General features: G+C 44.9%; 2 protein-coding genes and 1 non-coding gene across 3 annotated transcripts; 1 reads left to right on the forward strand and 2 right to left on the reverse strand.

The window, feature by feature from the left end:
• The first annotated feature begins 25,160 nt into the window (after positions 1 to 25,160).
• LOC123444093 (rop guanine nucleotide exchange factor 9-like) lies at positions 25,161 to 28,081 on the forward strand. The gene is made up of 7 exons (XM_045120708.1): positions 25,161 to 25,720; positions 25,811 to 25,927; positions 26,038 to 26,192; positions 26,270 to 26,344; positions 26,438 to 26,710; positions 26,818 to 27,129; positions 27,261 to 28,081. The coding sequence occupies exons 1-7, from the start codon at positions 25,423 to 25,425 to the stop codon at positions 27,633 to 27,635; spliced, it is 1,605 nt and encodes a 534-aa protein (XP_044976643.1). The 5' UTR covers positions 25,161 to 25,422; the 3' UTR covers positions 27,636 to 28,081.
• Positions 27,981 to 30,102, reverse strand: LOC123444094 (peroxiredoxin-2C). Its single transcript, XM_045120709.1, has 3 exons — positions 29,800 to 30,102; positions 28,858 to 28,937; positions 27,981 to 28,504 (listed from the first exon to the last, which is right to left on the reverse strand). The coding sequence occupies exons 1-3, from the start codon at positions 29,952 to 29,954 to the stop codon at positions 28,251 to 28,253; spliced, it is 489 nt and encodes a 162-aa protein (XP_044976644.1). The 5' UTR covers positions 29,955 to 30,102; the 3' UTR covers positions 27,981 to 28,250.
• Positions 30,103 to 54,875: 24,773 nt separating this feature from the next.
• On the reverse strand, positions 54,876 to 54,957 carry TRNAS-CGA. The gene has a single exon. It is a non-coding gene; the product is annotated as a tRNA-Ser (tRNA).
• Between the last annotated feature and the right edge of the window lie 17,132 nt (positions 54,958 to 72,089).

Here is a 72,089-nt window from a genome sequence, read left to right on the forward strand (position 1 = left end):
AAATAACATCACAAGTAAGGATTTGATAAAGCCTAAGTAAAAGAATTCAACACGCGTTATTAAGGCAGAAACTTGTTTCTGTTGAAAACACCAGTAAAAATACTTTAAAATTTTTGAAACTTCTACCACAGTAATATTTAATCACTAGGAAGCAGTAGCAAAAAGAATCAACTCAAAATCAATTTTTAAACTCCTGGAATAGGCAAAACAAGGTTTAAACTAAATCTGATCTAACTTATATTTGAAAATTTCACACATAGACAAATTAAATGTTTTTAAAAACTACAGAAAACTTGGAGTCTACTGGAAGAAGAATCAGTGTCATTGGACTTCGGGATCAAAAGTTGTGGCCAAAACAAAACAGAAACTTTTCTGTTTTTGCAAATAGGCAGAAAAAAAATGAAGCTAACTAGTAAATAACAGGGGGGTACACGTGGCGCGCTACGATAGGCTGCGGAGTTGTTTGTTGCAACGTTATAAACAAACGGCCGGAGGCTAACAAAAACTTGCTGGCTAAATGAATAAGTGAAATAAAACCGACGGTTTTCTACTCTAAACCGAAGGGGTATTCTAAGGACTAATCTACACCATCGAAGAAAGATCTAAGGGCTATAAAACAAGAAAAGAAAACAACAGAGAGATGGGGGAGCTACCGTGGCTGGGAGACAACTCCGGCGGGGGAGAGGTGGTCGCCGGCGAGGGGAGGTGGTCCGGGGGCGGTGGAGGGGACGGGGCGGCGGCGGCGGCAGTCCTCCACCGAGGGGAGGCGTCGGGCGGAGCGGGGAGCGGCTCGGGGTGGCGCTCCCAGGGGGTGGCCGAAGGCTGCAGGAGCTCGGTTCCGGTGGGCTGCGGCAAGGGGGGCTTGGGGCGGCGGCTCGATGAGGACGGGGTGGGAAAGGGGGCGGCCGGGGGCGGGGGTACTTATAGGCCAGGAGGGGGAGTGGGGAAGGAAGGAGGAGAAGGGATCGGGGAGGATCCCGAGTTCCTGGGGCTCGGCTCGGGCTCGGGCTGTAGTTTGGAAGGAGAAAGAAGATGACCGCGGGGTGGGAGAAGGGTCGGCCAGTGGGGCCCGCGGGGCATAGAGAGAGAGGGGGGCTCGGAACGAAAGGTCGGCCGAATCCTAAGGGATTTGGTCCGTGGCGGCTCGGGATCGGCCCATGGCCTATTAAGCGCTCGGGGCGGCGGCTTCCAAAAAAAAAAGAACTTCCTATTTTTAAATCTTTTCCGAAACAGAGAATCAAAAGCGAATAAAAGGAAATAAATAAAAAAATTTAATATAGGGTATTATATACCAAAAAAATCAGAAAAATATCCTCTACCCGAATAACATTTTTCCAAAGCAAAAATAAAAACTTTAAAAAATGTTTTTTCAGAAATTCCTCAAAATGCTTTATTTTCTTTTTGCAATTATTTTTGCAAATGATCTTTGTATTTTTTGGCTCAAATATTTCAGAAATGCCCGTACTTTGGAGGGTCATTTTCCTCCGCTCTCTCTCTTGCGTGCAAGAGAGTATTTCCCCGGGCATTTCTCGCGCGAGGAAAAAGATGGAAATGCAAATCAAAAAGACGAAGGAATTCACGTGCTAAATTTATTTCAATCAACATGCATAGATGCTTAGCTACAATGTAAAACATTCCCAATTAGGAAAATTGGGATGTTACAGACTATAATGGTGCACTACGGGTATCTCTGAAAGTGTCTGTTGGGTTGGTACGAATCGAGATCGGGATTTGTCACTCCGTGTGACGGAGAGGTATCTTTGGGCCCACTCAGTAGAATATCATCATGAGCTCAATGTGACTAAGGAGTTAGTCACACGATGACGTGCTACGGAACGAGTAAAGAGACTTACCGGTAACGAGATTGAACAAGGTATGGGTATACCGACGATCGAATCTCGACCAAGTTCTATACCGACAGACAAAGGGAATCGTATACGGGATTGATTGAATCCTTGACATCGTGGAGAAAGTGGGAGCCACCATGGGTATCTAGACCCCGCTGATGGTTATTGGCCGGAGAGGTGTCTCGGTCATGTGTGCGTGTCTTCCGAACCCGTAGGGTCTACACACTTAAGGTCCGATGACGCTAGGGTTATAGGGAATTGTTATACGAGGTTACCAAAAGTTGTTCGGAGTCCCGGATGAGATCCAGAACGTCACGAGGAGCTCCGGAATGGTCCGGAGGTAAAGATTGATATATAGGATGGATGGGTTTGGACGCCGGAAGTGTTTCGGGCGTCACCAGTAACGTACCGGGACCACCGGAGGTGGCCCCGGGGGTCCACCGATGGGGGGCAACGACCCCAAAAGGCTAGATGGGCCAAGTGCGGGAGGGAACCAGCCCCTAGGTGGGATGGTGCGCCTTCCACACCCAGCCCAATGCGCAAGTGGTGGGGAGAGGGGGCAACCCTAGGCACAGGTGGGCCTTAGGCCCACCAGCTGGTGCGCCACCCCCTCCCACCCTAGCCGCCGACCCCCTTTCCCATCTGGTGGTTGCCGCACCACCTAGGGGGGAACCCCAGGGGTGGTGCACCCCCCTCCCCCTCCTCCTATAAATAGATAGGGGTTTTGGCCCTTGGGAGACAGACTTCTCCCTCTCCCTCGGCGCAGCCCTGCCCTTCTTTCTCCTCCTCTCTGATGGTGCTTGGCGAAGCCCTTCCGGGAGACCTCGTCTCTCCATCGACACCACACCGTCGTGCTGCTAGAGTTCTTCCCCAACCTCTCCCTCCTCCTTGCTGGATCAAGGTGTGGGAGACGTCACCGGGCTGCACGTGTGTTGAACGCGGAGGTGCCGTAGTTCGGCACTAGATCGGAATCACACCGCGATCTGAATCGTTGCGAGTACGACTCCATCAACTGCGTTCTAGTAATGCTTCCGCTTAGCGATCTTCAAAGGTATGAAGATTCTCTTACCCCTCTCTCGTTGCTGGTCTCTCCATAGGAAGATCTAAATATGGCGTAGGAAAATTTTGAATTTATGCTACGTTACCCAACAGTGGCATCTGAGCTAGGTTTTCTATGCGTAGATTCTATGCACGAGTAGAACACAAAAGTTGTGTGCGATGATTTGTCAATTTGCTTGCCGCTACTAGTCTTATTCTTTTCCGGCGGTATTGTGGGATGAAGCGGCCCGGACCGACTTTACACGTACGCTTACGTGAGACTGGTTCCACCGACAGACATGCACACCGTGCATAAAGGTGGCTAGCGGGTGTCTGTCTCTCCTACTCTAGTCGGATTGGATTTGATGAAAAGGGTCCTTATGAAGGGTAAATAGCTTTGGCATATCATCATTGTGTATGTCACGTAGGTAAGAAGGCGTTCTTGCTAGAAACCCAAATCAGCCACGTAAAACTTGCAACAACAATTAGAGGACGTCTAACTTGTTTTTGCAGGGTTTGACATGTGATGTGATATGGCCAAAGTTGTGATGTTGCATGTATGATGTATGAGATGATCATGTTATTGTAATAGGTTTCACGACTTGCATGTTGATGAGTATGACAACCGGCAGGAGCCATAGGAGTTGTCTTAATTTATTGTATGAGATGCAACGCCATGTGCTTACTAGTTTTACTTCATTGCTAACGGTTAGCTATAGTAGTAGTGATAGTAGTAGTTGGCGTGATGACTTCACAGAGACACGATGATGGAGATCATGATGATGGAGATCATGGTGTCACGCTGGTGACGATGATGATCATGCGATGCCTGAAGATGGAGATCGAAAGGGAAGAGATGATAATGGCCATATCATGTCACTATATGATTGCATTGTGATGTTTATCATGGTTTTCATCTTATTGCTTAGAACGACGGTAGCATAATAAGATGATCCCTCTTAAAATTTCGAGAACGTATTCCCCTAAGTGTGCACCGTTGCGAAGGTTCGTTGTCTCGAAGCACCACGTGATGATCGGGTGTGATAGATTCTAACGTTCGCATACAACGGGTGTAAGCCAGATTTACACACGCAAAACACCTAGGTTGACTCGACGAGCTTAGCATGTACATACATGACCTCGAATACAAGAGACCGAAAGGTCGAAAATGAGTCGTATGGATGAAGTTGCTCACCATGGTGACTAGTCCGTCTCACGGGATGATCAGACACGGGTTAGTCAACATGGATCATGTATCACTTAGATGACTAGAGGGATGTCGATTTAAGTGGGAGTTCATACTTAATATGATTAAATGAATTTAATTGTGATGAACTTAGTCTAAAGGTTGTCTTTATAAATATTGTAGATGGCCAACGTCAACCTCAATTTCAACGCATTCTTAGAGAAAAACAAGCTGAAAGATGATGGTAGGAACTATGCGGACTGGGTTCGCAACTTGAAGCTCATCCTTGAAGCAGCTAAAAAGGCTTATGTCCTTGATGCGCCGCTAGGTGACCCTCCCGCTCCCGTAGCAGCCCAGGACATTCTGAACGTGTGGCAAACACGGAGTGATGACTACTCTCTGGTTAGGTGTGGCATGTTATACAGTTTAGAAACGGGGCTCCAAAGGCGTTTTGAGCAACACGGTGCATATGAGATGTTCCAAGAGCTGAAACTAGTTTTTCAAGCTCATGCCCGTGTCGAGAGATATGAAGTCTCCAACAAGTTCATTAGCTGTAAGATGGAGGAGAACAGTTCTGTCAGTGAGCACATACTCAAAATGTCTGGGTTACACAGTCGTCTTACTTCACTTGGAGTCGATCTTCCGGATGATGCTATAATTGACAGAATCCTCCAGTCCCTCCCACCAAGCTACAAAGGATTTGTGCTTAACTACAACATGCAAGGGATGGAGAAGACCATTCCCGAGTTGTACTTGATGCTCAAGTCTACAAAAGTAGAAATCAAGAAAGAGCATCAAGTGTTGATGGTCAACAAGACCACTAGTTTCAAGACGGGCAAGGGTAAGAAGAACTTCAAGAAAGACGGCAAAGCTGTTGCCGCGCCCGGTAAGCCAGATGCCGGGAAGAAGAAAAAGAATGGACCCAAGCCTGAGACTCAGAGCTTCTATTGCAAGGGAAAAGGTCACTGGAAGCGGAACTGCCCCAAATACTTAGCGGACAAGAATGCCGACAACGTTAAAGGTATATGTGATATACATGTTATTGATGTGTACCTTACTAGCGCTCGTAGTAGCTCCTGGGTATTTGATACCAGTGCTGTTGCTCACATTTGCAACTCAAAGCAGGAACTGCGGAATAAGCGGAGACTGGCCAAGGACGAGGTGACGATGCGCGTGGGGAATGGTTCCAAAGTCGATGTGATCGCCGTCGGCACGCTACCTCTACATCTACTGTCGGGATTAGTTTTAAACCTTAATAATTGTTATTTAGTACCAGCTTTGAGCATGAATATTGTATCAGGGTCTTGCTTAATGCGAGACGGCTACTCATTTAAGTCAGAGAATAATGGTTGTTCTATTTATATGAGTGATATGTTTTATGGTCATACTCCGCTGGTGAATGGTTTATTCTTGATGAATCTCGATCGTGATGTTACACATATTCATAGTGTGAGTACCAAAAGATGTAAAGTTGATAATGATAGTCCCACATACCTGTGGCACTACCGCCTTGGTCATATCGGCGTTAAGCGCATGAAGAAGCTCCATACTGATGGACTATTAGAGTCTCTTGACTTTGAATCATTTGACACATGCGAACCGTGCCTCATGGGCAAGATGACTAAGGCTCCATTCTCAGGAATAATGGAGAGAGCAACCAACTTATTGGAAATAATACATACTAATGTGTGTGGTCCAATGAACGTTGAATCTCGCGGTGGCTATCGTTATGTTCTCACTCTCACCGTTGATTTGAGTAGGTATGGGTATATCTACTTAATGAAGCAAAAATCTGAGACATTTGAAAAGTTCAAGGAATTTTAGAGTGAAGTCGAGAATCAACGTGATAGGAAAATTAAGTGTCTACGATCTGATCGTGGAGGAGAATATTTGAGTCGCGAGTTTGGCACACACCTAAGAAAGTGTGGAATCGTTTCACAACTGACGCCGCCTGGCACACTGCAACGCAACGGAGTGTCTGAACATCGTAATCGCACTTTATTAGATATGGTACGATCTATGATGTCTCTTACCTACCTACCGCTATCATTTTGGGGATACGCATTAGAAACTACAACATTCACTTTAAATAGGGCACCGTCTAAATCCGTTGAGACGACACCGTATGAACTGTGGTTTGGCAAAAACCTAAGTTGTCATTTCTTAAAGTTTGGGGCTGCGATGCTTATGTGAAGAAACTTCAACCAGAAAATCTCGAACCCAAAGCGGATAAATGCGTATTCATAGGATACACTAAAGAAACTATTGGGTATACCTTCTATCTTAGATCCGAAGGTAAAACCTTTGTTGCCAAGAACGGATCCTTTCTAGAGAAAGAGTTTCTCTCGAAAGAAGTAAGTGAGAGGAAGGTAGAACTTGATGAGGTAATTACACCCCCTCTCGAACAGGATAGTAGCGCAATGCGGGAAGTTGTTCCTGTGGCGCCTACACCAACTGAAGAGGAAGTTAATGATGATGATCATGAAGCTTCGGATCAAGTTACTACTGAATCGCGAAGGTCCACAAGGGCACGCTCCGCACCAGAGTGGTACGGCAACCCTCTGATGGAAATTATGTTGTTAGACAACGGTGAACCTTCGAACTATGAAGAAGCGATGGCGGGCCCGGATTCCAACAAATGGCTTGAGGCTATAAAATCCGAGATAGGATCCATGTATGAGAACAAAGTATGGACTTTGGTGGACTTCCCGATGACCGGCAAGCCATAGAAAATAAATGGATCTTCAAGAAGAAGACTAATGCAAATGGTAATGTAACCGTTTACAAAGCTCGACTTGTCGCAAAGGGTTTTCGACAAATTCAAGGAGTTGACTACGAAGAGACTTTCTCTCCCGTAGCGAAGCTGAAATCAGTTCGAATCATGTTAGCAATTGCCGCCTTTTATGATTATGAAATTTGGCAAATGGACATCAAAACAGCGTTCCTTAACGGGAACCTTAAGGAAGAGTTGTATATGATGCAACCAGAAGGTTTTGTCGACCCTAAGTGTGCTAACAAAGTGTGCAAGCTCCAGCGCTCCATCTATGGGCTGGTGCAAGCATCTCGGAGTTGGAACATTCGCTTTAATGAGGTGATTAAAGCGTTTGGGTTCATACAGGTTTACGGAGAAGCCTGTCTGTACAAGAAAGTGAGTGGGAGCTCTGTAGCTTTCCTCATACTGTATGTGGATGACATATTATTGATGGGGAATAATATAGAGATGTTGGAGAGCATAAAGGACTATTTGAACAAGAGTTTTTCAATGAAGGACCTTAGAGAAGCTGCATACATATTAGGCATCAAGATCTATAGAGATAGATCAAGACGCCTCATAGGTCTTTCGCAAAGTACATACCTTGACAAGATATTGAAGAAGTTCAATATGGAAAACTCAAAGAAAGGGTTCTTGCCAGTTTTGCAAGGTATGAGATTGAGTAAGACTCAGTCGCCGACCACGGCAGCAGATAGAGAGAAGATGAGTTATGTCCCCTACGCATCAGCCGTGGGCTCTCTAATGCATGCCATGCTATGTACCAGACCTGATATAAACCTTGCCATAAGCTTGGTAGGGAGGTACCAAAGTGATCCTGGTATGGAACACTTGACAGCGGTCAAGAATATCCTTAAGTAACTGAAAAGGACTAAGGAAATGTTTCTCGTTTATGGAGGTGACGAAGAGCTCGTCGTAAAGGGTTACGTCGACGCTAGCTTCGACACAGATCCGGATGACTCTAAGTCACAGACCGGATACATATATGTGTTGAATGGTGGGGCAGTGAGCTGGTGCAGCAGCAAGCAAGAAGTCGTGGAAGCATCTACATGTGAAGCGGAGTACATAGCTGCTTCAGAAGCAGCTCATGAAGGAATTTGGATGAAGGAGCTCATCACCGACCTTGGAGTGGTTCCAAGCGCGTCGGGTCCAATGACACTCTTCTATAATAACACTAGGGCCATTGCCATAGACAAGGAGCCCAGGTTTCACCGGAAGACGAAGCACATCAAACGCCGCTACAACTCCATCCAGGACCATGTCCAGAGTGGAGTGATAGATATTTGTAAAGTACACACGATCTGAATATTGCAGACCCGTTGACTAAACCTCTTCCACGAGCTAAACATGATCCACACCATAATGCTATGGGTGTTCGATACATCACAATGTAACTAGATTATTGACTCTAGTGCAAGTGGGAGACTGTTGGAAATATGCCCTAGAGGCAGTAATAAAATGGTTATTATCATATTTCCTTGTTCATGATAATCGTCTATTGTTCATGCTATAATTGTATTAACAGGAAACAGTAATACATGTGTGAATAAATAAATCACAATGTGTCCCTAGCAAGCCTCTAGTTGGCTAGCTCGTTAGTCAATAGATGATCATGGTTTCCTGATCATGGGCATTAGATGTCATTGATAACGGGATCACATCATTGGGAGAATGATGTGATGGACAAGACCCACTCCTAAGCATAGCACTAGATCGTATTGTTCGTATGCTAAAGCTTTTCGAATGTCAATTGTCTTTTCCTTCCACCGTGAGATTGTGCAACTCCCGGATACCGTAGGAGTGCTTTGGGTGTATCAAACGTCACAACGTAACTGGGTGACTATAAAGGTGCACTACGGGTATCTCTGAAAGTGTGTGTTGGGTTGGTACGAATCGAGATCGGGATTTGTCACTCCGTGTGACGGAGAGGTATCTCTGGGCCCACTCGGTAGAACATCATCATGAGATCAATGTGACTAAGGAGTTAGTCACACGATGACGTGCTACGGAACGAGTAAAGAGACTTACCGGTAACGAGATTGAACAAGGTATAGGTATACCGACGATCGAATCTCGGGCAAGTTCTATACCGACAGACAAAGGGAATCGTATACGGGATTGATTGAATCCTTGACATCGTGGTTCATCTGATGAGATCATCGTGGAGCAAGTGGGAGCCACCATGGGTATCCATACCCCGCTGATGGTTATTGGCCGGAGAGATGTCTCGGTTATGTGTGCATGTCTTCTGAACCCGTAGGGTCTACACACTTAAGGTCCGATGACGCTAGGGTTATAGGGAATTGTTATACGAGGTTACCAAAAGTTGTTCGGAGTACTGGATGAGATCCCGGACGTCACGAGGAGCTCCGGAATGGTCTGGAGGTAAAGATTGATATATAGTATGGATGGGTTTGGACACCGGAAGTGTTTCGGGCGTCACCGGTAACGTACCGGGACCACCGGGACCACTGGAGGTGGCCCCGGGGGTCCACCGAAGGGGGGCGACGACCCCAAAAGGCTAGATGGGCCAAGTGCGGGAGGGAACCAGCCCCTAGGTGGGCTGGTGCGCCTTCCACACCCAGCCCAATGCGCAAGTGGTGGGGAGAGGGGGCAACCCTAGGCACAGGTGGGCCTTAGGCCCACCAGGTGGTGCGCCACCCCCTCCCACCCTAGCCGCCGCCCCCCTTTCCCATCTGGTGGCTGCCGCACCACCTAGGGGGAACCCTAGGGGTGGCGCACCCCCTTCCCCTCCTCCTACAAATAGAGAGGGGTTTTGGCCCTTGGGAGACAGACTTCTCCCTATCACTCGGCGCAGCCCTGCCCTTCTTTCTCCTCCTCTGTGCCGGTGCTTGGCGAAGCCCTACCGGGAGACCTCATCTCTCCATCGACACCACGCCGTCGTGCTGCTGGAGTTCTTCCCCAACCTCTCCCTCCTCCTTGCTGGATCAAGGTGCGGGAGACGTCACCGGGCTGCACGTGTGTTGAACGCGGAGGTGCCGTAGTTCGGCACTAGATCAGAATCACACCGCGATCTGAATCGCTGCGAGTACGACTCCATCAACCGCATTCTAGTAATGCTTCCTCTTAGCGATCTTCAAAGGTATGAAGATGCTCTTACCCCTCTCTCGTTGCTGGTCTCTCCATAGGAAGATCTAAATATGGCGTGGGAAAATTTTGAATTTATGCTACGTTACCCAACACCAATATGCGTAGATGTCCGAGGGCATAATAGTGTACCTGCCTACATGAAGACCGAACAAAGAAGGAGCAGGCAAAGTAATAGTCTCTCGAGTACCCTGACTAAATACCAGGTTATAAATCATCCGTCTACTAGCATCTCTATCCAGAAAATCATGGCGAACCATGCTGTCATAATCGAGATATTTCTCAGGAAGAAGCATCTCTTCTTCCTCGCGAAGTCTAATAGGTCTCTCAAAGTGTCTAGCAAGACGAGTAGCATAGATACCTCCATAGACGAGACCTTTGGAATGGTTTGTGTTCAACCGCTGAGCTACTATAGCACCTAGGCTATAAGTCTTAGTGCTATAAAGGCCTTCGCCCAAAACCACAAGGTCTGGAGAGCTAAGTCATCCAGCCTCCCCACGGCCAATCAAACATTTTCCCACAAATAATGAGAAGTACCAAAGCACAAGAAAATGTATGCTACAATTCTAGCGCGAGACACTCCTCTCTCCTCTCCAACAGCAATAGTACCTATGAAATCCTCCAAGTCCCGTGGACGAGGATCATGAATATCCCCAGCATAAGGTAATTTGCATAAATTGCAAAAATCCTGTAGTGTCATGCACTGGGGGATGTCGTATAACATGAACTCAACCATGGGAGGATTCTCCTCGGATAAAAGTTGAAGCTTTGAACGAAAATATTGGTGAGGAGGAGGTATTGTGAGCACTTATCTTCAACGAACACGGTAAGACCTGTGTTCTCCACCAAGTAATAAAAGTCTTCATAAAGCCCGGCGGCCCGCAAAAATTCATCACTTGGCCACTCGCACGCTCGAACTTCTGCGACTCGAGGAACCGCATATTTGGGGTGGTTCTTCTCATCCTCCTTGGGGTTACGGCTTGAAGAGCCTCTCAAGAACCTCCTCATCTTTTTCCTTTTCTAGCTCTAAAAAATTCTGAAATTTTTAGAGACTTCGAAAGAAAAGTGAATAAAGATTAACCCAACTCGTAGCAACTACTCCTACTAGTGCCTAGAGACCGTATCACGCGCTAAAACTACTTCAGACCAGCTAACATCAACATTTCAAGCTCAAGAATAGGGTCACCAAGGTAGCAAGAATACGCGAAGGATAAAGCACTAGAGCAAAAACTAATTGGACCAATGGAGGAGTCACTTACCAAGGAGTAATTTCCCCAAAACGGTTCGGAGAATGGTGCTTTGAGCAAGGAGATCGAAAATCATAGCCAAATGAGCAAGAACACGGGTTTGAGCTACGAAACGATTTTTTCTAGAGGTAGAAAAAGAGTATGGGAGCTGGAATGAGTGGAGTGGGTCCCTGTGGGCCCCACAAGCTTGCTTGCCGCGGCCAGGGGGAGGCTGCGGTGACAGGGCTTGTGGCCCACTAGTGTGGCCCCCAGGCCAGCTCTCGGTCCTAGTATTTTTCAAATATTCCAGAAAAAATCATACTAGATTTTCAGGACCATCATAGAACTTTTATTTTTGGGGTACTTTTCTTCGGGATGCTAAAACAGGAAACATGGAAAACTAAACTAAATCTATCATTTTTCTTCTAAGCAACAGAAAGTGAAAGCTTAAAACAGAGGTATGAGACTCTTTGATTCATCCATTTCATGGTCATCGAAAGAAATCCGTCAATGGGGTTGATCAAATCCTCATGACAAAACCTTCTCGAATCGCAAAAGAGAATGGAGAATTTTTTTAATAGCCACTAAGTCACCTCAATGGGGATATGTATCTCCCCAACAAGCAAATCATACTTCATCTTGACACGAGGAATAGGGCATTCAAAGCTCCCAATAAGAATCGATGAAGTTTTTTCGATAGCATTGATGCAATGTACTTGATATCATTTCTTCGGAAAGTGCATTGTATGCTCATTACTGTTGACATGGAAAGTGACATTGCCTTTGTTGCAATCTATAACAGCCCCTGCAGTGTTTAAAAAGGGTCTTCCGAGGATGACAGCCATGTCATCGTCCTCGGGAATATCCAAGATAACAAAGTCTGTTAAGATGGTGGTGTTAGCAATCACAACAGGCACATCCTCGCAAATGCCGACAGGGAGAGCAGTTGATTTGTCGGCCATTTGCAGAGAGATTTCAATGGGTGTCAACTTATCCAGTTCAAGTCTACGATAAAGAGAGAGCGGCATAACACTAACACCGGCTCCAAGGTCACATAAGGCGGTTCTTACGTAGTTTCCTTTAATGGAGCAAGGTATAGTGGGAACTCCGGGATCACCAAGTTTCTTAGGAGTTCCACCTTTGAAAGTGTAATTGGCGATCAGGGTGGAGATCTCAAGATCTGGTATCTTCCGTTTATTAGTCACGATATCTTTCATGTACTTGGCATACGGAGACATTTTGAGCATATCAATTAACCGCATCTGCAGAAAGACGGGTCTCAACATTTCAATAAAGCGCTCAAAATCCTCATCATCCTTTTTCTTGGATGGCTTAGGAGGAAAGGGCATGGGTCTCTGAACCCATGGCTCTCTTTCTTTACCATGCTTCCTAGCAGTGAAGTCATTCTTATCGTATCTCTCAGGTTGTGGGTTATCAGGATCAACCATAGGTTCAATCTCCACATCCTTATCATTGCTAGGTTGAGGATCATTATGAACATCGCTGTCCATATTGTCACCAGGTTCATGTTCATCACCAGATTGTGTTTCTGCATCAGACGCAGAAATATCATTTGGTTCTTCAGGTGTGACAGCATTTGGTGAACTGACTTGTAGGTTTCTATCATCCTTCTTCTTCTTCTTAGGATGACTGGGTGTATCAGCATTAATTCCTTGAGAATCCTGATCAATTCTCTTAGGATGGCCTTCAGGATACAAAGGTTCCTAAGTCATTTTGCCTCCTCTAGTAATGACTCTGGCAGAGTTGTCATTTAATTCATGGAGCAAGACATTCTGAGCTTTACGTACTTGTTCTACCTGAGTAGTAATCATAGAGGCATGTTTACTCAGAAGCTTCAGATCATTGACATTTCTGTCTACACAAGCACTTAAATGACTAAGCATACGAGTACTTTGTTCCAAATGTATGTTAACATAATCATTGAAACTCTGTTGTTTGGCAACAAAGTTGTCAAATTCATCAAAGCATAGGCTAGCGAGTTTGTCAAAAGGAATATCACTCTCATCAAACCTATGCAGAGAATTCACTTCTACTACTTGTATCAGGTTATCGAGACCATGGATCTCTTCAATAGGTGGTAGATTCTTGACATCTTCAGATCTAATGCCTTTCTCTTGCATAGATTTCTTGGCTTCTTGCATATCTTCGGGACTGAGGAATAGAATACCTCTTTTCTTAGGAGTTGGCTTAGGCGGTGGTTCGGGAATAGTCCAAGCATTATCGTTGATCAAGATGTTATTCAGTAGAATCTCAGCTTGTTCTATAGTTTGTTCCCTAAACACACAACCGGCACAACTATCTAGGTGGTCTCTAGAAGCATCGGTAAGTCCGTTGTAGAAGATATCAAGTATCTCGTTCTTCTTAAGAGGGTGATCAGGCAAAGCATTCTGTAGTTGGATGAGCCTCCCCCAAGCTTGTGGGGGACTCTCTTCTTTGAGTTGAGCAAAGTTGTATATTTCCTGCAAGGCAGCTTGCTTCTTATGGGCAGGGAAATATTTCTCACACAAGTAATAGACCATATCCTGGGGACTACCCACACATCCAGGAGCAAGAGAAGTGAACCAGGCTTTAGCGTCATCCTTTAGAGAGAAAGGAAACAGCTTAAGGATATAGTAGTAGCGGATCTTCTCCTCACTAGTGAAAAGGGTGGCTATATCGTGTAGTTTGGTAAGATGGGCTACGACCGTCTCAGACTCATAACCGTGGAAAGGATCATATTCAACTAGAGAGATTATCTCAGGGTCGACACAGAATTCATAATCCTTATCGGTGATAAAGATAGGTGAAGTGGCAAACTTCGGGTCGTATTTCATCCTAGCTTTCAGAGATTTTTTCTTCCATTTGAGAAGTAATTTCTTAGCGTCATAGGCATCCTTACACGCAAGAAAATCCTCAGCTATCTCTCCCTCCATAACGTGACCCTCAGGTATATCAGGCAATTCATATCTAGGAGAGCTAGATCTAGCAGGAGCAAAAGCAGGTTCTATCTCAATAGTATCGGCAGTTTCAGAAGCATCACGAGCATTGGCAGTAACACTAGCAGTATGAGCATCAAGGAATACCCCTAGTGGCATATCAGGCAAAGTAGTATCTCTAGCAGTATCAAGCATAGCATCATCACGCAAAATAGCATCTCTAGCATCATCACGCAAAGCAGTATCAAGCATAGCATCTCTAGCAGTATCAGGCATAGCATCTCTAGCAGTATCAGTCATAGCATCTCTAGCAGTATCAGGCATAGCATCTCTAGCAATATTAGGCATAGCATCTCTAGCAGTATCAGGCATAGCATCTCTAGCAGTATCAGGCATAGCATCATCAAACACAGGCGACATATCAAGATTTCTAGCAGGAGGTGGTGTCGCAAACTTACTCATAACTGAAGGTGAATCAAGTGCAGAGCTAGATGGCAGTTCCTTACCTCCCCTCGTAGTTGAGGGCAAGACTTTGGTTTTTGGATCTTTCATATTCTTCATAGTGATCAGCAGATATAAATCCCAAGTGACTCAGAGAATATAGCTATCCTTCCGCGGAAACGCGCCAGAAAAATGTTGTTGACGTGCAACTATTCCTGACTTGATGCCTCCACGGCAACGGAGCCAGAAAAGAGCTGCTTTCAATTGCTCAACAATTAGAAATTGTCTTGCAATAGCCCACCAGCGCATGGGATCGAGGCAGTTTTCGAGGGTAGAGTATTCAACCAAAATTTGTAGGTTCGCACGACGGGAAGTGAAAGAATATTTCAAGTATTAGCAGTTGAATGTGTCAGATTCAACCACACCTGAAAGATTAGTGTCTGCAAGCAAAGTGTCAACAACAAAGTAGTATGATAACAACGGTGCCAGAAACGATCTATTGACGAGGCAGACTATTCCTAACAGTTGTATCAATGGCGCTAGAAAAGTATTGTAGCAAGTAGAAGTAGTGTAACAAGTAACAACAGTGGCAAGGAACAGCACTAGTGACAGCAGTAGCAAGTAGCAACAGTAGCAAGTAACAGTAGCAGCAACAGTAGTAACAGCAGCAGAGCAAAACAAGTAACAGCAGCATCAAGTAATAGTAGCAGTGGGACAAACTCGTAGGCAATGGGTCGGTAATTTGTCGGATGACATTCATTATGCAACAGTTATAACACGGAGAGATATGTGGCTAGCTCCCGTTCGTCAATGTGATGTAGGCATGCATTCTGTCTGTCGTCATACGTGCTTAGGGAAAAGAACTTGCATGACATCTGTTGTCCATCCCTCCCGTGGCAGCGGGGTCCAAAAGGATACTCCGGGATATTAAGGTTCTCCTTTTAATAAAGAACCACTCCAACGCATTAGCACTTGGTGAACACATGAACTCCTCAAACTATGGTCATCACCGGGAGTGGTTCCGGTTATTGTCACTCCGGGGTTGTTGGATAATAACACATAGTAGGTAACTGCAACTTGCAAGATCTGATCTAAAACACACATATATTGGTGACAACATAATAATTTCAGATCTGAAATCATGGCACTCGGGCCCTAGTGACAAGCATTAAGCATGGCAAAGTAGTAGCAACATCAATCTCAGAACATAGTGGATACTAGGGATCAATCCCCGTCAAAACTAACTCGATTACATAATAGATCTCATTCTACTCATCACCGTCCAGCGAGCCTACGAATAGATTACTCACGAACGATGAAGAGCTTCATGGAATTGGAGAGGGAAGAAGGTTGATGATGACGATGGCGACGATTTCCCCTCTCCGGAGCCCAAAACGGACTCCAGATCTGCCCTCCAGATGAAGAACAGGATGTGGCGGCGCCTCCGTATCGCAAACGCGATGAAATCTTCTCTCTTAATTTTTTCGGGACGGAAGGGAATATATAGAGCTGAGTTTGGGGGCGGCAGAGCCATGTGGGCCCCACAAGCTTGGTTGCCGCGGCCAGGGGGTGGCCGCGGCGACAGGGCTTGTGGCCCACTGGCCCGTCCCCTCCGGTGGATCTTTGCGCAGGTATTTTTCATATTTTCTAGAAATATTCTCCGTAAATTTTTAGGACGTTCCGAGAACTTTCATTTCTGCACAAAAACAACACCATGGCAATTCTGCTGAAAACAGCGTCAGTCCGGGTTAGTTCCATTCAAATCATGCAAATTAGAGTCAAAAACAAGGGCAAAAGAGTTCGAAAAAGTAGATACGAAGGAGACGTATCAGCGACCAAGGAATTGGCATCCTCCGGAAGTTGACTTCCTCTCCACACAATCTCCTGCCCAATCTGAGTCAGAATAGCCCACTAGGTTGAAGTTTGCTCCTTTGGGATACCATAGACCAAAGTTTGGGGTATGAGCCAAATATCGAAAGATTCGCTTAACAGCCATATAATGACTTCCTTTTGGTGCGGATTGAAACCATGCACAGATCCCTACACTCAACATAATATCTGGTCTAGATGCACAAAGGTAAAGGAGGGATCTGATCGTGGAGCGATATACCTTTTGATCCACTGCTTTACCATTGGGATCACTGTCAAGCTTGCACCTTGTTGGCATGGGGAACTTGACTGGCTTGACATCTTCGAGCTCGAACCTCTTGAGCATGTCTTGAGTGTACTTGGCTTGTTTGATGAAGGTCCCTTCTAAGCCTTCTTTAATCTCTAATCCAAGGAAGAACTTCAACTCACCCATCATAGACATCTCAAATTTCTCGGTCATTAGTGCAGCAAATTCTTCATTGAACGAAATGTTAGGAGAACCAAAAATGATATCATCAACATATAGTTGCCATATGAACAAATCCCCTTTAACCCTCTTAGTAAAAAGAGTGGTATCTATCTTCCCAATTTCAAATCCACGATCTTGTAACAACTCAGTAAGATACTCATACCACGCACGTGGGGCTTGTTTAAGGCCATAGAGTGCCTTATTAAGTTTGTACACATGATTGGGGAGCTTGGGATGTTTGAATCCCGGGGGTTGTTTGACATAGACCAACTCATTTAAAGGACCATTAAGAAAAGCACTTTTCACATCCATTTGCTGTAATTTGAAATTATGATGAGAAGCAAATGCAAGCAGTATGCGAATAGATTCTAGACAAGCAACAGGGGCAAAGGTTTCACCGTAGTCGATACCCTCGACTTGGGAGTAGCCTTGATCCACCAATCTTGCCTTATTTCGAATCACAATCCCATTGGCATCTTGCTTGTTTTTGAAAATCCATTTGGCCCCGATGACATTATGTTCCTCCTTTGGTCTTGGCACTAAATCCCAGACTTGATTACGCTCAAAGTTATTGAGTTCTTCATGCATGGCCATAAGCCAATCTTCATCATCGAGCGCTTCCTATACATGTTGAGGTTCACAATACTAAACAAACGCGTGATGCTCACAATAATTCCAAATCTGTTGACGAGTGGATACTCCCCTTTTCAAACTGCCAAGCACATTCTTCATAAGATGTGACTTGACCCTTAGCTTGTTCGCAATCTTGGCTGCTCGATGCTCCAAGAGATCTGCATTGGATAACTGGGGAGCATCGACTTGATTACTTTGCTTGCTCTTGCGTTTTGAACCACCCTTGGCACCAGTAGTCCTTTTTGGTGCTGCAGAGGGGAATTGTGATACAGTATCCAGATCAACTTGATTTTCGACTTGAGCAGGTTCACTCGTTTGTCCTTGTTCTTGTGATTGCTCTTGATCTTGATCTTGTGCTTCTATTTGGTCTGGATCTTGTAGTTGCACTTGATCTTGATCTTGAGCAGGTTCGGAACCTTGGGTAAGTGTTTGTACATCGTGGGACACATCACCATCTTTGGGCAATTGATCTTGCCCTTGAGCTTGTTCAACTTGTTGAGGGCCTTCTCTTTGTTCATCAGAAGCGTGTGGGGTTTGTGAGGGTGATGGCTCCACTTGAGTAGAGCATTGTCCTTCTCCTTCGGCCACAAGGGGTTCCTCAATGGGGAGTATTTGACCAATCCCCATTCTTCTCATGGCTTGGGGAGGAATTTCATCACCTACATCACAGAGACCACTTTGCTCCACTTGGGAGCCATTATTTTCATCAAACTCCACGTTACATGTCTCCTCAATGAGTCCGGTGGACTTGTTGAGGACACGGTAAGCATGAGAGTTTGTAGCATAACCAACAAAGATGCCCTCTTGTGCTCTAGAATCAAATTTAGCTAAACGTGCACCTTTCTTGAGAATGAAACACTTACAACCGAATACCCGGAAGTACTTGAGATTGGGTTTGTTACCGGTGAGAATCTCATATGGATTCTTGTTCAAGCCTTTGCGGATATAGAGCCGATTGGGCGTGTGACATGCTGTGCTGATGACCTCAGCCCAAAAGTTATATGGAGATTTGAATTCTGCCATCATTGTTCTTGCAGCATCCATCAATGTACGGTTCTTCCTTTCCGCCACACCATTTTGTTGAGGGGTATATGGTGCTGAATATTGATGTTGTATTCCCTCATCACCTAGAAACTCATCCAAGGTGTAGTTCTTGAACTCGGCGTCGTTGTCACTTCTAATCATCAAAATCTTTGCTTCATGTTGACGTTGAGCTTCATTAGCAAAGTTGTTGACAGTTTGTTGAGTCTCACTCTTCCTCTTGAAGAAATATACCCAGGTGTATCTTGAGTAGTCATCAACAATCACCAAGCAGTACTTTCTGCCTCCAAGACTATCAAATGATGGAGGACCGAAAAGATCCATATGGAGGAGCTCCAATGGCCTCTTGGTGTAAATGAGAGTCGTTGGACGATGAGCAGTTTCATGAATCTTTCCTTCAATGCAGGCACTGCAAGCACGATCTCTGGAAAAACTCACATTTGTTAGTCCACGAATATGGTCCCCTTTGAGAAGACTTTGCAAAGATCTCATATTGACATGAGCTAGTCGGCGATGCCAAAGCCAGCCCACATCAACTTTAGCCATTAGACAAGTCGCAGTCTTAGTGGGTCGCTTTGAAAAGATCACCACATAGAGACCATTTTCGACATATCCAACATAGGCTACTTTAAGAGTCTTGCTCCACAAGAGGACCACGGTATCAAGATTAAATAATGTGGAAAAACCCATAATTGCAAGTTGACGAACCGAAAGTAAATTGTAGGCAAGAGACTCAACAAGCATGACCTTCTCAATAGATAACTCTTGAGAGATGACCACCTTACCAAATCCCAATACCTTTGACGAGGATGCATCGACGAATTGGACATGGGTGGGCATAGATGGAGAAGGATGCACATCCACCACTAAGTCCTTACTTCCGGTCATATGATTTGTTGCTCCACTATCGAGCAACCATGACACCCCACCGGAAGCAAACTCCTGCAATAGATCAAGGCTTGGTTTTAGGTACCCATTTCTGAATGGGTCATTTAATGTTAGAGACGAGGGTCTTAGGAACCCAAATAGCCCATTCAATGGACTCATAGTAAGAACCAACAAATCTGGCATAAACATGCCCATCACCAGCACGACATAAAACATAGGAAGGATTGAGTTTGTCGGATGTGTTGGTAGGAATGGTTTTTCCCTTCTTGACATTATCATCATCCACCTTGTTTCTGTTCACCTCCTGAGTCCCTTCGCCCTCTTTGACAAAGATGTCCATGAGGGTAGGGGATCGTTTGTTCCTGTTCCTCCTTTTTCTTTTTGACTTGGATGTAAGTCCAAGTCCCTCCTTTCCTACCACACCCTTTTGATTGCTCAAGAGGTCATTCAGGCTCTTCTCGCCTTGTATGCATGACACAAGGCCCTTCTCAAGTCTCTCCTTTAACTTGGCATTTTCCTCCACAAGATGTACATGCTCACAACAAGGGTTAGTTGTACAAGCATTATCAATTAACACAAAGGGAGGACAAGTAGAGATTTCCTAATAAGCTTTGCTTGGAGTTGATCATGAGACTCTTTCAGATAGAAATGAACACCTTTCAAGACCTTGTGAGCCTTGTCAAGTGTGTCAAACTCCACTCTGAGTTTGTCATGGCCAACCCCAAGAGCATCCTTTTCAGACTTAAGCATACGAGTAAGAACAGTAGCATGATCTAGTTTCTTTTGCATTTTAGTGCAGTCATCGTTGTATGACTCCTAAAGAGCCAAACAAAGAGTGCGCTCCTTTTCTAGTGCAATAGATAGTTCAGCAATCTCATTGGCATAGTCACGACTATTTCCCCGAAGCTCGGAGATGGTCTCCTCATGAGACTCGATGAGGTCATTAGCCTCACCCAGTTGTTCCAAGAGAGCAACAAAGTGCTTCTTGGGTTCTCCCTTGATTGTGCACAGAAATTTTTCAAGATCATGCTCATTAAGTTCCCCAACATCACTATCATCAACACAATTCAACAATGAAGGAGCGGTAGCGATGTTGGTCTTAATGATGGGGGTTACCTAATCGATACCTTTGGCCATGAGGCACTTGGCGATGTGGTTCTCGTTGGGGCGTTGAAGAGAGACACCTTCTTGGGAGAAGGGGTGGCAATGGCGACAGTTGTAGTTGCCACCATATCGTCATCGTCATCATCATCGGAGGGGTACTCTTCAAGAGCCACCATACCCTTTGGGTGGGGTTTCTTCACAAAGTTGTTCTTGTTTGGGAATGACTTGGTTTTGTCTTTGCGAATGAGCTTGCCCCCGTTGTCTTCCCTTTTCTCATAGGGACATTCGGCCACGAAGTGACTCACATTACCACAGTTGTAGCATGTCCTCACTCGTTGCTTGGGTTTGAACCCACTTGAGTTGTTCTTGGTGAAGTTGGGTCTTGAGTTCCTCTTGTTGCCCCAGAATTGCCTTGACGCAAGAGCCATGCGCTTGTGATAAGCATACTTCATGTCTTCAGGGCAGCTCTCCTCTTCCTCATCCTCTTCTTCTTCTTCTTCAGAAGCAGCTTTTGCCTTTAATGGAAGGTTGGGTGAAGCTGTCTTTGAGCGAACTCGAGCAAGTGCATTGTCAGCTGTCTCGTTCATGATTGACATTGCAATGAATTCATCCAACACCTCACTGGAAGACAAGGAGTGGAAGTCTGGTCGTTGGCGAATGACAGATGACATGGCTTTATTGAAAGGCATGATGGCCTTGAGAAACTTGCGCTTGACCCATGTATCATCCACATCCTTGCTCCCATGGTCCTTGAGAGCCACAGCAATAGCAGTCACCCTTCGATAGAGATCACGAGGGTCCTCATCTTCCTTCATCACAAACTCAAAGGCCTTATCAAGTACCACTTCATAGTTGGACCGTTGAATGCTTGAGCTTCCCTTGTACAACACCATAATGTGCTCCCAACAGTCCTTAGCCAGAGTGAAGGGACACAAGTGAGGAAGATCTTCAGGTGGTACTGCGGACTGGAGAATAAACAATGCGGAGTGATTATATTGATTGTCTCCTTCTTCTCTTGGAGTGAGGTTGCTTGGGTCATGGGGATAGTAGCCTTGCTCGATGATTCTCCACAAATTTGTTGAGCTGTGATTCAAATGAGACTTAATAGAAAATACCCAGTTAGCAAAATCACCCTTTACAAGCTTAGGAGGAGGACCAACAGGATTAACACGCGGTGTGGGAACCGGTCCTCCATAGACCATGGGTGGTGGAACTGATGCATAAGTTCCATTCCCATCATTTTTGAGAGGAGGGGAAGGTTGCATACCTTTAGCCATTTCCTTAGAGGAATTGGCCTCCGAATCTGTGTTGGTGGGTTTAACCACCAACGCCGGTTCGGTTGAACTTTTAATTCCATCAATTAACTCTTTAAGCATGGTCTTGACCTCGTTCATCAAGGACATCTTGAGTGTGGCCATACCCGTATTCAAGTCGTCCCTTGTGATCGAAGTCAAGTCCATGGCCTCGGTTTGCGCATGGGCAACTCCCTCATCATCTTCCATACTCTTCGGGTGGTGAAACCCTTAATAAAGAGACGTGGCTCTGATACCAATTGAAAGGATCGATATGGTTAACTAGAGGGGGGTGAATAGGCAACGACCACTTTTTAATTAATCTTAGCAAGTTAGGGTTAGCAACATAAGGGTTCTCTAAAATGTCAACAAAGAGGTGAAGCTATATGATGCTACCAACGAAGATAACTAAGACAAGTAAGAGATAAACAACAACAAGAGCATGCACAATGTAAAGGTTAGAGATAACCGCAAGTGGAACCAATGAAGACGAGGATGTGTTACCGAAGTTCCTTCCCTTTGACAGGAAGTACGTCTCCGTTGGAGCGGTGTGGAGGCACAATGCTCCCCAATAAGCCACTAGGGCCACCGTATTCTCCTCACGTCCTCACACAATGCAAGGTACTGTGATTCCACTATAGGTGCCCTTGAAGGCGGCGACCCAACCTTTACAAACAAGGTTGGGGCAAACTCCACACAAAGCTTGGAGGCTCCCAACAAAACCACGGAGCTTCACCACAATGGAATGTGGCTCCGAGGTGATCTCAACCGTCTAGGGTGCTCAAATACCCAAGAGTAACAAGATCCGCAAGGGATTGGTGGGGGGGAATCAATTTTCTCTTGGTGGAAGTGTAGATCTAGGCCTTCTCAACCAATCCCTAGGAAATCAACAAGTTTGATTGGCTAGGGAGAGAGATCAGACACTTTTGAGCTTAGGGAGCAACAATGGAGCTTGGGAGGGTCAAAGGTAGGGTCCTAGAGCAAGAAGAACCCTTTATATAGTGGGGGGGGGGGAATCCAACCGTTTTCCCACTCACAGCCCGAGCCTAGCGGTACTACCACTGGCTGCAGCGGTACTACCGCTAGCACTCCAGCGGTACTACCGCTGGCTGCAGCGGTACTACCGCTGAGCCCATGGTAGTGCAGATACACTACCAGGCCAACCACCGCCAAGAAAGTCTTCACAAAAAGTCCGACGAAGTACATCCGCTAGGAAGGCGGTACTAAGTTCCTGGAGCGGTACTACCGCTGATCAGGGGCGGTACTACCGCCAGCACAGCGGTACTACCGCTAGGTCCAGTGGTACTACCGCTGGGAGACCTTTTTGCAAGAGGAGATAAACCAGAGGCGGGAACCACTCCAAAGTTGCAGGGAAAGGGAAAGGAGATAAAGTGTGTGCGTGCAAAATTGATTCCACCCAAACCTTTCCACTACGGGTCACCTCTTAATAGTACGGCGTTCCTATGACTCAAAGAAAGAGAATCGTAGAGGACGCCGTGCTTCTGTTCCATGGAGGGGGCCGAGTCGTCTTGTGCCGTTGACATGTGTTATCTGAAATCTTAATGCACACGATTAGTCCTTTACGGTACTGTCATCAATCACCAAAATTACTTAGGCATAAATATGCCCTAACACCATGAACACTAGAAATAATAAAAATTACATCCAGATTCACAGACCACCTAGCGAGGACTACAAGCACCGGAACGAGCCGAAGGCACACCGCCGTCATCGCTTCTCCCTCATCGGAGTCGGACAAAACTTGATAGTCGAGAAATCGTCGTGCTAAGGCCTCATAGAACTAGCGCACCAAAACAGCAACCGTCATCAATGAAGAGTAATGTAGATCAAAAGAATCCAACCTGAAGACACACAAAATAGACGAACAACGAACATATCCGACCAAATCCACCAAATGCAGATCTGCAGGAGACACATCTCCACACGCCCACCAATGCTGCTAGCTAGATGCACCACCGAAACGGGGCCTAGAAGGAGAGAACTTTATTTCATCTTCAAGGAGTCATCATCGTCTCGTCTTCTTAAACAGGACACAAACTCTAACAAAATTTGAAAGCGCGTCTAAAAATAAAGCCCTCCCACTGACAAAGGCCGAGATCCACCACGTCCCCATGGCCCTAAGGCCACCGGAGACAAGGCAGATCAGCGCTGGCGCTAGCGGAAGGAGAAGAAACCCTAAATTTTTTAGGGAGACGTCTTATATTAGTTTAGAGAGATAGTAGCTTCTCATTTTTTTTTGAAGCTCGTTGACAAGCATTGTCAAATTTAAAAAATAAAGAAAAACTAACCAAATAAACTCTGAAAGTTAACAGCATAAAGTGATCTAAACGGTCTTATATACTTTACGAAGGTAGTAGTTTCTAAAAAGAATTGAAGCTCGTCAACAAGCATTGTCGTTTTGAAAAAAGAAAAAGAAAAACTAACCAAGCAAGCTCTAAAACTTACACAAATCATAAATGCCACACGTGTGATACGAAGCACTTTATCCCTTATGTTTTTTATAATTGAAGTTGTCATCTGAAAAAAAAAAACTAAATCAGAAAAAACAGAAACATGTCACCAAATTTTTTTTGTCATACTTGACAAATAAAGTTGTCGTCATCGAGTCACTAAACTTACATAAAAGACCGTTCGGAGTTGTCATATGTTTGTGTCACACGTATAACACTTATGAGGATCCCAAACTTAGGTCCTGTTTGGAATCACAATAGATTATGATAATCTGAATTATGAAGATAGATTATATAATCTGATTTATAAAAATAATAAGTGGGCATGTTTGGAGGCCGAGTTATATAAACTGTAATCCAGGTTTTACATTGCATAATGACATGTCTGGTCTTTGTTTTTTTAAAGAAGGATGGCGGTGGCAGGATTCCTGCAATTATCTTCAACTTTACAAGGGTTATGGATCATTAACAATCCATAATCTGATTTTAGTTTGGGTAGAGTAGATTATGAGCTTTTAATAATCTGTCCATCTAATTTTTTTAATCTACACTATAAGCTGTCATGTTTGGAGATAGAATAGATTATAAAAACTGGATTATATAATCTGAGTGGTTCCAAACAGGGACTTAATGACGTGTATTTTTTGTATATAGCGAGAGGAATCAGATTTCCCAAACAAGGAATCAGATTTCCCAAAGTTAATGGAGTAGTTCACAAACAAAGCATGCACGCTGCCTACATCTATGGGAGCAAAAATAGCATGTTGCTTATATTTGGTGTGTTCTGGCCACAACAATGGCGAATCGACCATGGCATCTTTGGCTTGCTCCCCAACAAAACCAAGCCCCCCATCGCGACGCGAGAAGGCAGCCAGCCAAGCCACACTCGCGCGGGCACGCCAGAGTCGGTCGTACGTCGGGGGAGAGGCCACACACAAGGTCGCAACACAATCCAAGGCCTTCCCCCGCATGCACGCCGGCGAAGCGGCCGGCGTCCTCCTCAAAAACCAAATCCCCCGTCGAACACAAGCGTCCGTGCACCAGTCGAGCGAGCCTTTTCGATACCCCCTGCGACGTCGGCGTCGATCCGGCCTGAGCTTGTGATGGTGCGGCGATTCCTGGGACGCGGCCAGAGCCTCGACAGATTCCTACCGGGGCGCCGAGTCATGACATCCAGCCCGTCCTTCTCGTCCTCCTCCGCGTCGCTGCGGTCGTCGTCGTCGTTGTCCTCACAGTGCAGCACCAGCGGCAGGGGAAGCATGGCGGAGGAGCAGGAAGCCGTTGTTGCGCCACTGCCGCCGGTGCGGAAGCGGGTGCTGTCGAGGAGCCACGGGTCCAGGTCCGCGCCGGTCCGGCAACTCCCGCCAAAGAACGTCGGCCGGGACGCCGGACCGCCTTCAGGTTCGACAGTTTCCATGCGTTGGGCTCTGACGGTGGCGGTTGGTTCGTTATTGCATATTTTTTTGACGTGGCTGCCGGATTGGGATGCAGAAATGGATTTAAAGAAAGAGAGATTCGCCAAGCTGTTGCTCGGGGAGGACATGTCCGGCACGGGGAAAGGTGTCTCCTCCGCTCTGGCTCTCTCCAACTCCATCACAAACCTTGCAGGTGAAGTTAACTATACGTGCAACATCACTTTGTCGATCTGTTCCTGTTCCTTTCCATGGCATTGTTCCACCCTCCCTTTTTCATGGTGAAATTGGCCAACTGATTTGCAGCTTCGGTGTTCGGGGAGCAGCGTCGCCTGGAGCCCATGTCAGCCGACCGAAGAGCGCGATGGAAGAAGGAGATCGACTGGCTTTTGTCAGTCACGGATCACATCGTCGAATTCGTTCCATTGGAACAAGTGTCTGAGGATGGGACCAGCATGGAGGTCACTCTCACACCACTAACTCCAATAGGTTTTTCTAGCACTTATCACAAACATTGCAACTTTTACTTACCACACAGGTGATGGGCACCCAACTGCGGAGGGACATTCTCATGAACATCCCCGCCTTGCAAAAACTCGATGCAATGCTCCTCGTAAGCTCGCTACACAAATTCTTAGGATCTTCATTCCATGATCCTTTTTAACAATTTATGAGTCAGAGTTGATGTTTTGTGTATGTGGACCAGGGGTATCTTGACAGTTTCAAGGAGGAACAAGAGTTTTGGTACGTGTGGAAAGACGCCAACGAGAAGGAGAAGGGCGATGCACCAAGAGACGGTGAGAAATGGTGGATCCCAACGGTGAGAGTCCCTCCCGAGGGTCTCTCTGACCAGTCGAGGAAGTGGCTCCAGCACCAAAAGGACCTTGTGGGGCAAGTGCTCAAGGCAGCCATGGCCATCAATGCCGATGTCCTTGGAGAGATGGAGATCCCAGAAGAGTACATCGAGGATCTACCCAAGGTTCGAAAAATGTTTTCCTGAAATGTAGTATTAATGTAAGCGTACAGTTGTTCTTCAGATTGAGAAACTCTAAGGCTAATCAAATAGAGTGGCTACTTCTGTTGCAGAATGGGAGAGAAAGTCTCGGAGACTCCATATACAGAACAATAACCGATGATTATTTCGACCCCAACGGACTCCTGGATTCCATAGACCTGTCGACGGAACACAAGATAGTCGACCTCAAGGACAGAATCGAGGCCTCCGTTGTCATCTGGCAGAGGAAACTCTGCAACAAGCTGTCGTGGGGCCCCGGCGTGAGCTTGGAGAAACGCGAGCAGTTCGGGGAGCGCGCGGAGACCGTCCTGCTCATCCTCAAGCACAAGTTCCCTGGAAGTGCCCAGTCATCGCTTGACATAAGCAAGATCCAATACAACAAGGTACTAATAGTACATGCAGAAGCAGCAGTGTTGCAGTAGCTTTTCGAGCACGTTGCAATACTTCTTTTTTAGCTGTGTGCTACAGTACTTGTTTCCTCGTGTCGGTATCAATGTGGCTGCTTTTCTTTCAGGATGTTGGGTTTGCCATCTTGGAGAGCTACTCCAGGGCTCTCGAGAGCTTGGCGTTTGCAGTTCTGTCACGCATCGAGGACGTCCTCTACGCCGACACCGTCGCTCGCGATCCAAGGCGCTCGAAATCGAGGCGGCGGCCTAGTATAGAGGACGACAGCCCCAAATCTCTCGTTGCCGATGACGTGGAGGCCACTTCGGCCAGGTCCAACGATTCATTTTGCTGGCAGGAGCTCGAGGACAGGACCTTGGATTCCAGTGGTGGCAAGTTGAAGAAGATTCCCCGTATCGGCACCAGGAAATTTATGCACGTAGACAAGGTCGAGATGAGCGTGTGCAGTGTTGGTGGCGGATTAAGAAGCTTTTCTCATAGATGAGACGGGCAGGGGCAGCTTGCGTTGCGTGTGCATGGGTGTGCTTTGATAGGGAGCCACCTGATGAAGAGAGGCGCCTGTAAAATAGCTCAGAGTTAAGTGAGAGGAAGTGACGTAAATTTCGTTCTACTCATCCCAGCTGAGCTGCAATGGAATTAGCACTACTCAACTGAGTAGCATTTTTGGTTGGCATGAAACATGAGTAGTATGCTTGTTGCTTAACCACCGAAATCTAAATAACTCAAAACCACACAAACCGTAATTTTCTTCGACATGCTCGTTAAGACATCACCATGAAAAAAATCACACAAACAGTAATCTTCAAAAGGTAATGATGACTCACGCAAATACCACCCAACCATTTTCCTTCCAAAATCCCAGAATGTTTGCAGCGCGCTAATTTGACTAGGAAACCCTGAAGTCAATGGCACTGCACATAGTCACATAAAGTACATGAAGAAAATGCACATCGACAATTTATTCGCACCAGCAGTTTGGCAGAAAAGTTCAAACTACATTGACATGACACCAGGTCCAGCAGTTTGGCAGAAAAGTTCAAACTACATTGACATGACACCAGGTCCAGGTGATCGATCCGGTCCCAAAGAGCTGAAGCTCCTACAGTGCCTTGAGGATCTCTTCAGCACCAGAGATTGTGAACTGGCCTCCTTCCTCGATGTTTGCGACGGTGACCTTGAGGTCGTCAGCAAGGAGAGCAAAGCGCTTCGAACGAAGACCCAATCCCTTCTCCGTGAGATCAAGCTCAAGACCAAGTGCTTTTGTGTATGCTGCCGCTCCATCAGCAAGGAACTTCACATGCTTGTTCTCTGGGTATGTCTTTGCCCATGCCTTCATGACAAAGGGGTCATTAACTGCAAAACAACAGCATAGTGAATTAATCAAGTGTAATTTTGGACCTAGCTACTTTAAGTCAAGATCATATGCTGAGTTACTGAGTATAGTGTGTCCATTCGTTACTAAGGTCAGTGCAACCACTAAGCTACAGGGTCGTTCGCACGTTCACTAAATATGAACCGATCGTTCAATGGTAACAGGGAGCTACCTTATACCATTATACAAAGAACACTAATAACTCAAAACATCTAATCTATGTTTTCATGTGGTCATCAATGTTCAGGTCAGAAAGTAATTGTCCACAAAAATTACAGGTATTATCAGCTTTCAGAACATGATAAGGAACACATGAAAAATGCAGAAAACATACCGCTGACAAGAAGAATCTCCTCTACACCCTTGGCTTTGAGATCCTCAGCTTGAGTAATGAAGCCTGGTACATGCTGATTGCTGCATTCATAGAAGAGAGCAGACACAAATGTGACTATGTGAGTGTATTTTCTTTCTAAAAAATGAGAAAGGAAAGTCTACAAAACAGGATAAAAGGAGCAAGAGAATTCTGTTTCCTGAAAAAAAATATGAACGAAAAATAGTCTTACGGCAGGAGCAGATCACGACCTAATACAAGGAAGAAAAAAATGCGAGTTGCCAGCAGGGTAGTGATTAGTGAAGCAACAACTCAAATATCTCAAACTTACTTAGAAAATATAAATTGAAACAGTGAAACGAAAATAATCTACTAGAGCACTAGACAAAGTTCTACCAAAAATCCCAACCAATCAGCCGGCTTAGATCACTCCCTCCGTTCCCAAATGTAAGTCTTTCTAGAGATTCCACTATGGATAAGGATGTATATAGACATACATTAAATTGTAGATTCACTCATTTTGTTTCGTATGTAGTTCGTAGTTGAATATCTAAAAAGACTTATATTTAGGAACGGAGGGAGTAGATCACAGAAAAGATGAATTTATGGAAGCTTAGTTAGATGCGTCCAGGTTCACAAATTCCCATTCACATGTGAAATTTGACAAGGAAAAGCTGGCAGTTAAGAAGAATCTTGCAGCTATTGCAGTGCAAAGTAAATAAATTCCGAAGGAAGAGGGGATCCTAGCTCCTAAGCAGATCTGGACCTCCAGAGCCCCTGTCCACAAATTTGCAGGGTCCAGTTTCGCAGCAGCTATAAGCGAGAAGGAAAAGCGAATCCTGATCCCTCCACTAACAATTCAGCCTCGCTATCCATCAAGTAGCGGAGGTCAACGCTCAATTCGTTTTTAGATTCTTGATTGTTTGTACTGGTGAAGGAAGATACCTGCAGGTGGGGGTGAAGGCGCCGGGGACGCCGAAGAGGATGACCTTCTTGCCGGCGGCCAGGGAGTGGATCGAGACCTGCTGCAGCTGGTCGTTCTCGTCGAACCACCCGAGCTGCCCGTCGGGGAGGGTGCTGCCCACGCCAATCGGAGCCATGGTCGCTCTTGCTTGCTCTGGGTTTGGGAGGGTTGAAAGGGATAGAAAACAATGTGGTACGATATCGAAGGGGAACGAATAAATAGTGGATGCGCAATTGATAGGGCGTGCCGGTTGGTGGCCTTGGGTGTGTCGCCGTGTGTGAACGCCAAATCCCGGCATATGCTCTGACCTGCTCACCAAGGAAAAGATGGAATCGCCCTCATAAAAATAGAAGAAAAAAAGATAGAATCGCTACCCTATACGCCAAAAAAAAATGTCATCTACTCGTTCCGTTTCTAAATATAAGTTTTAAAAAAAGTCACTATAAAACTACGTATGAATTTATGTAAACATACTTTATAGTATAGATTTAAAAAAAAAATTAAAACGCGGTCCTTTCCGACCCGATTCATTAAAAAGGTCAAAGAGAGTGTCTAGTTAATTAACGAAAAATCGAACAAAACCCATCACAACACGCCCATAAAAAACAAGGTATACATGACGACCTTGCAACCCACACAAGAACGCACACACGCCGTCGAGGAGAAAGCATTGAGGCCTGCGTCGACAGATGCCAAACAGTCCACGACACGCGCCGACGACCAGGCAGCTCCGACTCTGTCGATGAACAATGATGGGGAAGAAGCGTTAGGCCTGCGTCGAGCCGGCACCGGAACCGACCACCCGTCTCGTGTCATCGTTGCCACGGAGACACCTCCTCTGCAGCTCCGACTTCAGGAAGACACGTGAGACAGGACGACCCCTCAAACACGCCGGATGAGACCGGCTACCAAAGCTCAGCAACAGCCCAGTTTTGTCTGGAGTCGTCATCGTTGCCACACAAGAAGTCGGGCAACATCACATTGTCGGATGGACAGCTGTCGACTGCAATGTCGCGTGCGTCCAGCGCATGGAATGCGCGAACAAGATCAAAGCTCTTCAAGGCCACGCCCCCAAGGGGAGATGCGACGAGGACGTCGCCGCCGCCCAACCCGACGTCGGGCCTTAGGCATTTGCCCAAAGATCCCGAACTGAGGGTAGGACGTCGGAGATCTACACAGCAACGCCTCCAAGAAGGAAAACGACGCCCGCGGGCGCCGCCGCTATCGGCCGGCAACAACTGGCAAGCTTTCACCCGAAGCATCTCAAACATCACCCCCACATGCCGCAATCCGCTGACCTGCTTGCCTCCGATGCAGCCAACACGCAGTCGCCACACAAGAGCTACCACGTACCTCGCCAGCAGCATGTCAGGGCAGATCCGACCGCAACCCCAGCCGCTTGCAGCCAACGAACGGACGAGGCACCTCCAGGACCAATGGCCCTACAAGCCCGCAGGCGCGAGATATGGAGCCCGCCGTAGCCAGGCTCACCGGCAGCCGCTTCAGAGCCCCACGACTGGCCAAATCCAGCCATCGGGAGGGCAGTGAGCAGCGCATGTGGAGCCGCACCGCCACAGGCCGAAGCACGCCATTGGGGGCGTCGCAACTGGCGGCCGCTACCGCTCCTCAACTGCCGAGTCGTCGCACCAGGGGGGAAGAGCGGAGACGTTGACGAGCCGCTGCGTCGCCGCTGGATGCGCCGCCGCGCCAGGGGAGACCATCGCGGGTAAAAGCCCAGATCCCGCGCCGTGAAGCAACCTCCCACCGCCGACGCACGGGCTTTGCACAGCGACACCCGTCGGCGGCAATGAAGAGGGTTGAAGAGGAGGATGGAGGGCTGGGTTGGGGGATCGGCGGCGCCCCGGTGCCACTAAGAGAGAAACACGGGAGCGAGTAGGGTTGGTAGTGAAGTCATTCGGTTGGCTTGTAACCTGCTACTATAATCTATTCATTCATTTAATCCGTATGTAGTCTATTTACTCTGACGGTGCGGGGACGAGGATTAAGCTTGAGGAGATGAGGATTACTATTAAGACCATTTTCAAGAAGCAAAGTTTTATTCGTTAAGGTGGCGGACTTGGATCCCTATGTGGAGACGTTTGTTCAAGACATACTTGCTAGCATGTACAAACTCTTGCGCAAAAGGATGGTGAGAAGAAGGCAAAAACTTGAGGTCTTTTGGCATGGACAACTGGACTGGGGGTGTTGGGGACGATGAATTTATAAGGCTTGGTGAACATCCAGTGCTTTTGGTAGTATTTGTTGGAAATATCAGCAATTTAACATAGGATTTTATTAAAAAAAAGCTAGGGAAAACATGACTATCATAAAATAGATGAAACAAGACATGAAATATAAAGATGAGACGACGAAAGACATGTGCACATATGATCTAGAAGAGAACATATGTAGAGCCATACTATATACACAAGACATCATATGGAGTGATGAGCAGAAACGGAACATATCTAGAAGTGAAACTATAGCAAAAAGTTGTGGTAGGAACTCAACGAAAAAGAACATGAGTACGTACTGTGTTGCAGCAGCAGTAGGGTTGGTGTTGGCGTTGTCCTTGGCCATGTTACTGAAGAGGTGGTCGACGTCGGGGAAGTAGTCGTCGTCCGGAAAGAGATAGTCGGTGTCCGTGATGGAAGCCAGTAGTTGTTGGAAATATGCCCTAGAGGCAATAATAAAATGGTTATTATCATATTTCCTTGTTCATGATAATCGTCTATTGTTCATGCTATAATTGTATTAACAGGAAACCGTAATATATGTGTGAATAAATAGATCACAATGTGTCCCTAGCAAGCCTCTAGTTGGCTAGCTCGTTAGTCAATAGATGATCATGGTTTCCTGATCATGAGCATTAGATGTCATTGATAACGGGATCACATCATTGGGAGAATGATGTGATGGACAAGACCCAATCCTAAGCATATCACTAGATCGTATTGTTCGTATGCTAAAGCTTTTCTAATGTCAAGTATCTTTTCCTTCGACCGTGAGATTGTGCAACTCCCGGATACCGTAGTAGTGCTTTGGGTGTATCAAACGTCACAATGTAACTGGGTGACTATAAAGGTGCACTACGGGTACCTCCAAAAGTGTCTGTTGGGTTGGTACGAATCGAGATCGGGATTTGTCACTCCGTGTGACGGAGAGGTATCTCTGGGCCCACTCGGTAGAACATCATCATGAGCTCAATGTGACTAAGGAGTTAGTCACACAATGACGTGCTACGGAACGAGTAAAGAGACTTACTGGTAACGAGATTGAACAAGGTATAGGTATACCGACGATCGAATCTCGGGCAAGTTCTATACCGACAGACAAAGGGAATCGTATACGGGATTGATTGAATCCTTGACATCGTGGTTCATCCGATGAGATCATCATGGAGCAAGTGGGAGCCACCATTGGTATCCATACCCCGCTGATGGTTATTGGCCGTAGAGGCGTCTCGGTCATGTCTGCCTGTCTCCCGAACCCGTAGGGTCTACACACTTAAGGTTCGATGACACTAGGGTTATAGGAAATTGTTATACGACGTTACTGAAAGTTGTTTGGAGTCCCGGATGAGATCCCGGACGTCACGAGGAGCTCCGGAATGGTCCGTAGGTAAAGATTGATATATAGGACGGATGGTTTCAGATACCGGAAGTGTTTCGGGCATCACCTGTAACGTACCGGGACCACCGGGACCACCGGAGGTGGCCCCGGGGGTCCACCGAAGGGGGGCAACGACCGCGGGAGGTAAGGTGGGACAATTGGGGAAGGGAACCAGCCCCTAGGTGGGCTGGTGCGCCTCCCCACTCAGCCCAATGCGTGGGGGAGAGAAAAGGGGGGGGCAAACCCTAAGCCAGGTGGGCCTAAGGCCCACCAGGGGTGCGCCACACCCCTCCCCCCCTTGGCCGCCGCACCAGGCCCCATCTAGGGCTGCCCCCCCCAGGAGAGGGAAACCCTCAAGGTGGCGCAGCCCCTCCCCCCTATATATAGTGGGCACTTTTGGCCATTGGAGATCAGACTTTTGCCTCTCTCTCGGCGCAGCCCTGCCCTTCTTCCTCCTCCTCTCTGCCGTTGCTTGGCGAAGCCCTGCCGGGAGACCTCATTTCTCCATCGACACCACGCCGTCGTGCTGCTGGAGTTCTTCCCCAACCTCTCCCTCCTCCTTGCTGGATCAAGGTGCGGGAGACGTCACCGGGTTGCACGCGTGTTGAACGCGGAGGTGCCGTAGTTCGGCACTAGATCGGAATCGCTGCGAGTACGACTCCATCAACCGCGTTCTAGCAACGCTTCCGCTTAGCGATCTTCAAATGTATGAAGATGCTCTTACCCCTCTCTCATTGCTGGTCTCTCCATAGGAAGATCTAAATATGCGTAGGAAAATTTTGAATTTATGCTACGTTACCCAACAGTGGCATCCGAGCCAGGTTTTCTATACGTAGATTCTATGCACGAGTAGAACACAAAAGTTGTGGGCGATGATTTGTCAATTTGCTTGCCGCTACTAGTCTTATTCTTTTCCGACGGTATTGTGGGATGAAGCGGCCCGGACCGACTTTACACATACACTTACGTGAGACTGGTTCCACCGACAGACATGCACACCGTGCATAAAGGTGGCTAGCGGGTGTATGTCTCTCCTACTCTAGTTGGATTGGATTTGATGAAAAGGGTCCTTATGAAGGGTAAATAGCTTTGGCATATCATCATTGTGGCTGTCACGTAGGTAAGAAGGCGTTCTTGCTAGAAACCCAAATCAGACACGTAAAACTTGCAACAACAATTAGAGGACGTCTAACTTGTTTTTGCAGGGTTTGACATGTGATGTGATATGGCCAAAGTTGTGATGTTGCATGTATGATGTATGAGATGATCATGTTATTGTAATAGGTTTCACGACTTGCATGTCCATGAGTATGACAACCGGCAGGAGCCATAGGAGTTGTCTTAATTTATTGTATGAGATGCAACGCCATGTGCTTACTACTTTTACTTCATTGCTAACGGTTAGCTATAGTAGTAGTGATAGTAGTAGTTGGCGTGACGACTTCACGGAGACACGATGATGGAGATCATGATGATGGAGATCATGGTGTCACGCCGGTGACGATGATGATCATGCGATGCCTGAAGATGGAGATCGAAAGGGCGAAGATGATAATGGCCATATCATGTCACTATATGATTGTATTGTGATGTTTATCATGTTTTACATCTTATTGCTTAGAACAACGGTAGCATAATAAGATGATCCCTCTTAAAATTTTGAGAACGTATTCCCCTAAGTGTGCACCGTTGCGAAGGTTTGTTGTCTCGAAGCACCACGTGATGATCGGGTGTGATAGATTCTAACGTTCGCATACAACGGGTGTAAGCCAGATTTACACACGCGAAACACCTAGGTTGACTCGACGAGCTTAGCATGTACAGACATGACCTCGAATACAAGAGACCGAAAGGTCAAACATGAGTCGTATGGTTGAATACGATCAGCATGAAGTTGCTCACCATGGTGACTAGTCCGTCTCACGTGATGATCGGACACGGGTTAGTCAACATGGATCATGTATCACTTAGATGACTAGAGGGATGTCGATTTAAGTGGGAGTTCATACTTAATTTGATTAAATGAACTTAATTGTCATGAACTTAGTCTAAAAGGTTTGTCTTTATAAATATTGTAGATGGCCAACGTAAACCTCAATTTAAACACATTCCTAGAGAAAAACAAGCTGAAAGATGATGGTAGCAACTATGCGGACTGGGTTCGCTACTTGAAGCTCAACCTTGAAGCAGCTAAAAAGGCATATGTCCTTGATGCGCCGCTAGGTGACCCTCCCGCTCCCGCAGCAACCGAGGACATTCTGAACGTCTGGCAAACACGGAGTGATGACTACTCTCTGGTTAGGTGTGGCATGTTATACATTTTAGAAACGGGGCTCCAAAGGCGTTTTGAGCAACACAGAGCATATGAGATGTTCCAAGAGCTGAAGCTAGTTTTTCAAGCTCATGCCCGTGTCGAGAGATATGAAGTCTCCAACAAGTTCTTTAGCTGTAAGATGGAGGAGACCAATTCTGTCAGTGCGCACATACTCAAAATGTCTAGGTTACACGGTCGTCTCACTTCACTTGTAGTCGAACTTCCGGATGATGCTATAATTGACAGAATCCTCCAGTCTCTCCCACCAAGCTACAAAGGCTTTGTGCTTAACTACAACATGCAAGGGATGGTGAAGACCATTCCCGAGTTGTACTCGATGCTCAAGTCTGTAGAAGTAGAAATCAAGAAAGAGCATCAAGTGTTGATGGTCAACAAGACCACTAGTTTCAAGAAGGGCAAGGGTAAGAAGAACTTCAAGAAAGACGGCAAAGCTGTTGCCGCGCTCGGTAAGCCAGATGCCGGGAAGAAGAAAAAGAATGGACCCAAGCCTGAGACCGAGTGCTTCTATTGCAAGGAAAAAGGTCACTGGAAGCGGAACTGCCCCAAATACTTAGCGGACAAGAAGGCCTACAACGTTAAAGGTATACGTGATATACATGTTATTGATGTGTACCTTACCAGCGCTCGTAGTGGCTCCTGGGTATTTGATACCGGTGCTGTTGCTCACATTTGCAACTCAAAGCAGGAACTGCGGAATAAGCGGAGACTGGCCAAGGACGAGGTGACGATGCGCGTCGGGAATGGATCCAAGGTCGATGTAATCGCCGTCAGCACGCTCCCTCTACATCTACCGTCGGGATTAGTTTTAAACCTTAATAATTGTTATTTAGTACCAGCTTTAAGCATGAACATTGTATCAGTGTCTTGCTTAATGTGAGACGGCTACTCATTTAAGTCAGAGAATAATGGTTGTTCTATTTATATGAGTGATATGTTTTATGGTCATGCTCCGCTGGTGAATGGTTTATTCTTGATGAATCTCGATCGTGATGTTACACATATTCATAGTGTGAGTACCAAAAGATGTAAAGTTGATAATGATAGTCCCACATTCTTGTGGCACTGCCGCCCTTGGTCATATCGGCGTTAAGCGCATGAAGAAGCTCCATACTGATGGACTATTAGAGTCTCTTGACTTTGAATCATTTGACACATGCGAACCGTGCCTCATAGGCAAGATGACTAAGACTCCATTCTCAGGAATAATGCAGAGAGCAACCGACTTATTGGAAATAATACATACTGATGTGTGTGGTCCAATGAACGTTGAAGCTCGCAGTGGCTATCGTTATGTTCTCACTCTCACCGATGATTTGAGTAGGTATGGGTATATCTACTTGATGAAGCACAAATCTGAGACATTTGAAAAGTTCAAGGAATTTCAGAGTGAGGTCGAGAATCAACGTGACATAAAAATTAAGTGTCTACGATCTGATCGTGGAGGAGAATATTTGAGTCACGAGTTTGGCACACACCTAAGGAAGTGTGGAATCGTTTCACAACTGACGCCGCCTGGCACACCGCAACGCAACGGAGTGTCTGAACGTCGTAATCGCACTTTATTAGATATGGTACGATCTATGATGTCTCTTACCGACTTACCGCTATCATTTTGGGGATACGCATTAGAAACTGCAACATTCACTTTAAATAGGGCACCGTCTAAATCCGTTGAGACGACACCGTATGAACTATGGTTTGGCAAGAAACCTAAGTTGTCGTTTCTTAAAGTTTGGGGCTGCGATGCTTATGTGAAGAAACTTCAACCAGAAAAGCTCGAACCCAAAGCGGAGAAATGTGTATTCATAGGATACCCTAAGGAAACTATTGGGTATACCTTCTATCTTAGATCCGAAGGTAAAACCTTTGTTGCCAAGAACGAATCCTTTCTAGAGAAGGAGTTTCTCTCGAGAGAAGTAAGTGGGAGGAAGGTAGAACTTGATGAGGTAATTACACCCCCTCTCGAACAGGATAGTAGCGCAGCGCGGGAAGTTGTTCCTGTGGCGCCTACACCGACGGAAGATGAAGTTAATGATGATGATCATGAAGCTTCGGATCAAGTTACTGCTGAACCGCGAAGGTCCACAAGGGTACGCTCCGCACCAGAGTGGTACGGCAACCCTGTGATGGAAATCATGTTGTTAGACAACGGTGAACCTTCGAACTATGAAGAAGCGATGGCGGGCCCGGATTCCAACAAATGGCTTGAGGCTATGAAATTCGAGATATGATCCATGTATGAGAACAAAGTATGGACTTTGGTGGACTTGCCCGATGACCGGCGAGCCATAGAAAATAAATGGATCTTCAAGAAGAAGACTGGTGCAAATGGTAATGTAACCGTTTACAAAGTCGCAAAGGATTTTCGACAAATTCAAGGAGTTGACTACGAAGAGACTTTCTCTCCCGTAGCGAAGATGAAATCAGTCCGAATCATGTTAGCAATTGCCACCTTTTATGATTATGAAATTTGGCAAATGGACGTCAAAACAGCGTTCCTTAACGGGAACCTTAAGGAAGAGTTGTATATGATGCAACCATAAGGTTTTGTCGATCCTAAGGGTGCTAACAAAGTGTGCAAGCTCCAGCGCTCCATCTATGGGCTGGTGCAAGCATCTCGGAGTTGGAACATTCGCTTTAATGAGGTGATTAAAGCGTTTGGGTTCATACAGGTTTACGGAGAAGCCTGTCTGTACAAGAAAGTGAGTGGGAGCTCTATAGCTTTCCTCATACTGTATGTGGATGACATATTATTGATGGGGAATAATATAGAGATGTTGGAGAGCATAAAGGCCTATTTGAACAAAAGTTTTTCAATGAAGGACCTTGGAGAAGCTGCATACATATTAGGCATCAAGATCTATAGAGATAGATCAAGACGCCTCATAGGTCTTTCGCAAAGAACATACCTTGAAAAGATATTGAATAAGTTCAATATGGAAAACTCAAAGAAAGGGTTCTTGCCAGTTTTGCAAGGTGTGAGATTGAGTAAGACTCAGTCGCCGACCACGGCAGCAGATAAAGAGAAGATGAGTTCTGTCCCCTACGCATCAGCCGTGGGCTCTCTAATGTATACCATGCTGTGTACCAGACCTGACATAAACCTTGCCATAAGCTTGGTAGGGAGGTACCAAAGTGATCCCGGTATGGAACACTGGACAGTGGTCAAGAATATCCTTAAGTACCTGAAAAGGACTAAGGAAATGTTTCTCGTTTATGGAGGTGACGAAGAGCTCGTCGTAAAGGGTTACGTCGATGCTAGCTTCGACACAGATCCGGATGACTCTAAGTCACAGACCGGATACGTATATGTGTTGAATGGTGGAGCAGTGAGCTGGTGCAGCAGCAAGCAAGAAGTTTTGGCAGCATCTACATGTGAAGCGGAGTACATAGCTGCTTCAGAAGCAACTCATGAAGGAATTTGGATGAAGGAGCTCATCGCCGACCTTGGAGTGGTTCCAAGCGCGTCGGGTCCAATGACACGCTTCTGTGATAACACTGGGGCCATTGCCATAGCCAAGGAGCCCAGGTTTCATCGGAAGACGAAGCACATCAAACGCCGCTACAACTCCATCCAGGACCATGTCCATAGTGGAATGATAAGTATTTGTAAAGTACACACGGATCTGAATATTGCAGACCCTTGACTAAACCTCTTCCACGAGCAAAACATGATCAACACCATAATGCTATGTGTGTTCGATACATCACAATGTAACTAGATTATTGACTCTAGTGCAAGTGGGAGACTGTTGGAAATATGCCCTAGAGGCAATAATAAAATGGTTATTATCATATTTCCTTGTTCATGATAATCGTCTATTGTTCATGCTATAATTGTATTAACAGGAAATAGTAATACATGTGTGAATAAATAGATGACAATGTGTCCCTAGCAAGCCTCTAGTTGGCTAGCTCGTTAGTCAATAGATGATCATGGTTTCCTGATCATGGGCATTAGATGTCATTGATAACGGGATCACATCATTGGGAGAATGATGTGATGGACAAGACCCAATCCTAAGCATAGCACTAGATCGTATTGTTCGTATGCTAAAGCTTTTCTAATGTCAAGTATCTTTTCCTTCGACCGTGATATTGTGCAACTCCTGGATACCGTAGGAGTGCTTTGGGTGTATCAAACGTCACAACGTAACTGGGTGACTATAAAGGTGCACTACGGGTACCTTCGAAAGTGTCTGTTGGGTTCGTATGAATCGAGATCGGGATTTGTCACTCCGTGTGACGGAGAGGTATCTCTGGGCCCACTCGGTAGAACATCATCATGATCTCAATGTGACTAAGGAGTTAGTCACACGATGACGTGCTACGGAACAAGTAAAGAGACTTACCAGTAACGAGATTGAACAAGGTATAGGTATACCGGCGATCGAATCTCGGGCAAGTTCTATACCGACACACAAAGGGAATCGTATACGGGATTGATTGAATCCTTGACATCGTGGTTCACCCGATGACATCATCGTGGAGCAAGTGGGAGCCACCATGGGTATCCAGACCTCGTTGATGCTTATTGGCCAGAGAGGCGTCTCGGTCATATCTGCCTGTCTCCCGAACCCGCAAGGTCTACACACTTAAGGTTCAATGATGCTAGGGCTATAGGGAATTGTTATCCGAGGTTACTGAAAGTTGTTCGGAGTCCCGGATGAGATCCCGGACGTCACGAGGAGCTCCGGAATGGTACGGAGGTAAAGATTGATATATAGGACGGATGGTTTCGGATGCCGGAAGTGTTTCGGGCATCACAGGTAACGTACCGGGACCACCGGGACCACCGGAGGTGGCCCCGGGGGTCCACCGAAGGGGGGCAACTACCCCGGGAGGTAAGGTGGTCCAAGTGGGGAAGGGAACCAGGCCCTAGGTGGGCTGGTGCGCCTCCCAACTCAGCCCAATGCATGGGGGAGAGAAAAGGGGGAGCAAACCCTAAGCCAGGTGGGCCTAAGGCCCACCAGGGGTGCACCACACCCCTCCTCCCCCCTTGGCCGCCGCACCAGCCCCCATCTAGGGCTGCCCCCCCCCCCCAGGAGAGGGAAACCCTCAAGGGGGCGCAGCCCCTCCCTCCCCCTATATATAGTGGGCACTTTTGGCCATTGGAGATCAGACTTTTGCCTCTCTCTCGGCGCAGCCCTGCCCTTCTTCCTCCTCCTCTCTGCCGATGCTTGGCGAAGCCCTGCCGAGAGACCTCGTCTCTCCATCGACACCACGCCGTCGTGCTGCTGGAGTTCTTCCCCAACCTCTCCCTCCTCCTTGCTGGATCAAGGTGCGGGAGACGTCACCGGGCTGCACGTGTGTTGAACGCGGAGGTGCCGTAGTTCGGCACTAGATCGGAATCGCTGCGAGTACGACTCCATCAACCGCGTTCTAGCAACGCTTCCGCTTAGCGATCTTCAAAGGTATGAAATGCTCTTACCCCTTTCTCGTTGCTGGTCTCTCCATAGGAAGATCTGAATATGCATAGGAAAATTTTGAATTTATGCTACGTTACCCAACAGTAGTCACGTTGAGCGCTCCCCAAAAACCTTATCGCCCTTCTCCCGTACAAGACTCGAAGAGACAAAGTTTTGGAGGCCTACTATACCGACCTACGATGCACGCCGCAAGACGGGATGGGGAAGAACGTAGCAGCAGCACAGAGAAAGGAACCGGTGGCGAGAGGGAAGTTCTGATGCATCTTCTCTGGAGAGGCGCGACCTCTCTTTTATAGGCGCAGGAAAAGGAGGTGAGAGACCAGCGACGGGAGCCAAAGAGAGCGAGGGATACAAAACGAACAGACAACAACGTTCGCTTTCAATATCCACTACAACAAAAATATGTTCAGCTTCTCCGAGTGATCTTTCGTATACCAGTCGTGCGTGGCAAAAATTTAGTTCAACTCATTTCCGCAACCCGCGACGCATCGTGATGAGGCGAGGCGGGCAGCGGAGGAGGAGGAGCGCACATGTATGTCTCTCTTGTTCTCAAGCTCATACATGTGTGGAAACATCCTCCCTTATAAGGAGGTCCAACTCCCACTAAACTAGCAATGTGGGACTAAACATTTCCACCTCTTGCTTTGCACAAATGGGCTGCGTGGACCTCTAGGATTTATTAGGAATTTTCTGAAATTATATATTGGGCTGGCCCATAAGTAGACAAAATTCCAGCAATCCCCCACCAAATCCCAGAGGCACACAAAATTTTTCGTTGGTTCTAAAACACTGTTTTATATACCGATACTGCAGTGGAGACTGTTAAGTTGAACTTCCACCTAGAACTCTATGCTACACTAGTAAGGAACTTGAACAGTGGACTAGGCCTTGAACTGCAAGTTTTCTGCGAATCTAGCTTCACACAGATCCTTGACCGATACTAGGCTACCGTGGGACTTCCCCGTGGATGGAGCTTATGCGTCATACTCCGAGACCTTTCGTGAGTATACTAGAGAGCACCCTACTCTCATAGATTGCGACGTTTAACAATCTGACTCATATATGTATGTTATTCAAAAGATGTTCTGCAGGACAACATCTCTGCTTGAGTAAGCCACTTAGAACATATTAAGATGTATATTAACCTTCCATGCAGTTTAGGAAAAGTATTGCATCTTCATGGAGTGGTATTATTAATGATAAGGATACTTTCCTCTCAGTTGACCAACAGCTTGTCTTCCACATCTAATTCATGGGATCTCCGATCACAAAGAATAGGTTACCACTGTGAACAACTCAAATTGTGGGTCTCATACCCATCTCCCTCGATGCATTATCTATCACATTACGTGATAGACCCTTAGTAAAAGGATCTGCCAGATTTTTAGATGTTTGGATATAATCCAATGCAATAACCCCGGAGTTTCTCATTTTCCTAACAGATTTTAACCTTCTCTGAATGTATCTTGATGACTTCATGTTATCCTTTGAGCTGCTCACTTTCGTGATCACAGTTTGATTATCGCAGTTCATAAGGATACCCGGTACAGGTTTCTCGACAACCGGCAAGTCACTCAAGAGGCGGCGAAGCCAATCTGCTTCGACCGTAGCTGTATCTAGTGTTGTGAGTTATGCTTCCATTATTGACCTTGTTAAGATCGTTTGCTTGCAAGACTTCCAAGAAACAGCGCCACCTCCATGAGTGAATACATATCCGCTCGTGGCCTTTATCTCATCAGCATCAGAGATCCAGTTTGAATCACTATACCCTTCAAGCACCTTTGGGTGTCTAGTATACTAAACTCCATAATTTGCAGTGCCTTTCAAATAACACAAAACTCTCTCTAGAGCTTTCCAATGCACATCTCCTGGTTTTGAGACAAACCGACTGAGTTTGCTAACAGCAAAAGAGATGTCAGGTCTTGTAGCACTGGCTAAGTACATAAGCGAGCCAATAATATGAGAATATTTGAATTGGTCTCTAGCAATTCTTCGATTCTTTCGAAGCAGCACGCTCACATCATATGGTGTGGGAGAGGACTTGCAGTCACTATACCCAAAGCGACTCAAGATCTTTTCCACATAATGAGATTGAAGCAACGTAATCCCACCATCTTCGTCTCTCAACAACTTGATGTTCAGAATGACATCAACCACTCCTAAATCCTTCATCTCAAAACAGTGAGATAGGAAATCCTTGGCCTCTTTAATAACATTCAGATTTGTTCCGAAAATCAGTATGTCATCAACATACAAGCAAAGGATAACTCCCTCGCCCCCACCATGGCGATAATACACACATTTATCAGCTTCGTTTACTACAAAGCATGTAGTTGTTAGAGTTCTTTCAAACTTCTCATGCCACTGTGTGGGTGCTTGCTTAAGTCCATATAAAGACTTCAACAACTTGCATACTTTCCCTTCCCGACCATCTACTACAAACCCATCTAGTTGTTCCATGTAAATTTCCTCATCCAACTCTCCATTTAGGAAAGCAGTATTAACATTCATTTGATGAACGAGAAGACCATGTGAGGCGGCTAGTGAAAGTAGTACTCAAATAGTGGTCAGTCGAGCCACGGGCGAGTAAGTATCAAAGAAGTCTTCACCTTCCTTTTGGGTATAACCCTTAGCCGTGAGCCGTGCCTTGTAATTTTCGATAGTACCATCAGGCCTAAGCTTCTTCTTGAATACCCATTTGCATCCTATAGGTTTGCACCCATAAGGACGATCAGTGATGTCCCAAGTTTCATTTGCCAAGATGGAATCCATCTCACTACGGACTGCTTCCTTCCAGTAGTCAGCATCTTCAGACACATAGGCCTCTGAAATAGAACTGGGAGTGTCATCTATTGGATACACAAGAAAATCATCACCAAAGGACTTTGCAGTCATGTGTCTCTTGCTCCTGGTAGGAACTTCATTGTTCTCCTCCACAATATTTTCAAAGTGTTCCATCAAAATGATAGGTTCGGTAATTGTGACTAATTCATGGTTTGATGAATTAGGCATCTCCTGATTAGATGAGGTAGCTATATCCTTCATGGGAAAGATATCTTCCAAGAAAGTCGCGTCATTCGACTCCATGATTGTACCGACATGCATGTCAAATACCTCAGATTTTACAACCAAGAATCTATATCCAATGCTATGAAAAACATATCCCAGAAAAATACAATCCACAGTTTTTGGTCCTAGCTTGAGCTTCTTTGGGATTGGCACATTGACTTTCGCCAAACAACCCCAGGTTCATAGATAAGAGAGTTTTAACCTTTTCTTTTCCCATTCCTCGAATGGAGTTATCTCTTTTTTCTTTGTGGGAACTCGATTCAGGACATGACATGCAGTCAATATCGCCTCCCCCCACCATGCCTTGGAGAGACCCGATGTGTCTAACATGGCGTTAACCAAATCAGTTAGAGTACGGTTCTTTCTTTCGGCTATCTCATTTGATTGAGGTGAATAGGGAGGCGTCCTATCATGGATTATACCATGTTCCGTACAGAAAGAATCAAATTCATTTGAGAAATACTCTCCACCACGATCGGACCTAAGCCTCTTGATCTTTCGATCAAGTTGGTTTTCTGCTTCAGCTTTATAGACCTTGAAAAAGTTCAAAGCCTCATCCTTAGATTTCAGAAGATACACTCGGCAGTATCTAGTGGAGTCATCAATTAGTGTCATGAAATATTTCTTTCCACCTTTTGTCAAAATGCCATTCATTTCACATAGCTCTGAATGTATGAGCTCTAGTGGTGCAAGATTTCTCGTTTTGGCAGTCGTATGAGACTTACGAGGTTGTTTGGCTTGCACACAAACTTGACACTTAGATCCCTTGACGGTGGTAAAGCTAGGGATTAAGTTCAATTTGACTAGTCGCGACATGCAACCAAAATTAACATGACATAAACGTGAATGCCATACATTTGATTCACTATTGTTGTAAACATAATTAACAACTTTATTGCAAATGTTTGCCAAGGATAAACGGAACAGGCCTCCTGACTCGTAGCCTTTACCAACAAAAATTCCATACTTGGATATTACAAATTTATTAGACTTAAAGACAGGCTTGTAGCCATGTCTACACAAAAAGAGATCCGCTAACAAGATTTTTATTCACGGAGGGGACATAATGCACGTTCTTCAGCCGACCGACCTTCCCCGAAGTAAACTTCAAATCGACCGTGCCAACACCACGAACAGAAGTACTTGAACCGTTTCCCATCAGCACGATGGAAGTCCCTGCGGACTGATAAGATGAAAACATGGAAATATCACCGGATACATGCACATTAGCACCCGTGTCAATCAACCAATCGGGAAAATGACATACTGAAAGGATAGTGGGAAATATACCATACCCAGCATCCTCCACGTTAGTGTCACCAATGACAACATTATCGGACTTACCACCTTTCCCATGTTGACGCTTGTCATAACGATTAGGGCAGTTAGGTGCCCAGTGATCAGGATCTCTGCACACATGACAAACACCTTTCTTCTTGTCATTCTTCTTCTTGAAGTTGGTGTGCTGTACAACCTTGTTCTTTCCATCAAACTTTGCTAACTTGCCCTTGTTCTTGAAATTGTGGGGCTGGAAGTTTTTCTTCTGTACCAGATTGGCACTAGAACCTCCCTCAAAGCCTCGAGCACGTGTGTCTTTTGCTCTCGCCTTTTCTTCCACATCAAGAGTACCTATGAGATCCGGAACAGAAAAATCCTGTCTCTTATGCTTCAGTAAGGTAGCAAAGTTCCTCCACGAAGGAGGAAGTTTAGTGATGATGCCTCCGGCAACAAACTTGTCCGGTAGCATGCAATTGAAGTGCTCAAGTTCTCTTGTAAATGACTGTATTTCGTGAGCTTGCTCAAGCACGGAGCGCTCTTCAGTCATCATGTAGTCATAGAATTGTTCCATGATGTACAACTTAGTGCCAGCATCCGAGGCCCCAAACTTGGGCTCGAGTGCTCCCACATATCTTTTCTATTATCAATTGACGCATAAGCATCAACTATGTTCTCACCAAGAACGCTCAAGAGAGCAGCCTTAAACAAGGTATCCTTTTTGTGAAAAGCTAGCTCCTGTTGAGCATCATGATCTCCTTCAGGTTTGCCAAGAGTGGCGTCATAGCAGCACATGGTTTGAAACCACAAAACAGCTCTCACGCGCCACCTCTTATAGTGGACACCATCAAACAAAGGAGGTCTCATGGAAGCAGCAAAACCACTCGAGGTAAATTGCCTATAATAAGGTTTTTGGATTGTTGAAAATATGAGCAATTTACCATAGGATTTTATTAAAAGAAAAGCTAGGGAAAACATGACTATCATAAAATAGATGAAACAAGACATGGAATATAAAGATGAGACGACAAAAGATATGTGCACATATGATCTAGAAGAGAACATACGTAGAGTCGTACTATATACACAAGGCATCATATGGATTGATAAGCAGAAATGGAACATAACTAGAAGTGAAACTATAGCAAAAAGTTGTGGTAGGAATTCAACGAAAAAGAACATGAGTACGTACTATGTTGCAGCAGCAGTAGAGTTGGTGTTGGCGTTGTCGTTGGCCATGTTACCGAAGAGGTGGCCGACGTCGGGGAAGTAGTCGTCGTCCGGAAAGAGATAATCGGTGTCCGTGATGGAAGCCAGTAGTCGCGCTGAGTGCTCCCCAAAAACCTTATCGCCCTTCTCCCGTACATGACTCGAAGAGACGTAGTTTCGGAGGCCTACTGTCCCGACCTACGTTGCACGCCGCAAGACGGGATGGGGAAGAACGTAGCAGCAACACAGAGAAAGGAGGCTCATTTCCGCAACGTGCATCGTGGCGAGGCGGGTGGCGGAGGAGGAGCGCGCGTGTATGTCTCTCTTGTTCTCAAGCTCATACATGTGTGGAAAGATCCTCCCTTATAAGAAGGTCCAACTCTCACTAAACTAGCAATGTGAGACTAAACATTTCCACCTCTTGCCTTGTACAAATGGGCTGTTTGGGCCACTAGGATTTATTAGAATTTTTCTGAAATTATATATTGGACTGGCCCATAAGTAGACAAAATTTCAGCAATATTTGCATTTGTTTACAATTTAAATGTGTAGTTGAATTTCTGGTGATCTAGATAAAATTTGTCAAGAGAGGAGGTCGGACAAGGGCAGACATTTCGTGACTCTTGGATGGCACCCACCTCGATGAGTGTCCGCACACATTTGGTGATGTGCGTTTAGTGATCCACATTGGAGATGCCCTTACTACTATCTAAATGATTCGAGTTTGGACGAGTTGGCCTAGGCTCGTTTTAACTCATGCAAAAATGCAAGCAAACTCAAACTAGCCCAAGTTCACAGTTGAGCTATAAAAATAGGTCATACTCAGCTGGTAACAATCTTGATTCGATATGGAGCTAGCATCGAGCTAAACAAGATGATAAAGGTTCTATAATTTAAGACCATTTTTCCAACTACATAAGCCACAAAAAAATAAGGAACATAAGAAGGTATGTCAGCTGTTGAACTTTGGCCATAAATAAGATACTTAGCACACGAGTGACTATGTACTATATTAAGACATAAATTTGCTGTGTGTTTATTAGTCTTATATGTTTGCTTGGCTCGTTTCATTCCGAGTTAAAATTAAGCGACTAGTGTTGGTTCAATATAAACTCATTTCTCAACCAAGCTACGTAAAGCGTTCATACTTGGCTTATTTGTTTCCGTGTCAATCTTGAGTCGAGCCAAAAATGTGAGTTCAACATGAATGGCTCATGAGGCTTGGGCTTTTCTTATAGCCCTTCCTTCGTTCCTAAATAGATAATAATTAAGTTTGACCAAGTATATCTTCTCATAATGTATTTATTCGATATTGTAGTCATTGATAGTTTTGTCTATACATTTGCTCAAATTTAGGAATAGTTCAATTTGTAGCTGGATACATACCCCCCTCCCCCCTCCCAATTTATCATTTACTCCCTCCGTCCCAAAATAAGTGTTTCAACTTTATGCTAGCTCTAGTATAAATTTATACAAAGCTTAAGACAGTTATTTTGGGACGGAGGGGTATTTGGTAAAAGAGGTAGCAGATATTCTGAATTCACAAGGTTTTATTTTTCTCATAATTTTGGGATTGAGCGCGATTTCTATCATAGCGAGACGTGGTGTATGGTTTTAGCATGTGCCTTGTTTACATTTCTATCAATAGATAATGCGTAGGCAAAAATATGAATAGGTGCACCCATTCTCCACCTGTTTATCCCTTCTTTTCAATTAATTTTTCATCTTCACACGTCTCATTCATGATTAGGCATGTCTTTTCACAAACCTTAAAGCAACTCCAACGGAGGCGACCCAAACAGACACGAATTTTCTTCAGATTTTGTCCGTTTGGGTCGTCCGTCCACCTAGCAGACATGAGGCGGACACGCTCGGCCGGTGAACGACCCCAACACACGGGATGCAAAAAAAACGGACAAGTGAGGCTGTTGACGTGGAAGACGCAGCTTTCCTCCGCTCCCTATGCCGGATGGCGCGCGACCTGGCCGCCACCGACCCGCTGGCGCCGTTCCTCAGGGCGGTCTTCGTGTCCATGTCCGTCCGGCTCCTCCGCCGAGGCACGCCAAAGACACCGGCACCTCCGTGCTCTCCTGCATCCTCATCGTCTCGGGCTCCTCGCCTTGGCCGTCGCCTCCCTCTCCGTCAGTGCCAGCCTCTGCGAGCGCTCCAACCGCTCACGCCCGTTTCCCCTTCCCTCGTCGCTGCCTGAGACACACGGGACGGACGAGGGGAAGAAGGATCTGATCGAGTCACTGCCCCGGTTCACCATGGCGTCTGCGCTGGCGGCGCTACCCAGGAGCTCCCCGGATTGCGTTGCCTCTCGCCCTTTAGGCCGGAGGCTGAGCTGCGGCTGCTCCCGGCGTGCAGCCACACGTTCCACGCCGTCTGCGTCGATGCCTGGCTCCGCACCACCCCGACCTGCCTGCTCTACCGCGCCATTGTCGCACCCCCGCACCCCTCCATCGCCGCCCTCCTCGCCGTCGAACAGCCGCCGCCGGAGCCTGCTGCCGCAAGGAGCAGGGATTGCTCCGGAGGTTCCGCGTCGAGATGGGCACCGTTTGCAGCCGCGGCGGGTCGCCGGCCACTTCCACCGGCATCGGCCTTGGGGAGGGCGGACCGCTGATAGGTGGGACCAGGGCAGACACGACAGTGGAGGAGTAGACTAGAACGGACGACGGGAGCGCCCAATTTTCTCCGCCGTGGACCCATTTGTGGCCCAGTTTTGCGCCCAGTACGTTTGGGTCGGGGTGGACAACAAGCGAACATCAAGCGGACATGCGTGTTCGTTTGGGTCGCCCGGTTGGGTCAAGTTTTCTGTCCGGATGACCCAAACGAACAAGATGGTTCGCCCCTGTTGGAGTTGCTCTTAAAAATGTCCCCATTTGTCCGGGGAGATGTTCGGACATCCTCATGTGTTCCACATATATGGATTGGGTCCGTGGGGTTTGTGAACAGCCCAAACTAATGGAAAAGAAGGTTGAGGGCCCTCCATTGAAGGTGTTTTTTGTTTGACATGTCACTATTCGCACTGTCCGCATGAGCATATAGAGAAGCTTTGGGGTCTCCATTGGAGATGCTTTTAGTGATGTCGTATCTCCCTTCACATTACAACCCCCCCCTCGGCGCATTCACGAGTCGACAAGTAGTAATTTAATTTTACTTCCATGTCGGATATACTATATATGGGTCGTACTCGCTTACATATGTGTAGTATGAGGACACCAGACAAGATGATTCCCTTAGGCATGTCACTCACACATTCCTTTAGAGCATCCACAGTATGGGAAATATCCGCCTCTATAGCTGCCTCTAAGGTTTTAGAGGCTGCCTGCAAACACTGCACCGGCTGCCTCTAAGTCCAAATTGCTTAGCATCGCCTCTATGACTAGAGGCTGCCTCCAAGCCTTTCTAAGTACTAAAATAATTGGCTGGTCCTACATGTCATATGGTGGATGAAGACTAAAAGTGAGAAGCGCTGGAGTGCAATTCATATATCCAATATTCTGTAATTCAAGGTCGGCTTCAGGTTAGAGGCAGTGTTACACTACAACATTTTAGATAAAACTTAGAGGCAGTTCGTGGGCCCCAGCTTAAAAGCAGTGCCGCCTCTAACACACTGCTGCTGCTCTTAAGGGCATTGTGCGCCTACTAAAGATGAGGAGGTAGTGGATTTGCATGAGAAGAAGATTGAGATAGGGTATGATGGCCACCGACCAAGACCCCTATATATAGGACATTCCCTCAAGATGATGGGGACCTTCAACCGCTTCAGAAAACCTAGAATAGCTTATCACATCATTAGTTGATCCAACCTGGGCTCTCCATCCAGATCATCCACCTCCATCTCCGGTGACTTGATTCTCAAGTTGCCGAATATGCCATTTTGTTTCCTGTTGTAATTTAGTTGTGATGTAATCTTCAAGATGTTAAAAAGTATATGATGTGTAGGTGCGCATTTACATGGGAGTGTGTATGTGCATATTTGCAAGCATTTGTGAGTGTTGAAAAGAAACTAAAATTTCATCTCATATGGTCATAACACGTCCTCGCAAGGTAAAAGTATTTATTTTTGGAAAACGCTTCCAGCCGGCGCGCCGGCCGAATCGTTCGACCGGTCGCGCGCGGCTGGCTGGTCAGGACTCGCAATATTTTTTTCGTCTAGATTTGTTGCAATCACGTTTAAATTTGCTACAATCGTTTCTCATTTTGCTACAATTTATCCAATTAAAAAAGTTACATCCACGTTTGGTTGCAACTCGAGTTTGTTGAATTTTTTTGCTACAAACGGCGTTTGATTTTTGTTACAACCGTGTTAATTTTTGCTACAACCGGTATCATTTTTTGCTGCAACCGTTCATTTAAAAAGTTACATACACGTTCGTGAGAGTTACAACCCAAGTTCACCAGATTGTTTTGCTACATCCCACATTTTGTTTTGCTACCACGCATCATCAACGTCCTTTTTTTTACGACCACGTTGATTTTTTTGCTACAATCATATTTTTGTTGCAATCATGGACGAAATTTGTTACGTTGTGGTCTAAATTTACTGCATCAAGGTATTTTTGCTGCACGGAAGATCTAATGGTGCGGTCCGTGGATCTGACGACTTGGCTGTGCGAGCGCTCGGGCCGACGTCCAATACCGTCCTTTATTTTTCATGTAAATGGGGTCGAAAGACAGTGTAGCGACCCGACTCAAAACGAGTCAAGCCTCTGTGTTTCTGTGCCATCCCTGGATCAGTATGCTGGCACACACAGTACATCAATGTATATATCAAAGTAAAATCACATGTAAATAGCGTAAAACTGATATATACCTTAAATATCTCAGCGGAAGCAGTCAAGGGAGTGGAGTCCCAATAAACACCAACGACAAATTGAGTGTAGACCGTAACCCCGAATCGTACTCTTACTCGTCGAAGAAAAAATATCTGCAACATAAGACGTTGCAGCCGTGTAGGTCAGCATATTGAATATGCCGGCAAGTCACATATGGGAGGGGGTAAAATATCATCTATACTATATGCATATATGGCAGGTGGTGTTGTAAGTTTTAGCGTAAAGCAAATTTTCTCCTACAACAAGAGAGGGGCTAAAAGCAAAATATTACTACGTAGTTGGATGTTAATGAGATGGTTCCACCAACCAGTTCTCATACCCAAGTTATCAATATTACCCACATCAAATATATATAATGGTGTTGAGAATTCCAGATAACTTCAGTTCCTTTGGCTCAAGTTGTCCATGACCGTGGACACGGCTAATCGATTAGGTTTGAGTACTCTGCAGAGTTTTGCACACGTTCCACACAAGATTTGATCGCCTCTGTGTATGTCCTCGGACTTCAGGGTGTTTGAAGACCGGATGATCAAAACATGGTCTTTCAACGGGTCCCTCTGAATCCCTGTCGGTGCCCATCCAATCCTACCGTTCTTCTACATCTGCTAGCACCGCCTGTCCAGAGTCGCCGCGTTGTCCAACCAAGCTAGAGCCCATAATGACTTGTGGCTGTGCAGGTAAGCCTTGGGTCTTGAAAATATCCGTCCGTCTCTTTGAGCCTGGGTGAAGCTTTCCGCAGGATGTCATGGCCTCTCCAGCATCCCGGGTCATCCACTGGGTTCTCCAGGGAGCCGATCAACCGTCCTTCACCCAGAGTTGCATTGCGTCCAAGGTCTTGAAAATCTTGTCTTAACCGGTCTTGATTATTTAATCAACCTCGCATCACTCGTGTTATGCACTCAACCGAAATCCCGTCTACTCAAGCATAGCAATATGAAATTTGTCGTCCCGGGGCCAAGTATCGGGGTTGTTGTGTGCCTACCACATGATACTACAATCTATACTAAAATTTCCAAGTACCTAAGCAGCATGCAATTTGGGCATAGGATGGTAGAACTACGATGCATAAAACATAGGTGATAGTATGATCAAAGTGACTTGCCTGGTGATGTTGACGAAGAAGAATTTTCGTTCTCGGGAAATACGTGATAGAACTATTCGTCACTCTCCGATGAAATCTATATAATCAAACATAGTATTCACATAAGCACTCACACTAGCAATCATTCTAGCAATCAATTAACAAACAGCAATAAAAGTTGATGCAATCAAAATTCAATAAGAGAGAGCGAATAAAAATCCAAAGGAAACTTCGAAGAAGCTAGGAAGCCTTCTACTACATCAAACACTATATAGTTTTTGTTCTAACTGAAAATAAAACACTAAAATAGAAAATATAACAGAAAACATAATATAAAATAACTAAGATAACAGAAGTAAAATTTACAAAACAATATTTTTTATAAGTATTTTCAAAATAGGAAATCAAACTAGCAATGCAATCAATTCGCAAGTTAGTATAGAACTAGAATTGATTCCGTGCAAACAAATAAGAATAAATAAAATAAAATTTTGTTGTTGTTGAAAAGTTACTGGTAAATATCAAAAAACAAAATATAACTTGTCACAATTACAAAAAAACAAATTAAGAACAATTAATACAAAAGAAATAGCAAGAAAACAAAAAAGGCTAAAACAGAATCTGTTTTGCTTAAAACCCTAAGTAAAAATATTTAAAAAAACGAAACTTAAACTACTGAATGATATGATCAATACGAAGCAGCAGAAAAAAGAATCAAATTAAAAGCTATTTTTAAACTCCCGGAATAAGCAAAACAAGCTTTAATTCAAATCTGATCTAACTCAATTTTTATAAATCCAAACATAGACAAATTATATATCTACAGAAACTACATAAAATTTGTGATCCAACGCAAAAAGAATCACCTAATTCGGAGTTATAGACTAATAGATATGAATTTTCTAAGATTGCAATTTTCTGAAAAAACTGCAATACGGGATTTCGTGAATCTCACCATGGGTGACTGAAAGGAAGAACTCCGACGAGGTAGCTGCTCCCGCGAGGTGGGGAGGTCGCCGGCGGGGTGGGGAATCGACGGAGGAGGGGTGGGGCGTGCAGGGGTGTGGTGCAGCGAGGGTAGGGGCCATGGGGAGGTCGGCAGGGAGCTCCTGGACTCGACCGGGGCAAGGTTACTCCGGCGAAGTGGCCGGCGGCTAGAGGCGATGAGGGTGCATCTCTTTGGGAAAATGGAACAAGGACGTCGGGTGGGTTCTTATAGGGGGCTCAGGAGGAGCTGGGATGGAAGGGAGAGGGAGATCGGGAAGAGAGGATTTCCGTGTCCATGGCTAAGGAAGGTCGTGTGCACGTGAGGAAGGAGATAGAGGAAGAAGAAGATCCTGTTGGGCTAGTTTTTGGAAAGGTCTTAATGGGCCACCGTTTATTTCTATTTAAACACGATTTCTTTCCTTTTTCAAAACTAGGAAACTAAAAGGATAAAAGGGAAATCAAATCAATTCGGAATATAGAGTTTCTATATACTAAAATTATCAGAAAAATAAAATCTAAATGATGGGCATTTTTCCACGGCCAAAATAAAAACTTAAAAAATTGTTTTTCCAAAAAATCCCTAAAAGCATTATTTCTTTTTGCAATTATTTTCTCAAATTAAATTTTGGTTTTTTCTTCGCTCAAAATATTTCAATGAATGGCCCTGGTTTTTGGAGGGTCATTTTCCTCCGCTCTTTCTTGCGTGCAAGAATTTTGTCGGGGCATTTTCTCGGGGAAGAAAAATATAGAAGCAAGGGCAAAATTTTGAAAGGATTCAAATGCAAACTCTGTTCAAATTCTTTATAGTTGAAGAAGTCATGTCATCTTCTCTCTTTTCTTTTAAAAGATTGAATTTGAATTCATCGGAGATGGGGAAAGTCATTTTATTCCCTCTCATTCAAAAGTTTTTGAAAAGTTTCAAATTTCACACAAGTTTCAATCACTCAAGCAAACAAACAAACAATCTAATAATTATTTTAACATTTCAAAATTTGGGATGTTACAGACAGTCGACAAAAGTGAAGAAGAAAACAGTTCATATGCTCGTACTCACGGGGTAATAAAAGTATTAATTTGGTAGCTGTGTGGGAAGACGATCGACATTCGACAAGGTGGAAAAACGAAGAAAACAGTTCATATGCTCGTACTCACGGGGTAATAAAAGTATTAATTTGGTAGCTGTGTGGGAAGATGATCAACATTCGACAAGGTGGAAAAACGTCGACAACAGGATTCGAACCTGCGCAGGCAAAGCCCAACAGATTTCGAGTCTGTCTCCTTAACCACTCGGACATATCGACGCTCGATGTGCCACTAAGAAAGCATCGCTTGTAATTATGGTTTAGGTTAGTTTCTAAAAACCACACGCAAGTATTGACAAGTCCGTGACTGGTTCTGTTTGTTGAAGGTATTAGAGAGACAATGAACAGGAAACCGACACTTCTTCCAAGCGTCAGTTAAATATATGGATCACCATGAGTAATGGAAATACTTGTTTTTTTGTTGATTAAGGTTGGTAATGTAATATAGGTCATACATAAACACATCACACTTACGTGATTGTTAGAGAGATAGCGAGTGAAGCGCCACTTTCCTTAAAGTGGTAACTGCTACTCCTTCCATCCTATAATATAAAAATGTTTTTGACACTATGATGATGTTTGGTTCCATGGCGAGACTAGGTTGGTTAAGGATATCCTCAAACACATGGTTAGGGATAACCACTTTTTGTTGTTTGGTTGGATGGGATTGGATTGGTTGAATATCCATGTTTTGTTGTTTGATTGAAAAAAAGGATGAGAGGCACTCAGCCAACCGCAGCCTAACCGAGCAGAGGCACACAAAGCTTGATTGCATGGCGACCATTGTCGAGGAGCACGAGGCTCCGTCTGTTCTATGCCTTCACGCCGGTTTCCACCTTCACGCCAGCCATGTACACTCGAGAGGAGAGAGGGAAAGGAATGTCCGACACTGTGCTTCTTCAGCCGATGCCGTCGCAGAAGACGCCGTCGAAGCCAAGCCGGAGAAAACGAGCGTAGAGACGTGGATGAACCAAAATATGTTTTTTGTTTGGGAGTGTTGACTGGTTGAAAGGAACGATTCACTTGCGATGCGAGCGTGGTTGCCTTAATCCGCCATACTTTGCTGGCTCTTACCAACCAGTTTTTTCAGAAAAATTGTCAACATCTTGGCTATCCCTATCCTGTCATCCATCTAAACCAAGCGGATGGCATCCCTCAGAAAATTGGCTATCCTTGTCCAATCGGGTGATATCCGATGAACCAAACGAACCTATTATATTATTGGATGGAGGGAGTAGTTGGTTAGAAATTGGATAAAGCTAAAAAACTAACATCCGATATTTTATGTTTCAGAACGTCCGTTCGATTGAATAACACAAATCTTGACACGTGTGTAGGTTCACGTTAGTTTTTCCAGTCGTCCCCGAGTCGCATGACCGAACGAACATATGTAGCCCTTTTCTCTTCCCATGCCCCCTCACACTCTCTTCGGACCCTCCCATTACCTGCTGCCCAGTTCCTCTCATTCCGTCGCCGTGCCAACCTCCTCACATGTCATTGTGGCGCTGTAGCTTCTCACCTCCACTCTGCATCAATGGCTGAGAATAAGATCAGGGGCTTAAATCACTTACTAATCAATTATGAGAGATACTGATTTAAGTGGGAGTGCACATTATATTAAAATTTATTTAATAATAGTGTGAATTAATTATGAAATATGTCTAAATAAATTTGTGTTTACCGTTGTAGATAAATGGCTCGCAATATGTTCAACTAAGCCCCTATGTTAGGAAAAGAAAAGTTGGTTGCAAATGGTGGAAACTATGTGGATTGTATCCGGAACCTGAGATTTGTTCTCAGGAGTGCTAAGAAGGAGTTGTGCTGGATCAACCACTAGATAATCCTCCTACAAAGGATGCTCCACGAGAAGTCGTAGTTGCTTTCATTGCCCATGGTGATGGCTATGAGACACTCGAGTGCCTCATGTTAACTTGCATGGATCCTGAGCTACAGAAATATTTTGAATGATCTACCATCTAGTTTGTAATTGGATCACCAAAAGTTTTGTACAAGAAGGAGGCAAGGACCGAACATTTGAGATAACCAAGGAGTTGATTGAATGCAAGATGACATGAGGTTCCTCAATGAGTGAGCATATAGTAAAGCTTGGTGGTTATGTTGATAGACTGGCTTCTCTGGAATTTGAAATTCCTCAAACACTCGATGCAAACATTGTTCTTGCTTCACTCCCGCATCTTACAATGGTTTTATCATGAATTACAACATGAATGGGATGGAAAAAAGTGCAAACGAGTTGTTTGCTATGCTCAAAACTGTGGAAGCTGGGAATGAGAAGAACAAAAAAGTGTCGATGGTCAACAACACCGCCAGTTTCAATAAGAAGGGAAAGTCTAAGAAGAAATCTACTAGTGCCGGTAAGACCGAGACTCCAAGGAGGAACAGGAGTGGAGCCACTAAGAAGAGTGGATGTTTCTACTACAAATAGAAAGAACACTGGAAATGCAAGTACAAGAAGTACATGAGGATAAGAGGAAGAACAGTTCTTCTAGTAAAGGTATACAATTTATAGAAAGTTAATGTTATTCCCCTTAGTAATTTCTTGTATGTCATAAGTATTTGATACTAACTGGGAGCTATCATTTGCAAACCGATGGAAGGACTACAGAAAGCTCGCAAGTTGAGAAGGAATGAAGTCGTGATGATGCAAATCCGTAATTGTGATGGGATCGCTACTCAAGATAGTTGAAATCATGCCTTTAGTTTATCTTCAAGATTTATCTTAGAATTGAATAATAATTATTTCGATTCGGAGTTGTATAAAACAATATGTTTTGTGTTATGCGATAGATATTTTTATAAGTTTTAAACAAAAGTTGTTCAAGTTATTATAAGGATATGTTACGATTTTACCTCTATTGTTAGTGGTTTATTCATAAAACTTGAATTACAATTAATAACATTAAAATGCTAAACGTCTTAAGAAGACTGATAAAATACCACTTAAATGTGGCACTACAGGTTATATTGGAAAACAATCTTCATATAGATGAAGCATTAAAAGTCAAATCAGTTGACCAAATACATAGCGATATGTCCCAACTATTAAAGGGGGATCTGTCGTCTGTCGTGATGGTTCGACCTCCAGCGATCCCCCCTCCTACCGCTAGCCTTTCCACTGTTCCATCGATTTTTTCGATCCCTCCATAAACCAGGCGATAAACCAGCGATTAGTTCAATAAAAACCCTCTCGGCTCCTCTTATCTCGGCTCGAAAAGCCGGTCGGAAAAAAGGACCAACGACCCACGCACCCACGTCCCAGCCCCCACCCACGTTGCTCCCGATCCCATCTTGTGTGAGGTCCCAGGGGCGAATCTGCCGGGTGCCGGCGCTCATGGAGGGGATGTGGAGGAAAGCCAAGAGGGCGATGGGCATTGGCATCTGCGTGCACCTCTCCGCCGTCACCGACGACCGGGACGACTGCACGCCAGTGAGCGCCACGCGTCCGACGCATTCTCGCGGGACTAGGCGGCGCTGGCAGCGGCGGCCGCGCACGCGTCCGCGCCCAATACGCCGGCGCAGGCGGAGGCAGCAGGCGCGCTGCACCACCACCCTCCGCGTCTTCCTGAAGTTCAGTTCGCCTCGAGCCCTAGCGCTAACCGCTCGCCGCCGCCCCCCGTGAGTCCGGCGAGATGGTGCTCGCGCAGCTCGGCGGGAGCCTCTCCCGCGTGCTCGCGCGGATGACGAACGCCACGGTCGTCGACGAGAAGGTCCTCGGCGACTGCCTCAACGAGATCACCCGAGCGCTCGTGCAGACCGACGTCTAGTTCGACATGGTCCGCGACATGCAGGCCAGCGTCAAGCGCGCCGTCTACCTCGGGGCGTTAGCCGCTGGCACCGACAAGCGTCGCGTCATCAAGACGATAATGTCCACAACAACCAGGCCCTTGCCCCGCCAGCCCGCACAAACACGCCCTAACCTGACGCAAATTCTCTCGTGTGATTTCGGGGAGAGGTTTCAATTGAATTGCCTTCTGTGTATGTCGTCGTTGCTGTAGGCCGTCTTCGATGAGCTATGCAACATGTTGGATGCCGGGAAGCCCGCCTTTGCTCCCAAGAAAGGGAAGCCGTGCGTGGTCATCTTTGTTGGTTTGCAAGGTCAGTCTGCCCTGCCTGCTGCCACGTTATTACCGTATGTCCGAATTCTGTCTTGATATATGATGTTTTAGCAATTGCATCCGCCCAAATGAACATATGAAGTATTCGTTATTCCTTAATTTGGAGGACATTGTTTCACGGTTAAATTCCATAAGAATAACATTATCTTTCATAGTGACTTGATTACTTCTGATTAAGCTGTTTACCGGCTTGTTTATATATTCATTTGATGGGGGAAAACCATGGAAACAAATTATTATAGGCCAAGCCTTAGTCACCTTCAATGTTTTTCTTCACTTTGTCGAGCTACTGGCATGTGATTCTCTCCAGTTGACTTTTTTGGTGATACAAGAAGCCATGTAATTAGAGACTTGGAGTTGTAGTGATTAACCATTCTTATGTTCCTTTGGGGTGGATACCTGATGTGTTGCAAATTTTGTTCTATTCTAAAAGAAAGATACACTTTATATTGCAAGTTTTCTCATCTTGGATGGGTAGTTTGTAATTAGCGAGTCATTTGAAGGGCCAGTTGTAAGTGATAGATCACATTCTTATCGTACTATTTGGCTTCGGTGTGGGGTTGTTGTTGTTTAGCTGACTGGCTCACTATTGATCGGTTATATGTCTTCTGCACTTTAGTTGCATTGCTTATAATATACTGTGCACAAATCACAAGGCATCGTCTTGTTCATGCAGGTTCTAGGAAAACTACCACTTGTATGAAATATATGCCCATTATCATCAAAAGAAAGGATTTAAACCGGCACTGGTTTGTGCTGACACATTCAGGGCTAGTTCTTTTGATCAGCTAAAACATAATGCGACAAAGATCATGGTTCCTTTCTATGGAAGGTACACTAGCACCTCTTTACCACTTCGACTGCTAATATTATGATTTGCTATCTCTTGTTTTTCCTAATTGTTGTGTCACTGCAGCTACATGGAATCAGACCCAATAAAAATTGTTGTTGATGGCGTGGAGAGGTTTAGAAAAGAAAATTGTGATCTCATAATTGTAGATACAAGTGATAGGCACAAACAGGAAGCGGCTCTGTTTGAAGAAATGCGCCAAGTTTGAGAAGCAACGGTAATACACTCAGAACCCTTACTTTCAGTTGTAACCTGAACCAAATGAAAAGCTCACCTTCATTGTCATGATATCATGCAGAAACCAGACCTAGTAATATTTGTGAAGGATGGTAGCATTGGTCAGGCTGCATTTGCTCAGGCCCAAGCATTCAGGCAAAGTGTTCCGGTTGGTGCTGTAATTGTTACAAAAATGGACGGCCATGCGAAAGGAGGTGGCGCACTTACCGCGTTAGTATTCACTTCCCTTATCTTACACTACCCTCTTAGTGCCATTTAACTGGAGCTCGTTGATGCTCAGAGTGGCTTTGAGAGGAAAGCAAGCAAGAGCAGGAAGAAAGTTGCATGAAGAAGAGGGGATTCAAGAGGTTCTACAGATAGGCAGACTAATGAACCTAAGGAAAATTCAAATGCTTCTTTGCTGAAATTACATGAAAAGAGGGGGGAATTTATGAATTCAACATCGTATGTACACATGCAATTTGGTTTCTTTTGTATTCGTTGTAAGAAAACAGAGACACGATGGTTGCGCAGGATTAAATAGGCGAACACAGAATTGATATCTATTATTTTACTCCCTTCATTTTTATATAAGGTGTATAAATTTCAGCATAGTGACCAAGACATATAATTATAGATAAGTGATGACCCACAAGTATGGGGGATCAATCGTAGTCCTTTCGATAAGTAAGAGTGTCGAATCCAACGAGGAGCAGAAGGATCTGACAAGTGATTTTCAGTAAGGTAAAATCTGCAAGCACTGAAATTATTGGTAACAAGTGATTGTGTGGTGAGATGATTCGTAGCAAGCAACAAGTAACAAAAGTAGCAACAGTGCAGCAAAGTGGCCCAATCCCTTTTGGCAAGGGACAAGCCTGGACAAAGTCTTATAGGAGGAAAAACGCTCCCGAGGACACACGGGAATTTCTGTCATGCTAGTTTTCATCATGTTCATATGATTCACGTTCATTACTTTGATAGTTTGATATGTGGGTGGACCGGTGCTTGGGTACTGCCCTTACTTGGACAAGCATCCCACTTATGATTAACCCCTCTCGCAAGCATCCGCAACTATGAAAGAAGAATTAAGATAAAGTCTAACCATAACATTAAACTAGTGGATCCAAATCAGCCCCTTAAGAAGCAACGCATAAACTAGGGTTTAAGCTTCTGTCACTCTAGCAACCCATCATCTACTTACTACTTCCCAATGCCTTCCTCTAGGCCCAAATAATGGTGAAGTGTTATGTAGTCGATGTTCACATAACACCACTAGAGGAAAAACAACATACAACACATCAAATGACCGAACGAATACCAAATTCACATGACTATTATTAGCATGACTTATCCCATGTCCTCAGGAACAAAAGTTATTACTCACAAAGCATAATCATATTCATGACCAGAGAGGTAATGAGTAGCATCAAGGATATGAACATAAACTCTTCCACCAAGTAATCCAACTAGCATCAACTACAAAGAGTAATTAACACTACTAGCAACCTTACAAGTACCAATCGGAGTCGCGAGACGGAGATTGGTTACAAGTGATGAACTAGGGTTTGGAGATGAGATGGTGGTGATGATGATGTTGATGGTGATGAGTCCCCTCCGATGAGAGGAGTGTTGGTGATGACGATGGCGATGATTTCCCCCTTCGGGAGGGAAGTTTCCCCGGCAGGATCGTCCTGCCGGAGCTCTAGATTGGTTTTGCTCAAGTTCCGCCTCGTGGCGGCGGCGAATCCACGAAAAAACCTCCTCTTGATTTTTTTCCAGACGAAACCCTTCATATAGCAGAAGAGGGGGGCCAGTGGGCCAGCAGGCTGCCCGTAAGCCCCCTAGGCGCGGCTAGGGGGGGGGGGTGGCCGCGCCTAGCAGGCTTGTGGCCACCTGCTGACGCCCCTCTGGCGCTTCTTCGGCCCAGTATTTTTTATAAATCCAGAAAAATTTATCGTTGATTTTTACGGCGTTTGGAGTTGTGCAGAATAGGTATCTCAAACTTGCTCCACTTTCGGGCCAGAATTCCAGCTGCCGGCATTCTCCCTCTTCATGTAAACCTTGCAAAATAAGAGAGAAAAGGCACAAGTATTGTACCGTGAAGTGAAATAACAGCCCAAGAAGCGATAAATATCAACATGAAAACATGATGCAAAATGGACGTATCAACTCCCCCAAGCTTAGACCTCACTTGTCCTCAAGAGAAAGCCTAGCTCACTAATTATGTCCACATGTTTAGGGAGAGAGGTGTTGACAAAACAAGATACGAACATGCATGCATCATGATCATGATCAGAACAACAATACCAACATATAATCTCTCATGCTAAAGTGATAATTCCTTCACAAAGTAAAGCATGGATCAAGAACCTTACCGAGAAGCAACAACCGATAGCCTTTAGTCATTGAAGCAATTGCAATTTATCACAACATCACAAAGAGTCAAATAAGAGCTTGTAAAGCAAATCCACATACTCAATCATCCTTTCGTTCTCTACAATTGCTACAACTCACGTGGTACTCATGAGATCAAAGTTTTAGCTGGACACATAGAAAGATAGGGGCTTATAGTTTTGCCTCCCAACTGCTTACCTCAAGGGTAATGTCAACAATAATAATTCATGAATACTTACTTCCAAGTTCACATAAGAATATAGATCTTTCCCTAGCATATGACGGTGAAGATTACCATGACTCTTTCAAGGGCAAAAAGTAAAGGTACAAGATAGGCCCTTCGCAGAGGGAAGCAGAGGTTGTCATGCGCTTTTGAGGTTTGGATGCGTGTCCTCTTAGTGCGGAGGAACATCACTTTATATTGCCTCCTGTGATAAAGAACTTTATTATGCAGTCTGTCGCTTTTATGTCTTCCTGATCACAGGTTCGTACAAAGCTTATTTTCCACACACTAATCGATCATACATATTAGGGAGCAATTTTTATTGCTTTCACCGATGACAACTTACTTGAGGGATCTTATTCAATCCATAGGTAGGTATGGTGGACTCTCATGGCAAAACTGAGTTGAAGGTTTATGGATGCAAAAGTAGTATCTCTACTTGGTGCGGGACTTTTGGCTAATATGAGGTGGAAGCAATCGTCACATGCTAAGGGATCTCTAATCATATAACATTGTTCGGAACCAAGCAAACACAGTTCATTATGTTGTCTTCCTTGTCCAACATCTACTTCTAGGCATGCAATAGTTTAGTGAGTGTTCACAATCATAGATGGTGTCAAAGATGATGTATTTATATGTGAACCTCTCCTTCTTTATCACTTCCTATTAATTGCAACAATGACCAAGGTCTACGTTTGTCTACCCTCAACAAGTTTCAATCATCATTCTTTTTATATGTGAAGCCATCACTTCCATAAGATCATTACATGATCTTTCATGATTTTGTTCTTTTCTCACTCTTTTGATCATGGCAAGAGGCAAAGCCCTTCAACTAAGACACTCTTTATTATAAAGCTCACGAGCTCGAATACATCGGGGGTGACACAAAGCAAAAGTCAAGACTAAAACACTAAGACTTTTAATCTACTAGAGAAAGAGAAAACTGAAAAGGAAAACTAAAACAAAGGCAAAGGCAAAAGATGTGATGGTCATACGATACCGGGGAAACTCCCCCAAGCTTGGCACAAGCCAAGGGGATTGCCCATACCCATGTTTAGTTGTCTTCCTTTGGTCGTGATGGTGGAGGAGTTGTTGCAATCTTTGACTCCAAGAGGGCCATTAATCTTTGATTTGGAGATGCGATATGTTTTTCCAGCAAAACAACTTCACGAATGAGACAAGTATTGCGAGCACGAGTTGTTTCACAAAACCTCAAGAGTTCAATCAAGGATGGATACAGTAGGTGGAGGTAGGGTTGGAGGAAATCCACTTCTTCAACTTCTTCCTTGTTAAGCACAGATTGCACTTCGTCCCACGCCTGATTCTTCTCCTTTGTTTTGCCCTTGGTTTCTTTAGGTAGCCTTTCCTTAGCCTCCATGACCTCCATCCTTTTTAGATCAGCACTTACTTCTCCATAAACTTGAGGGAGATTGTTCTCCCCCATAGATTCCTGAGACGACATCTTGCTCTAAATCTGTGGCAGAAAACAGGCTCGAAAAGAAAATAGAGGAAATCTGCGTGATACGAGGGTCACACCTTTCGAGAGAATATATATTGATTTTTTCCAGACCAGAAGGAGTACTCTGCACGAAAACGGAGTCCGGGAGGCACACGAGGTGGCCACAAGCCCCCCAGGCGCGGCTAAGGGGTGGGCCCGCGCCTGGAAGGCTTGTCGCCTCCTCGCGCGCTTTCCGGACTACTTCCAATTTTTGTATTTTATTCAAATATTCCAAAACGGAGAAAAATTCCTACTGGAAAAGTTTTGGAGTCTGTTTACTTACCGAACCACATACCTCTTAGTTTTCGGAGTCTGAAACAGGCTGGTAAACATCCCTTAGGTATTCTTCCGGAGTTATGGTATTGATAATATTTCTTTCAACATTTATGGGAGTACCTGAGATATAATGCTTGATTCTCTGCCCATATAAAACTGTCGGACAATTACCTTCCATGTTGTTGATCTTGATAGCACCAGAACGATATACTTCCTCAACAACATAGGGACCTTCCCATTTAGAGAGAAGCTTGCCTGCAAAGAATTTTAAACGAGAGTTATATAGCAAGACATAATCACCTACATTGAACTCACGCTTTTGTATCCTCTTATCATGCCACCTCTTAACCTTCTCTTTGAACAACTTGGCATTCTCATATGCCTGAGTTCTCCATTCATCAAGCGAGCTAATGTCAAATAACCTCTTCTCACCAACAAGTTTGAAATCAAAGTTGAGCTCTTTGATTGCCCAATAAGCTTTATGCTCTAGTTCAAGAGGTAGATGACATGCTTTACCGTACACCATTTTGTACGGAGACATGCCCATGGGATTCTTATAGGCAGTTCTATAAGCCCACAGTGCATCATCGAGCTTCTTAGACCAATTCTTTCTAGACCTGTTGACAGTCTTTTGCAGAATTAGTTTAATCTCTCTATTGCTTAGCTCTACTTGACCACTGGACTGAGGATGATAGGGAGACACAATTCTACGGTTGACATCGTACTTTGCAAGCGTTTTACAGAAAGCACCATGAATGAAATGTGAACCACCGTCGGTCATTAGATATCTAGGGACTCCAAATCTAGGGAAAATAATTTCTTTAAGCATCCTGATAGAGGTGTTGTGATCAACACTAATAGTGGGGATAGCTTCTACCCACTTAGTGACGTAATCAACAGCAACTAGGATATGAGTATACCCATTGGATTTTGGAAAAGGTCCCATATAATCAAATCCCCAAACATCAAATGGGTCAATGACAAGTGAATAGTTCATAGGCATTTGCTGACGTTTACCGATATTACCTATTCTTTGACATTCGTCACGAGACAAGACAAACTTGCGGGCATCCTTGAAGAGAGTGTGCCAATAGAAACCTGATTGCAATACCTTGTGTGGAGTTCTATCTCCAGCATGGTGTCCTCCGTAGGCCTCAGAGTGACACTTCTGTAGGATCTGTCCCTGTTCATGTTCAGGTACACAACGTCTAATAACACCATCTACTCCTTCCTTATAAAGGTGAGGATCATCCCAAAAGTAATGTCTCAAGTCAAAGAAAATTTCTTCTTTTGCTGGTATGTGAAACTAGGTGGTATATATTTGGCAACGATATAGTTTGCATAATCAGCATACCACGCTGCACTACGTGAAGCATTGATGACATTCAGTTGCTCACCGAGAAAGCTATCATCAATAGGTTGTGGGTCATCAAGAACATTCTCCAACCTAGACAAGTTATCTGCTACGGGGTTATCAGCACCCTTCCTGTCGACAACGTGCAAATCAAATTCTTGTAGCAAGAGAACCCATCTGATAAGTCTAGGTTTAGCGTCTTTATTCTCCATGAGGTACTAAGTTCTATAGTGTAAGGGTCCCCACATAGTTATGCATGAATGATAATCTCTATGTAGTACCAATGTAGTAATGGAGTCCGAGTGGGGTCTTTCAAAAGGAATACTAGTGTTGCCCCTTTCTCTTTTTTTTCTTTTTTTCTTTTTTGTGTGGTCTCTTTGGCTCTTTATTTTTATCTCTCATTTGTCCTCTTTGGGATCTTTTGTTTTGTCCACTTTGGGATCTTTTCCTCTCTTAAGGGCAACACTCTATGTTTTCCATGAATAGCAGGAAAAATAATCACACTTTATAAGAAATACTCAACATAAAGACAAGTGAAAACTATCATGATGTATGCAAATGTATGCCTCTGCCAATGTAGCAGGGTATGCAATGATACTATCGCGTCATGTAGCAGTAAGGCCCAACTAGCATGCGGCTCTATGATCAAGCAAAAGCACGTATGACATGAAGATCAAGTCATGAGATGGTGGATGTTGCATGACAATATATCTCGGAAAGGTATGGAAATGCCTTAATAGGTAGTTATGGTGGCTGTTTTGAGGAAAGATATAATGAGGCTTATGTATGTCAGAGTGTATCATGTCATGGGTTTGGATGCACCGGCGGAGTTTGCACCAACTCTCAATGTGAGAAAGGGCAATGCACGGTACCGAAGAGGCTAGAAAAATATGGATGGTGGCAGTACCAATAATCGAATACTCACATTAGTACGAAGAACTCATACACTTATTATCCATAACTCTCTATCTAGTTAGGAAATTCACAAAGAGACAATACTCCGAGGAGGAAAGTTTGGGAGTTTGGTTATCCTTGCGCATCATCGACTCGTGGTAACATGAGGGTACTCTATATATTCCAACCACTCCAGAGGTTAGCGATCAATTTAGTAGCTAGAGTTCTCAACTAATTTAGTTTTTTGGAAAACACAAGGATTTCCCAAAATATGACACCTATCACTAATAGGCTCAAGCTCTTGGCACCAATAGTGCAAACATTACTCAAACCAATACCTCAAAACTGTTGCAAGTTACTACTATACTTAAATAGCAATCTCAATTACCTACTCATCCAAGACACACAACTCAGTGCAACAAGCCAACTCTCTAAACAAGATAATCATGATAACTCGAGAGAGTTCCAAGATCAACCTAAATACAAGCTCTTAAAATGATAAGCATGAAACTAAGAGCTAAGCATGACAGTAGCTACGAAAAGATGAAGAACACACAAAAAAGATAAGCATGAAAAGCTATGTTGTGTTCTAGAGTGGAATGGAGCGTGTGTCTCTCCCAAACAAGGTAGGCTAGATTCTGACTTGTTATGACCAGCAAACGAAACTAAAACAAACTAAAAAGCAAATAGCGAGACGCTCCAAGCATAGCACATATCATATGAAGTGATAAAAATATAGCATGGAGATGGCCGGACTAATAGAGAAGGGGATGCACGGGGGCATCCCAAGCTTCCACGCTTGAGTGTCCTTGAATATTTTTTGGGATGCATGGGGGCATCCCCAATCTTGAGCGTTTGACACTCCTTTATCTTCTTTCATCATCTCTCCCATTGCATACTTGAAACTCCCTTCATACAAAACTCATCATAAGCTGATTAGAGTGGTTAGTTCCCTTAATAAAATAATTCAATACCTGCTGGAAATAAAGATTTTAATGAAAAACTACTGCTTCTTATGAATTCCAAAGGGTTTTTGCAAATAAAAATCAAGCTTAGGATTTGCAAAACAATGAAAACGCAAAACATGGAAGAATCTGTGAAAAAGAGAACAAGAGGTAGTAAATAATTTATTAGAGGCACTTCTGCAACTCAAATCGAAAATCTTAGAATAGGCGCCAGAAATAAAATTATATAGAGCATGCTGTAAAAACAATTCAGATTGAAAAGATGGTTTGGTGAATTTTGGAGAATTGTTTCGTCAGGCAGACATAATCTGTTTCTGGACATCATGTCACAATTTGTGAACTTTCTTGCAATCGGAGCCTATAACTTGGCAGAAAGCTTAAAAATAAAGATACAATGATGTTGCTACAGTAGTAACACACATGAAGACCACTAAAAAATAAAGTAAAAACAAATTGTATTGCCTCCCAACTAGCGCTTTCTTTTATGCCTTTGAGCTTGGCACAATGCAAGAAGATCAAGTGTTATCAACCTCAAAAGAATAACTTGCCCGTGTAATGGACTCATAAGTTAACTTAATCTTATTTATAGGGAAGTGTTCCATCCCCCTTTTGAGTGTAAATTCGAATTTAATAATTCCCTCTTTCATGTCAATGATAGCACCAACGGTGCAGAGAAAAGGACGTGTGATCGTGACAATAGGATAATATGTCTACGATGTGATCCTGGAGGTAAACATATATATCTGAGTTGCGAGTTTGGTAAACATTTAAGACAATGTGAAAATTGAGGATCATCGTGACAAGAGGATAATATGTCTACGATGTGATTGTGGAGGTAAACATATATATCTGAGTTGCGAGTTTGGTAAACATTTAAGGCAATGTGAAAATTGTTTCACGTGAAATTTGTTTCACTACTCATGCCACCTGCAACGCCATAGTGTGATGGTGTGTCCGTATGTCATAGTCGTGCACTATCAGATATGGTGCATACTATGATGTCTCTTATCAAATTACCACTATCATTTATGGGTTAGGCATTAGATACGACCGCATTCACTTTAAATAGGGCACCACATAATTCTGTTTGAGATGACACCGTATGAACTATGATTTAGAGAAAGCTAAGCTTTTGTTTCTTAAAAGTTTGGGGCTGTGATGCTTATGTGAAAGAGTTTCAGCCTGATAAGCTCGAACCCAATGCGTATAAATGTGTCTTCATAGGACACCCAAAACAGTTGGGTATACCTCCTATCTTAGATCCGGAAGCAAAAGTGTTTGTTTCTAGAAACGGGCCCTTTCTCGAGGAAATGTTTCTCTCGAAAGAGTTGAGTGGGAGTATGGTGGAGATTTGATGAGGTTATTGAACCATCACTTCAAGCAGTGTGTTGCAGGGCGCAGGAAGTTGTTCCTATGGCGCCCACACCAATTGAAGTGGAAGCTGATGATAGTTATTATGAAGCTTCAGATCAAGTTGTTGCCAGACCTCGTAGGCTAACAAGGACGCATACTACTCTAGAGTGGTATGGTAATCTTGTCTTGGAGGTCATGTTGCTAGATAACAATGAACCTACGAGCTATGGAGAAGCGATGGTGGGCCTGAATTCTGACAAATGGCTGGAGGCCATGAAATCCGAGAGAGGATCCATGTATGAAAATAAAGTGTAGACTTTGTAAGAACTACTTGATGGTCGTAAGACTGTTAACTACAGATGGATCTTTAAAAGGAGGACAGACGATGATGGTGAAAAGTCACCATTAAGAAAGCTAGACTTGTTGCAAACATGTTCTTGACATAGTTCAAAGAGTTGACTGCAATGAGACTTTCTCACTCGCAGCGACGCTGAAAGTTTGTTGAAATTATGTTAGCAGTTGTTGCATCATTTATGAAATCTTGTAGATAGGATGTCAAAACATAGTTTCCTCGACGGTTTCCTTGAGGAAAGGTTGTATCTGATACAACCAGAAGGTTTTGTCAATCCTAAAGGATGCTGACAAGTATGCAATGCTCCAGCGATCCTTCTATGGACTGGAGCAAGCATATCAGAGTTGGAATATACGCTTTGATGAGATGATCAAAGACTTTGGCTTTGTACAAAGTTTATGAGAAACTTGTATTTCCATAGAAGTAAGTGGGAGCACTATAGAATTTCTAATGTGTATATGTGGTTGACATATTGTTGATCAGAAATAATCTAGAATTTTCGGAAAGCATAAAGGGTTGTTTGAAAGGAGCTTTTCAAAGGAAAACCTGGATTAAGCTACTTGAATATTGAGCATCAAGGTCTATGGAGATAGATCAAAGTGCTTAATAGAACTTTCGACGAAATGCATGCCTTGACAAGTTTTTGATGGAGTTCAGAATAGATCGACAAAGAAGGTGTTCTTGGCTGTGTTGTAAGGTGTGAATTTGAATAAGACTCGAAAGCCCGACCACGGCAGAAGAAAGAGAAAGGATGAAGTTCGTCCCCTATGCCTTAGCCGTAGGCTCTAAATCATGCCATTCTATGTACTACACCTAATGTGTGCCTTGCCATGAGTCAGTAAAGTGGTACAAGAGTGATCCAGGAATGGATCACTGGACAACAGTCAAAGTTATCCTTAGTAACTAGTGGACTAAGGAACTTTTCTCGATTATGGAGGTGATTACAGAGTTCGTCGTAAGGGGTTACGACGATGCAAGATTTGACACTAATCCGGATAACTCTGAGTAGTAAATCGGATTCGTGTAGTGGAGCAGTCATTTGGAATAGTTCCAAATGGTGCGTGGTAGCAGCATCTATAGGAAGACATAAAGATTTGTAAAGCACACATGGATCTGAAAGGTCCAGACCCATTGACTAAAACCTCTCTCACAAGCAAGACATGATCAAGCCCCAGAACTGTATGTGTGTTAGATTCATTGCAATCAATAGTGATGTGGACTAGATTATTGACTCTAGTGCAAGTGGGAGACTGTTGGAAATATGCCCTAGAGGCAATAACAAACTGGTTATTATTGTATTTCCTGGTTCATGATAATTGTCTATTGTTCATGCTATAATTGTATTAACCGGAAACCGTAATAGAGGTGTGAATACATAGAGCACAAGATGTTCCTAGTGAGCCTCTAGTTGGCTAGCTCGTTGATCAATAGATGGTCATGGTTTCCTGATCATGGACACTGAATGTCATTGATAACGGGATCACATCATTAGGAGAATGATGTGATGGACAAGACCCGATCCTAAGCATAGCACAAGATCGTGTAGTTCGTCTGCTAAAGCTTTTCTAATGTCAAGTATCATTTCCTTAGACCATGAGATTGTGAAACTCCCGGATACCGTAGGAGTGCTTTGCGTGTATCAAACATCACAACGTAACTGGGTGATTATAAAGTTGCTCAACAGGTATCTCTGAAAGTGTCTATTGGGTTATATGAATCGAGACTGGGATTTGTCACTCCGTGTGACAAAGAGGTATCTCTAGGCCCACTCGGTAATGCATCGTCATAATGGGATCAATGTGACTAAGGAGTTAGTCACGGGATGATGTGTTGCGGAATGAATAAAGAGACTTGCCGGTAACGAGATTGAACAAGGTATAGAGATACCAACGATCGAATCTCGGGCAAGTGTCATACTGGTAGACAAAGGGAACTGCATACGGGTTTGAGTGAATCCTCGACATCGTGGTTCATCCAATGAAATCATCGTGGAACATGTTGGAGCCAACATGGATATCCAGACCCTGCTGTTGGTTATTGGCCGGAGAGATGTCTCGATCATGTCTGCTTGTTTCCCGAACCCGTAGCCTCTACACACTTAAGGTTCAGTGACGCTAGAGTTGTTATGAGAATGATATATGTGGTTATCGAAGGTTGTTCGGAGTCCTGTATGAGATCCCGGAAGTTGCGAGGAGTTCTGGAATAGTCCGGAGGTAAAGATTTATATATGGGAAGTTCAGTTTCAGTCACCGATAGGGTTTCGAGATTTATCGGTATTGTATCGGGATCACCGAAAGGGTACCGGGGGTCCACCGGGAGGGTCCACCTGTCCCGGAGGGCCACATGGGCTGAAAGGGGTGAGGAACTAGCCCGTGGTGGGCTGGTGCACCAAGGGGAGGAAGGCCCAAGCCGCAAGGGGCCAAACCCTAGGCCGTGGAGGGGTGCCTTGGGTGGCAAGCCAACCCTAGGGCGCCTCCATCTCTTCCTCTAGGGATGCCGCACCACCTCCTAAGGTTTTCCTAGGGGTGGTGCACCCCCTCCCGCCCTCCTATATATATGCAAGGTTTTGGAGCTGCTACACACCTGATTTGATCATCTATGGTGCAACCCTACCTCTCCACCTCTTTCTCCTCCTCCGCGGTGCTTGGCGAAGCCCTCCCGGAGAGCCACATACTCCATCGCCACCACACCGTCATGCTACTGGAGTTCTCCCTCAACTTCTCCTCCCTCCTTGCTGGTTCAAGAAGGAGGAGATGTCCCCGGGCTTTAGGTGTGTTGAACACGGAGACACCGTACGTTCGGTGTTTGGATGAATCTTCCGCGTTTTGAATCGCTGCGAG

Source organism: Hordeum vulgare, chromosome 3H (genome assembly GCF_904849725.1).
Source record: "Hordeum vulgare subsp. vulgare chromosome 3H, MorexV3_pseudomolecules_assembly, whole genome shotgun sequence".
Classification (NCBI taxonomy): Eukaryota; Viridiplantae; Streptophyta; class Magnoliopsida; order Poales; family Poaceae; genus Hordeum; species Hordeum vulgare.

Bases quoted from the DNA above. Each gene is read 5' to 3' on its own strand.
- LOC123444094 (XM_045120709.1), bottom strand. From the start codon at position 29,954: ATGGCTCCGATTGGCGTGGGCAGCACCCTCCCCGACGGGCAGCTCGGG. The intron at 28,938-29,799 runs GTATCTTCCTTC...CTATGAATGCAG, and splicing joins GCCTTCACCCCCACCTGCAG to CAATCAGCATGTACCAGGCT. The intron at 28,505-28,857 runs GTATGTTTTCTG...GTTGTTTTGCAG, and splicing joins GGAGATTCTTCTTGTCAGCG to TTAATGACCCCTTTGTCATG.
- LOC123444093 (XM_045120708.1), top strand. From the start codon at position 25,423: ATGGTGCGGCGATTCCTGGGACGCGGCCAGAGCCTCGACAGATTCCTA. The intron at 25,721-25,810 runs GTTCGACAGTTT...ATTGGGATGCAG, and splicing joins GGACGCCGGACCGCCTTCAG to AAATGGATTTAAAGAAAGAG. The intron at 26,345-26,437 runs GTAAGCTCGCTA...TATGTGGACCAG, and splicing joins AACTCGATGCAATGCTCCTC to GGGTATCTTGACAGTTTCAA.